This window comes from Ylistrum balloti, unplaced genomic scaffold (genome assembly GCF_031769215.1).
Source record: "Ylistrum balloti isolate Yb309-2 unplaced genomic scaffold, AGI_CSIRO_Ybal_v1 Utg371700, whole genome shotgun sequence".
NCBI classification, from domain to species: Eukaryota; Metazoa; Mollusca; class Bivalvia; order Pectinida; family Pectinidae; genus Ylistrum; species Ylistrum balloti.
Window position 1 is genome coordinate 58,714 of NW_026782857.1, and position 72,089 is coordinate 130,802.

The 72,089-nt window shown below is 36.4% G+C and overlaps 4 protein-coding genes across 4 annotated transcripts in view; 2 read left to right on the forward strand and 2 right to left on the reverse strand.

Moving 5' to 3' along the window:
• Window positions 1-1,370: 1,370 nt before the first annotated feature.
• On the reverse strand, window positions 1,371-29,519 carry LOC132563375 (mismatch repair endonuclease PMS2-like). The gene is made up of 25 exons (XM_060228139.1): window positions 29,415-29,519; window positions 28,740-28,891; window positions 27,655-27,741; window positions 25,473-25,575; window positions 24,302-24,404; window positions 23,104-23,273; window positions 22,321-22,399; window positions 21,905-21,999; window positions 20,773-20,872; window positions 20,082-20,246; window positions 18,436-18,511; window positions 16,856-16,898; window positions 16,287-16,320; window positions 15,218-15,308; window positions 12,304-13,166; window positions 10,772-10,865; window positions 9,404-9,500; window positions 8,929-8,965; window positions 7,153-7,283; window positions 6,548-6,648; window positions 5,826-5,894; window positions 3,857-3,894; window positions 3,357-3,461; window positions 2,692-2,727; window positions 1,371-1,497 (listed from the first exon to the last, which is right to left on the reverse strand). The coding sequence occupies exons 1-25, from the start codon at window positions 29,438-29,440 to the stop codon at window positions 1,435-1,437; spliced, it is 2,958 nt and encodes a 985-aa protein (XP_060084122.1). The 5' UTR covers window positions 29,441-29,519; the 3' UTR covers window positions 1,371-1,434.
• An 8,373-nt stretch (window positions 29,520-37,892) lies between these two features.
• On the reverse strand, window positions 37,893-43,845 carry LOC132563374 (5'(3')-deoxyribonucleotidase, mitochondrial-like). Its single transcript, XM_060228137.1, has 5 exons — window positions 43,642-43,845; window positions 41,875-41,975; window positions 40,656-40,716; window positions 39,401-39,515; window positions 37,893-38,038 (listed from the first exon to the last, which is right to left on the reverse strand). Exons 1-5 carry the CDS (start codon window positions 43,843-43,845, stop codon window positions 37,893-37,895), a joined length of 627 nt encoding a protein of 208 aa, XP_060084120.1.
• A 12,429-nt stretch (window positions 43,846-56,274) lies between these two features.
• On the forward strand, window positions 56,275-59,034 carry LOC132563366 (uncharacterized). The gene is made up of 4 exons (XM_060228127.1): window positions 56,275-57,238; window positions 57,465-57,541; window positions 57,900-57,972; window positions 58,901-59,034. Exons 1-4 carry the CDS (start codon window positions 56,275-56,277, stop codon window positions 59,032-59,034), a joined length of 1,248 nt encoding a protein of 415 aa, XP_060084110.1.
• An 11,663-nt stretch (window positions 59,035-70,697) lies between these two features.
• Window positions 70,698-72,089, forward strand: part of LOC132563367 (uncharacterized) — a 2,829-nt gene continuing 1,437 nt past the window's right edge. Inside the window, exon 1 of the mRNA XM_060228128.1 lies at window positions 70,698-71,240. Coding sequence (XP_060084111.1) covers window positions 70,698-71,240 — 543 coding nt within the window. The remainder of the gene's footprint in view (window positions 71,241-72,089) is intronic.

Sequence of the window (72,089 nt, forward strand, 5' to 3'; positions counted from 1 at the left end):
CTAGGGACCTAAAGAACCCCATACATGAAATTTGAGAAAGATCTATACAGTACTGGCACAACTAGATACCAAGGAGAACGTATCCATTAAGTACTTATCAAGAAATAGCAACAACAAACTTTAAGTCAAAATACAAGATGGCTGCCTGTCAGCAATTTCGTTTTTTTGATCAGACCCAAAATCAAATGGGCACAACTAGAGACCAGGGGAAACCCACATATGAAAGATCCTTCCAGGATTTCTCAAGAAATAGCGATAACAAAAATTGTTTATGGAGGAACAGATGACAGACCACAGATGCAGAGATCTGATTAACCTACCATCTGATGATGATGGGCTAAATATTTTACCCCTGTGACCTTGAACATAGGTCAAGGTCATTTATTTTCGCAAACTTTGTTGGGCTTCATCCTAGGAACATACTAGCCTAGTATTATGCTTCTAGGCCTTTAATTCACGAGAAGTTGTTGTTTAAATGTTTTCACAAATTTGACCCTGTGACCTAGAAGATGAGTCAAGGTCATTTATTTTCGCAAAATTTGTCAAGCTTCAGCCTAGGAACATACTAGGCCTTTTAGTTCAAGAGAAGAAGTTGTTTAAATGTTTTCTCAAATTTGACCTCTGTGACCTTGAACATAAGTCACGGTAATTTCTTTTCATAAACTTTGTCACACTTTATCCTAGGAATATACCAGCAAAATATCATGCCTTTAGGCATTTTAATTCGAGAGAAGAAGTTTAAATGATTACACAAAGTTGACCCCTGTGACCTTGAACATAAGTCAAGGTAATTTCTTTTTGCGAACTTTGTCAAACTTCATCCTAGGAATATCACAGCAAAATATATATATGCAGTTTAAAGGTTTTAAAAAATTGACCCCTGTTACCTTGAACAGAAGTCAATGTAATTCATTTTCGCAAACTTTGTTGGGCTTCATACTAGGAACATACCAGCCAAATACAAAAACATTTGATTCATTGGTAATTGAGAAGAAGTTGTTTAAATGAAAAAGTTGACGCCAGAAAATGGATGGATGGCGGACGCTGCATCACGGCATAAACTCACTTGGCCCTTTGGGCCAGGTGAACAAACATGAAATATTCACTTGAACTTTACCCGTATGATCACAATTTTTCCTGTTGTTTGAAACGGTTTATGTTTTTATGTAAAACACTATATGAAACCAAGTGGAGTTTGTAAATAGTTATTCTCCATATTACTGTGTATATTCTACTCTGATAGTAGAAAACAGACTATCATTCCTGTACCTAAGTTACATCACATTTAAAAACTGATAAGTGATCAAGTTTTGTTCTAAATAAAGGACTCTTGACATTAGATTCTAAAATAATTCTTTAATCTTGACTGGTTAAATCTTGCACTTGAATCCACACAACATCTGTACATGGTTTCATTATAAAAGGAAGATTCAATTATCGAGGCACCATGTTTAGATTGATCAGGTGTCGCATCGTCGGTCGGCCATGAGGACAATTCTAAAATAAAAACAAAATTAATGACAGATACTACAAGTCACCAGTAACATAAAAACTAAGGGAGTGTCTATTTCTTTACAAAGTAATGGGTGTTCATTTTTGATGAGTATTTTGTTGACAGAAAACTATTAGAAATCATAAAGCTGATCGTATCTGTCATTTCATGGCACTCACATATGTTTGTTTTGTTTGTTTTCTGGGATTATTGGCCTGTAAAATCAGCAAATGTCATTCTGCGGCAGGCACATTTTCGGTCACCTAAGACAGTCTCATGGTGACCTATTGTGAAAACCTTTGTGCAGTGTTGTGAAGCCATAAACATATTTGACTTCTCACAAACCCCTGAACCAATTGAAATTTTGCAGAACCCTTCCCTGGTCTAAGATCAACCAAAATAGTAAATTATATGGTTCCCACCCCCACAGGGGCCTGAGGGGTGGAGTCACAAGAGTCAAACTGACTAAGTTTCAAAAAGTTTTCTCCTCAACATACAGATATAGTAGAATCAAATGGTTTTCATGGATGGAAGCATCTTAAGGTGCTTTACCAAAATTGTGAATTTCATGTCCGCAGGGTACAACATTTCCCCGTTGGGAGGGGGTACAAGTTTGCTATAGTTTATATAGGAAAAATAGATTCTAAGCATAATTTGTTTACTTCCCATTGGAAATAATTTAAACTTGGTTAGAATTTTGAGCAAAGGGCAAAGGATGACAGCTTGATGGTATGCCCACATTGATCCTGGCTGATCCCTCTGCTGGTGGGTGGAGCCAAAAGGGGTCAAAGTGATTTAGATTTCAAAAATATTCTTCTCAACACCCAGACATGATAGTATCAAATGATCTGCATGGATGGAAGCATCTTAAGATGCTTTACCAAAATTATAAAATGGACAGGGCAAACTTTAAAACACTTAACTTAAAATGATAGTTTTACTGTACAGGGCAAACCCTAAAACGAAAAACTTAGAATGTAAGTCTTATGGGCCAGGGCAAACCTCAAAATACAAAACTGTTCCCATGTAAGTCTTTTTGGGGCAGGGAAGCCCTGAAACACAAATTAGTTAGGATGTACATCTCCAGGGGCAGAGCAAAGCCTAACACATAGAAAAGTCTGCAGGGTTTTTGGACAACCATTATGGATGTAAAAGAATATAGTATATTCTACATCTAGATGTCTGGAACTGTGACTTACCCATGGCTGGTCTATCTGTCCCATGTGTGTGACAAGCTGTAGATAGAGACAATTACATATTATTGTGCATAGTATAGGCTGTAGGGAGAGACATTTATGCACAACAGTTAGGCTGTAGGGAGAGACATTAAGGCACAACAGTTAGGCTGTAGGGTGAGACATTTGGGTACAACAGTTAGGCTGTAGGGAGAGACATTTAGGCACAACAGTTAGGCTGTAGGGAGAGACATTTGGGTACAACAGTTAGGCTGAAGGGAGAGACATTTAGGTACAACAGTTAGGCTGTAGGGAGAGACATTTAGGTACCACAGTTAGGCAAGAAAGAGAGACATTTACACATTAAAATACACATTGTAAACTGGTATAACAGATAGGCAGAAAGAGAGACATTTACACATTAAAATACACATTGTAAACTGGTATAACAGATAGGCACAAGTAGGAGTTTTCCAGGATCTGTATGAACCTTTCAAGATAAGTGTAAACAAATTATCTCGTGCTCAGAGTGGACTCAATGGTACATTTGAGTAAACAAATTATCTGGAACTTGGGGTGGACTCAATGGTATATTAGAGTGAGCAAAAAAAAATTTTATCTGGAGCTCAGAATGGACTCAATGGTACATTTGAGTAAACAAATATGGGTTAACAAATTACAAAGGTTACCTTTTTCATTTCTACTTGGTTGAGTGCTGTGCCAATCATAATAGACTTCCTACAAGATCGCGAAGCAAACATTTGCCGGACTCGAGATGGTCGACACATGACACCCTGGAACATAGTAACATTTTTACTTTATTTTCATATCACTGTCATCCCAATTCAAACGGGTTAATGCTGGACATAACTGACCAACTTAAGAGTACAATTTTCAACAACAGTACACACAAATGATCTACATTACTGAAACCTTAAGCTCATGAATGTTTCAGCAGAATAGTTCATTCTTGAAACTTAATTGTTTCCTTGTTAACTACAGATGAAATATACCCAGAGCTTTAAGCTCAGTCTGATGAAGTAACTGTTTCCAAGTTAACAACAGATGAAATATACCCAAAGCTTTGAGTTAAGTCTGATGACGTATTTTAAAAAAGTTTTGACACTATGCTACAGGAATAAGAACATGTGATTTTCCAACCCATTTTGTATACATGTATCATACTCACTGGAGAGTCTGAGAGCATGAAGATCATCTCCTCAACATCTGCAACAAAATAGAAAATGTGAATACTCCGATCCCAACTGATAAGTATCAAGGTCTGACAAAGTTCTATAAATAGTTACTTATAAAGAGTAGTCTTGACATCAGAACACAGAAAGACAAAGATTGTATGTGAACGACAGCCTTCATTACAACTTTAGAATCAGATACAGCAAAACAATGAACCACATCATACAGCTACTTCATCCCTCTAGGACTAGTCAAGTCATCCCTCTCTGACTCGCCAGTGATGCCAACGGCCCAAAGTTTGAAAACCTTGAGTCGACTGAGGAAAACAAGTGATCGAAAGAAATGCTGTGACCTAGATGAGGTGTTGGGTAATACCACCTATACCCATTGGATGGACATAGGTGGTGGGTCACACTATCTATATCAATGGGACGGACATAGGTGGTGGGTCACACTATCTATATCAATGGGATGGACATAGGTGGTGGGTCACACTATCTATATCCATGGGATGGACATAGGTGGTGGGTAACACTATCTGTATCCATGGGATGGACATAGGTGGCGGATAACACTATCTATATCCATGGGATGGACATAGGTGGTGGGTAACACTATCTATATCAATGGGATGGACATAGGTGGTGGGTAACACTATCTATATCCATGGGATGGACATAGGTGGTGGGTAACACTATCTATACCCATGGGATGGACATAGGTGGTGGGTAACACTATCTATACCCATGGGATGGACATAGGTGGTGGGTAACACTATCTATACCCATGGGATGGACATAGGTGGTGGGTAACACTATCTATACCCATGGGACAGACATAGGTGGTGGGTAACACTATTTATATCCATGGGATGGACATGGGCGGTGGGTAACACTATCTATACCCATGGGACAGACATAGGTGGTGGGTAACACTATCTATACCCATGGGATGGACATAGGTGGTGGGTAACACTATCTATACCCATGGGACAGACATAGGTGGTGGGTAACACTATCTATACCCATGGGATGGACATAGGTGGTGGGTAACACTATTTATATCCATGGGATGGACATAGGTGGTGGGTAACACTATCTATACCCATGGGACAGACATAGGTGGTGGGTAACACTATCTATACCCATGGGACAGACATAGGTGGTGGGTAACACTATCTATACCCATGGGACGGACATAGGTGGTGGGTAACACTATCTATACCCATGGGACGGACATAGGTGGTGGGTAACACTATCTATACCCATGGGACGGACATAGGTGGTGGGTAACACTATCTATACCCATGGGACGGACATAGGTGGTGGGTAACACTATCTATACCCATGGGACGGACATAGGTGGCAGGTAACACTATTTATACTCATGGGACGGACATAGGTGGTGGGTAATACTATCTATACCCATGGGACAGACATAGGTGGTGGGTAACACTATCTATACCCATGGGATGGACATAGGTGGTGGGTAACACTATCTATACCCATGGGATGGACATAGGTGGTGGGTAACACTATCTATACCCATGGGATGGACATAGGTGGTGGGTAACACTATATATACCAATGGGATGGACATAGGTTTTGGGTAACACTATCTATACCCATGGAATGGACATAGGTGGTGGGTAATATTATCTGTACCCACCAATTGGCCATGCAGATGTCAGTTTTTTCATAGGTAGAGAAAAGTGGGTGAGGGGAGAATAACAAGGACAGAGTGACATTGACCAAACAATTCTAAAACCCTTTATGATCCAAGACAAGATATTTTGATTCTTAATAATTGTGTTTAATGAGAATCTCTCAAGGAATGAAATTCCTAAAGTACTGACAGAAAAGCGGGTGGACGTAGGGACGGATGAACAGATGGAGAGAAAAACTATAGTCCCCCTACCCTAGTTTCCCAGATAAGGAATTAATTAGAGTATTTAATCATTTCACCTTCCTTTCCAAAGTTCCAGTTTTTGCTGAGGGGAGTTGATGTAAGTTTGACTCGTTGAGTAGGTGGGGCTGAAACACACAAAAAAAACCCTAAGAGTTTATAACAGTTTTTCAAAAAGTCACATTCAAAAAGAATAAAAGACAGTATTTAAAGAAAAACAGCAGACATCATCATCACTATCGCTTGCTAAGGAACAAGGTCACATTCAAAAAGAATAAAAGACAGCCTATTTCAATCCAGAATACCTCTGACATTTAGAGATACAACGAGCAATGGTGTCTTAATTCTGTACAACAAACATATCAGTCATGGAAAAGTTGACTGTAAAGTAGCAATACCTCTCAGCCTTCATTGAACTGATTTGTTAAAGCATGACAGGTAGGTCAAATTCAGCATCCGAAACTTACGTTCTGCCAATGACATCATGTATTTTTGGTTCTAGTAACACAATTATTCCAAGCATGTAACCAAATCACAATGGCTCAAACATAACATGTTTTTTCTTTTTTACCTTAAACCTGGTGTTTTTGAAGTCTGTTAATATCAGACCTTATTACTTAATTGTCTAATTACAATATCAACATCCTCACATAGGGACCAAAAATACAACTATCTTTTATACATGTACAATATTCTGACAGACTGGTGGTGTTAGCAGTTATCCCTGTGAATCCATATTCTGTAGTCTAGTCATTAGAAACTGTTATAAAAATAGACATACCTTGTGCATCAATTAGAAATTCAAATCCATTCTGACGGAAAATGTCCAAGTTGTCAATCAGGACGGTTTCGTTGCTGGCTGTCAATTCTAGATTCATGGGTCTGAAGGAAAAAACATTGTACTTATGTAAAATCATCTAATACAGGTGGAATAACATCCAAAAAGTCCAGAAAACACTTTAAGTGAATGTATGCAGAAAAAGAAACAAATAGAAAGTTATCTCCCTTGGTCGTTAGACAAAGCCTCAAGGAATCCATAGTTACAAAGTTTGTAGAAATGTAGTTTAGGTTTTGTAGGGTGTTGAGAGGGAGGAGCGAGTTGTTAGGGGATTGAGGAGCTGTGAGAGGGGGGTGTTGGGGGATTGGGAAGCTGTGAGAGGGAGAGGTGTGGGGGATGGGGAGCTGTGAGAGGGGGAGGTGTTGGGGGATGGGAGGTGAGGAGTTGGGGAAGAGTGAGGTGTCGGGAAGGGGGACGGGGAAGGGTTTTGGGAGGAATGTGGTGTTTGGGGCAGAAGGGGATGAGATAGGGTGAGGTGTTGGAAGGGGAGGGGGAGGTGTTTGAGAGGGGGAGGTGGATGGGTTGGGGTTCATGAAACATAAACTTACTGTATAAGTCTTTGACTCTGTAGAACTGTGTGTTTCTGTAGCTGTTCAAAATTATATTTCTCATCAGTGGCATGTTGATCAATTATGAATAAATCATCTCCATTCTTCGCGATGATGAAGCCGAGGTTGAACTGTGGAAGAGTGACAAACAACATGTCAGACAAATAAGTCCATATCTTATTCAAAGGGAAACTCCAAATTATGAATGAAAATGCTATATATTTACTATTTTTACAAAAAACTTGGCGTATTTATTGACCACAGCAAATCTGGTCTTCTTCTGTGCTTGTCAGATGCAGTTACTGAGAATAAAACTCCTTGCTATAGAATCTGGTCATCACTTGGACACCATCTCATCTGTAGAAAGGCTGAAAGGTCATACAGCAGACGTTACACCTGTTAACGATATTTCAGTGAACTCTCTTCCATTATAATTTGTAGAGTTATTTACCTTTGTCAACTCAATGATTGTAACATTCAAAATCATTATTCGTGGTACCTCTGGAGTTTGACCACTATCATCAGCATTTTCACCAAAACCCTCCCTACTCCCGCTTTTGAGGGAATATCCCTTGTTTTCAGTTTCTGCTATCTATTCTTTAAATTCCAAATTTCAGAATACAATCTTAACCACTACACTTGTCCCACCTACTTGTGTACAGGCAATCTGATTGGCTGATCTATAGCTCATCTATATACAGACGATTTAATTGACTGATCTGTAATTAGTATGTGTAGATTTGAATATCTGATTTCCACTGTATCTTATACAATGGTGCTGTTCATTTGTGTGTCTTTTGTACAATCTTCCCGACTGGTGGTGGTAAATATTGTGGTTAGTTCCTGAGGTTTGCCATAACCTGCTTGCCACATTTTAATTCATTCAAATTTATCTTTTAGTTTTATCATTTTGGCTCTTAGTATCCTAAAAGGATGAAACAGCTGTATGACATAACATCACTGACAAGTCCTAGAAGGATGAAACAGCTGTATGATGTCACATCACTGACGTGTCCTAGAAGGACGAAACAGCTGTATGATGTAGTATTACTGACAAGTCCTAGAAGGATGAAACAGCTGTATGATGTAACATCACTGACGTGTCCTAGAAGGACGAAACAGCTGTATGATGTAACATCACTGACGATTCCTAGAAGGACGAAACAGCTGTATGATGTAACATCACTGACGAGTCCTAGAAGGACGAAACAGCTGTATGCTGTAACATCACTGACAAGTCCTAGAAGGACGAAACAGCTGTATGATGTAACATCACTGACAAGTCCTAGAAGGACGAAACAGCTGTATGACACAGTTTAGTTCATGATATGATAATCTCAGGTTTCTTTCTCTTTTAAAAAAAAAAACAAGATGCAAAACACTGCAATTCAATTGTTAAAATAAAAGAATGATACACAGGATGAGTTTGGAACAATGACATGTCTGTACATCCTGTGATTATAAACCATTGACAGTGTTACTGGCAGTCAAAGCTGCCAGTTGTAGCTTCAAAGAATTATGAATACGTATAATAAAAAAAAATCAAGGAATAAAGAAATTGTATATAATTACTTATATAAAGAGGTTTATTGGTTGGTGTAAATGTTTTATGTTTCATGTTCATGTTTTATTTCAAATTCAAGAAAATGACATGAAAAATATTGTTTCACACTATTGTTTTAGCAGGTCATGACCTGATATTTCACTCTGAGAGGTTGGCAATACTGTATATCTCACTCGTGTATGGGTGATTTGATTGGCTTATATATCACTCACCTGACCCAAGATCTCCATCTTCTCGAATGTATCTTTTCTGAAATTAGTAGCAAACATAAGTAAAACGTAAGTATTTCAGGAGTAAACAGAAATAACAATAATAATAATTCACAACACATGTATGTTTTGTAATAATTTGAATGTGCAATCATGTTGTCAAAAATATTTAGAATATTAACCATCTCTTCATCGTAGCGAGATCCTGCCTCAACATAGGGTGATTTGAATAGCCTACCATCTGATGAATGTTGGCTAATGTAATGATACGATTTGTCATTATACTTTCCTGATTTCCCTATTAAACTACATCATTTCCTTTTACACTTTCATCATTTCCAAACAGACTCACTTGATCTCTTGTTAGACTTGCATGATTTCCAATTTGACTAACTTGATTTCCCATTAAACTTACATGATTTCCCATTAGACCTACATGATTTCCCATTAAACTTACATGATTTCCCATTAAACTTACGTTATCTCCCTTTGCAGCTCTTCTTCAGCAGACTTGTTATCTGTTGGAACGATGCTTGCCCGAAATGTTCGATAAAATTCTTGTTCCTCAGAATTTTCTGTTTTAAGAAAAAATATTTCTTGTTTTGACTAATCTTAAAAAGATATACCTGGTATATACACCTTCCTGTTCAGAGGATACCTGACAAACAACATGGAACAAAATGTTGAAGATGGTGGCAAAAGCATCCATCTGGAATACAGCAAAGTTCGAGTTTTGGTTTTGACTATATATGTGAACCACACACTAAATATTTTAATAATTTTAAATTACATAATAGTTTGAGAATAGCACACTGCCATCTATAAATCCCTTCATTTTTTTCTGACAAAATGTATTGTAAAACTTTCTTAAAACATGACTACTGACAACTTCTGATGTTTTCATAATTGTCCAGAAAGGGTAGTTGAGTTTTAGAAAGATAGAAATCCTCCAATAAGGTAGGTGTGTTATAGAAATCCACCAATAAGGTAGGTATGTTATAGAAATCCTCCAATAAGGTAGGTGTGTTATAGAAATCCACCAATAAGGTAAGTGTGTTATAGAAATCCTCCAATAAGGTAAGTGTGTTATAGAAAGATAGAAATCCTCCAATAAGGTAGGTGTGTTATAGAAATCCCCCAATAAGGTAGGTGTTTTATAGAAATCCTCCAATAAGGTAGGTGTGTTATAGAAATCCTCCAATAAGGTAAGTGTGTTATAGAAATCCTCCAATAAGGTAGGTGTGTTATAGAAATCCTCCAATAAGGTAGGTGTGTTATAGAAATCCTCCAATAAGGTAGGTGTGTTATAGAAAGATAGAAATCCTCCAATAAGGTAGGTGTGTTATAGAAATCCTCCAATAAGGTAGGTGTGTTATAGAAATCCTCCAATAAGGTAAGTGTGTTATAGAAAGATAGAAATCCTCCAATAAGGTAGGTGTGTTATAGAAATCCTCCAATAAGGTAGGTGTGTTATAGAAATCCTCCAATAAGGTAGGTGTGTTATAGAAATCCACCAATAAGGTAAGTGTGTTATAGAAATCCTCCAATAAGGTAGGTGTGTTATAGAAAGATCGAAATCCTCCAATAAGGTAAGTGTGTTATAGAAAGATAGAAATCCACCAATAAGGTAAGTGTGTTATAGAAATCCTCCAATAAGGTAGGTGTGTTATAGAAATCCTCCAATAAGGTAGGTGTGTTATAGAAATCCTCCAATAAGGTAGGTGTGCTATAGAAAGATAGAAATCCAGCAATCTTGTGACATGTTTACATCAGTTTTTTTCCTGGTATACATTTCCAGCAATTCTTGTTTTATTTACCTTTGCCCACAACAACAATGTAAACTTACTTTTTCCCGTCATTTTCTTTCTTGCCGAGGCTTTCGTCTTCAGACTTAACATACTAAATTGTGTGATTTTCTCTGACTTGACCTTGGGTTCCTCCTAAAGCAGATTATATGTTACAAAGTTAATGACTTCATGAGATGATTCAATACTGTCTGGATCCAAAAATAAAATAAATGATATCACTGTACAGACACTTGATTCTTAGATAGAGTTGAAGCGTTAAGGATGATAGGGGATGTTAACTCAGATTTAGATGTTGTAGGTACAGCACTTAATGATAAATACTTGGTACAGAATTTAGTAACCTCTACATCAGTCTCAAAACATAATAATTTGTTATAGATAAAGATACTGTTTATAACTTCATCAAGTTTATCAATATGTTTCCAGCATTTATCCAGTTCATGTACAACAAAGCTTCGTTAAGCTGATGCACTGGGTGACTTTTATCAGACAAATGCCTAGTAATTCATAAGTAAAATATGATGTTATGTTTACAGGCTATACAACCTAGCGTCGTTACAGGCTATACAACCTGGCGTCGTTACAGGCTATACAACCTGGCGTCGTTACAGGCTATACAATCTAGTGTCGTTACAGGCTATACAATCTAGTGTCGTTACAGGCTATACCATCTAGTGTCGTTACAGGCTTTACAATCTAGTTTCGTCACAGGCTATACAATCTAGTGACGTCACAGGCTATACAATCTAGTGTCGTCACAGGCTATACAACCTAGTGTCGTTACGGGCTATACAACCTAGTGTCGTTACGGGCTATACAATCTAGTGTCGTTACGGGCTATACAATCTAGTGTTGTTACGGGCTATACAATCTAGTGTCGTTACGGGGCTATACAATCTAGTGTCATTACGGGCTATACAATCTAGTGTAGTTACGGTCTATACAATCTAGTGTCGTTACGGGCTATACAATCTAGTGGTGTTACGGGCTATACAATCTAGTGTCGTTACGGGCTATACAATCTAGTGTTGTTATGGGCTATACAATCTAGTTACAGGCTATACAATCTAGTGTCGTTACGGGCTATACAATCTAGTGTTGTTACGGGCTATACAATCTAGTGTTGTTAAGGGCTAGTTACGGGCTATACAATCTAGTGTTGTTACGGGCTATACAATCTAGTGTTGTTATGGGCTATACAATCTAGTGTCATTACGGGCTATACAATCTAGTGTCGTTACGGGCTATACAATCTAGTGTCGTTACGGGCTATACAATCTAGTGTCGTTACGGGCTATATAATCTAGTGCTGTTACAGGCTATACAATCTAGTTTTGTCTTGCCTATACTTAGACAAATGGTAGTGAGATCCTGAAATGATCTTGTTACCACTGACCTTCAAATGTCAAGTATTAAAGGTTGGGGAAGCAGGAATAATACTATCTAGTGGTGGAAAATTCATATTGGGAAGAGTTGCACATGTCCTTGACGTGGTCAACAAGGTAAAATGAAATCACCTTTAAATCTACACATGAAATTAAAGAATCAGAACTTTTGAAAATAAACTTACTGATTCTGTTGTCACCTCACACTCGTCTTTTTCCTGTATCCTTTCTTCATTCTCTCCATCGGATGGATTCAGATCTTCTCTGTTTGTGATGTCAGACATAAGTCCTTCATTTATGGATGATGATGATGGAAAATGACAGTCATCAGAAGAACAAGACTTTGTATATCCCTGTGACTTCGAAACAGAATTTTTTAGAAGAAACTGAGATTTCTCCGCTTTAAAGTTGCTTAGTTTTGATACAGACTTAAACAGAAGTTTTGCTTCATCATCATGTCTTGATTTGTCACTAAAAGAAAACTCAGATTTGTTTAAGTTATTGTCAGATGAGCAGATTCCATCCTTTGGAGAAGATTCATCATGGGAAGTAGGACTTGTGGTCACATCATCACCAAGATCTTTGGATACAGATGGAAGCTGTTCACATTTTGATAAAGGACTATTCAATTTATTAGAATTTGATGAGTTCACAGTTTCCTGACTATCAAAACCTGAAGTCAGAGAATCTTGTGAATTTAACAGGAAAGTGTCCTGTGAACTTTGACCCTGTGAACTCAATGTTACTGAATCTTGTTGAAATTTTGCCCTTTGACCTGGTGAACCTAACATTACTGTATCTTGTTGAACTTCTGCTCTCTTTGTCATTGTTTCCTTTGAACTCTGACTTAGTGAACCAACGATCATTGTATCCTTGGGGGAGCTGATCCCCGATTCACATCGCGTTGGTGAGACAGGTTTAGACATCATTTCCACACTAAGAACAACAACCTCCTCCGATGGGGCCATGGTCTTTGTGGGGTCAAGGTCAGGTTCACAATCAGATAATGAAACCGTCTTCTTGGTGACAAAGGTGTCAAGTTTCCTCTCTGTTAAAAAGAAATTCATTTAAAACAGACATGTTATGAAGATTAAGCCAAGGTAATTTTTAATTCTTTTAATAAAACAGGTTATTTATTTGACTTCCATCTTTTACCTTCAATCATGAAAGCGATTCGCGTGTGAATACTATTCAACAAGTATCTATACTGCTGAGCTGGGTCTCATACCCTTTGATACCAAAGTACATGTTAATTTTTTACAAATACAGCAAGAACTTCCTGTCTAGCAATAAATATACCAAACAGCACAATAAAGAATTAGGAATATGTGTAGTAAAGACATGGGTTCTCCTTGGCCCAAAAAACCTAACTTATATCAAATACATGGATCCTACCTGGAGCCTGAGGCCTAACTCATATTAAACACATGGGTTCCACTTGGTGTGTGAGGCCTATTTGATATATACTAAACACATGGGTCCACTTGGTGTGTGAGGCCTATTTGATATATACTAAACACATGGGTCCACTTGGTGTGTGAGGCCTATTTGATATATACTAAACACATGGTCCCACTTGGTGTGTGAGGCCTATTTGATATATACTTAACACATGGGTCCCACTTGGTGTGTGAGGCCTATTTGATATATACTAAACACATGGGTCCACTTGGTGTGTGAGGCCTATTTGATATATACTAAACACATGGGTCCCACCTGGTGTGTGAGGCCTATTTGATATATACCAAACACATGGGTCCCACCTGGTGTGTGAGGCCTATTTGATATATACTAACACATGATATATATATTTATGGGTCCCACCTGGTGTGTGAGATATATACTAAACACATGGTCCCACCTGGTGTGTGAGGCCTATTTGATATATACTAAACACATGGGTCCCACCTGGTGTGTGAGGCCTATTTGATATATACTAAAGACATGGGCTCTACTTGGTGTGTGAGGCCTATTTGATATATACTAAACACATGGGTCCTACTTGGTGTGTGAGGCCTATTTGATATATACTAAACACATGGGTCCTACTTGGTGTGTGAGGCCTATTTGATATATACTAAACACATGGGTCCCACCTGGTGTGTGAGGCCTATTTGATATATACCAAACACATGGGTCCCACCTGGTGTGTGAGGCCTATTTGATATATACTAAACACAGGAGGAATAGGATTTTACAGAATTTGCATTATTTTTCCTCTATTGGGCCCCTCCCCTTCAAGCGAAGAATGCCCAGACCCATCATTTACAAACAATTTGTTCCCCTTCCCAAAAGGATGCTTAGACCAAATTTAGTCAAATCTGCTCAGTCAAGTGGGTCAAGGTCATTCATTTGAACAAATTTGATATCTTTTATCCCCGAATGCTACGTCAGGCCCATATTAGCATCTTGACTTTTTCGTTATTGAAAAGATGGCTCACAACTAAGGATGAAACAGTCAATGGCTATAAAAATTTGATGGAAGGACAGATGGACGGGCAACACCAAGGTAGGGTGACATAAGATCAGTACTTTAGGTCAGGTGAGCTAGCCAGCAGTGGAATGTTGATGTTAGTATCAGTAAGGGGGTAGAGCGGAAAGAGGGTGGTTGGAGGGAGATGAGGTAAATTGTACTGTAATCAGTATATTATAGAAATTTAACTAGGGTCACTTTCGCTTAAGTGGTTGAAACAGTAGGACCGGTTGGACTTGCAAGAAAAACGCCATGGTCAGATCATAAACGAGGTTGAACTGTGGAATATTTGGCATGTGCAGATAGAAACTAAATTGCTGAATATCATTAGTTTTCAGAATTTCAGCATAAAGTAGGGTCTGTACACACAGACATTTCTGGAGGGATTGTGCTATTAAGTAGGAGTGAAATGGATGGTTTACTTTTGTTAATTGTTGACAGGAAATTCTGAAACTGTGCATTTTGAGCTTTATATATAACAGGTTCAACTTCTGGAACATGTGTGTTTGTGTAAAGTGGAATAATTCCAGACCACCTGAACTGTTTCAATCAGGTTTACACGAAAGCAACCTTTATCACTTGTGATGATCACTATAGAGTTGATTTTACTTCCAGCCTAAACTTACGTTTGGATTTTTGTTCTTTTTTCGAAGCATCTTCACAGGCTGAAAACACACTAGCATAAGATCTCTTCAGCTTACTTAGAGAGCTTATTGTCTGTGGAATAAAAAAAAAACATGTTTTTTATTTTCACAATCTGACTAATGTACCATAAATAATATTCATAAAATGGTGTCATTTGATTCACCAGTCTACATCAGAGAAACAAGAATGAATTTTTTTAAATTTCTATTTTTTCAAACATCAATATATAATGATAAACAAACACACACTTGTAAATGAATTTGTTTTGAATTACAAAGAATGGTTGGTTCCCCTGGTTTTTTGTATGGAGTGACATGATTACCTCGTTATTCATTGAATATACCCATGTAATATTTTTTGCATTTTGTACATGTGTAATATAACCTATTGTGACATCGGGTTTGGATAAGGATGTCCAACGCTCACAGATTAGAACAATGTAGCAATAGAAATTATATGTGTAGCCAAAATGACATCAAGTTTGAAGTTTGGATATTTCCGTTTTCCACATCTATAAGAATAATTGATCAAGAGATATCTATTATGAAACTTATCACAAATTTTTCATTTTAGCTCATGAATTTAAAAAAAGAAAATCATAAATCAAAAATCAAAAGGAAACTCTTGTAAAATTCTATATATTTATGTATGTGCACAAAACTACAATAGGTTTATGTAAGCCTGAAGATGACTATATAGTGTAACCACACCGAAATATACATATCGCTTAAGTCCAAAGCAGGACACCCTATCTGTTCATATCATACCGACAACAGACAAACCAGTTCTTTCACAACCACAATGCCATGTGTTGATCAGTTAGGGGTATGCTCTGACCAGAGGACCTAACTTTATCCTTCATCACAGCACCAATGTTCCACTAGAGGGCAATAGTGAGGCAGTGTCAATGGAGACAATAGGGAAAATATAGTTGTTTAGAAGAAAATAAAAGATTAGATCTCAAATTAAGTTACCTTAAACAACATGCAATGGGGTATACCTATAGGGCAACATGATGAGTTATGATATAAACCTCATGGATCTACTTACTGTATTCAAGCTAGGAACTGGATCTTCTGGAACTCTTGAATGTAAAAACAAATTGTATTGAGTTTTACCAGCAGCGACTGTTATAACAAAAATGAACTCTCTGAAGTTAATTCAACAGAACTTTTATATAAGGAAACCTTGGGGAGATCTTGAAACCCACTCCAAGTATCTCACTCCTTTTTAAGATATTCACTAAAATATTTTAACCCTCAAAATTGAACATGGCCATCTCTCTGCCATACTGGTTTCCAAATAGATTGTAACTAGAAGAAGTGTCATGCAGGGGCCAAATCATACCCACTCACCCCTCCCTCCTCTCCACTGTTCCAAAAAGGGGTAATAACTTTCTGAAAAGGGGAGGTAGCTGAACCCAATATAGATTACGCACATCTACAATGTATAAGGATAATAGCGAGCAAGTATCGTTGAAATCAATTTAACAGTTTAGGAGTAGTAGTTGGTACATTGTTGCATCTACAGATGGATGGACGGATGGATGTTGGGACTAAAGATGGACACATGGACAGACAGATAGAAAGTCACTAGAGATTGGTCCTTCAGGTACTTACCGGTTAACCTGTTTCCTTGTTTCCCAGTCTTTTGTAGAGTTCCCTAAGAATAAAACAGGTTACATATTTTGATATTTCTACTCTTGGCACTACCAGTAAGACATTGAATTAATGGAGCCATGACAGGACTATATATAGGTCACCAAAGGTTACAGGTCAAACCGTTCGACAATATGAATCGTCATGAATTAATTTTTTTGCTCTCTCTATGAAAATATAATCAAACAAGAAAAATGTCCTTTAAGGACCTCTAGCAGCAAGTTCTAATTAATCTGTAGTGTATTATAATGTTTATCTGTAACCCTTCTTATCCAACAGCTATTCTTTATGTTACATGCAGTTTCTCAAGGGACTCACAGGCACCTTGAATTTTATTTGCACTTTAAAAATATAATTTGATCAGCTTATTCAAATAACCAGTCATAGCAATTCTCATAAAAATTTGCTAAACAAAATTCTACAGATGATAGATAGACCTCACAGTGATAGATCACAAAAGTTAGCTAAACATGGTTAAAAAAGATTTACAAAAAAGAGATGTAACACCAAATTTGTTATTCCAATTCAAGAAAAGTTTTTAAAATCTGAAGTACGAGGATATTAAGACCATGTGTTCAGGCGTCTGCTTCTCCAATGACATCCACAACATGTATCATCGTTATACCAATTAGGTAATGTCACATTTTCACAAAAATAGCTCTGAAAATGCGGGCAATACCCCACAGCCTTATCATAAAGTTGAAAATTTGTGGTTGGGGTGAGTGGAAAGTTATCTCAAGAATGGGTTGTGTAGGACGGACGGACAGACAGACGGACGAACGTCGGGCTGTGGGGTAATAATCAATAATATCACATTCCCACAATATTGTCATATTCCCACAATAATGTCACATTCCTACAATAATGTCATATTCTCACAATAATGTCGCAATTTCTAAACATCAATGTCCCATCCCCAAAGAAATCAATAATGTCACATTTTCACAATAATGTCACATCTTCACTATTATCAATGTCCCATCCCTACAATAATCAATAGTGTCTGTTTTTATTATACACTATGATCAATTTTGATGCTTTCTTGGGGAAATAAAGAATCCAAGAGATCTACTCATTGTAGTGTCTAAGACATGGACAATTTGGTTGTAATATTTCTAAAACTGGAAGAGAAGATTTTTTAGTGATTTAAAACCCTATACGCCGCATCTTGGATGAAATCCTTAACAACTAGGACTCCTTTGGACAGATAAAACCCAATGTTAACAACTAGGACTCCCTTGGTCAGATAAAACCCAATCTTAACAACTAGGACTCCCTTGGTCAGATAAAACCCAATGTTAACAACTAGGACTCACTTGGTCAGATAAAAGTCAGTCTTAACTAGGATTACCAAGGATCAGTCGGGTTCAATTTTTTGTGGGAAATTGAATTTTGATTTATATAGTCAGTCGACAAAATGTTATGACAGATGCCCGAAAGACATTTACTATTTAGGTTATTCTGACTCTTGAAAGTTAAATGAGATAAAAAAAAAACCTGACAGTTGGACAACTCTTAATTCATGACAGATTGAATAGTACCTCCAATGCTACTTGTAGAAACTGGCTTGATTTGTAGGATTCCAATTGTAGGCTGGTAGAGACCAAGCAGGGACGTCTGAAGAGCAAAAAACAGAAATCAAGTGATGTCACACACAGAGACGCCACACAATATGAATTATGACGTCACAGAGACACATAAGACTCCAAGAAAGACATGACTTTCATATGAAAATCACTACAAAGTGATCACTCTATTTGCCAATCGGTTGCTATGGTGAGAGTTAAACTGGTCTGTCTTCCTGGTACATCATGGTTACTTAGTTAACTAATCCTGAGTGTTCACTCGTTGTCTACTCTGTATCCACTTTTTTGGCCACTCTTTGTATGCCGTAAATACTAAAAAAACATTGCAGTGAATATGATATGAAAATACTTTCCCTTTTTTTTTTCAAGAATTCAACATTCTGTGATGTTCAACTGAATAGACAACGAGTAGAGAGATACTGTTTATCAGGAATTTTTGGGGAGTATCCAATTTTCGCGAATTCAGCCACCCTTTCAAAATCGCAAAAAATTTAAATCACCAAAAGAGCATGTTTCCTTCTTTATTGTAAATGCAGGAGCAATGCATATATAGCTACATGTACCTCAACACTTTCTAGTCATGAATACTTCTTTGATAGATAAATCTTGTGTCTTAGTAGGACTGCCTAGTTAGATATCTGGTAAAGTTAGAACTTACACTGGTATATGCGTAAAAGATTGTAATCTACAGGCTGCAAAAGTTTGTAATCTACCGGCTGCAAAAGATTGTAATCTACCGGCTGCAAAAGATTGTAATCTACCGGCTACAAAAGTTTGTAATCTACAGGCTGCAAAAGTTTGTAATCTACATGCTATAAAAGATTGTAATCTACCGGCTGCAAAAGTTTGTAATCTACAGGCTGGCTGCAAAAGATTGTAATCTACAGGCTGCAAAAGATTGTAATCTACAGGCTGGCTACAAGTTACAAAAGTTTGTAATCTACAAGCTGCAAAAGTTTGCAATCTACAGGCTGCAAAAGTTTGTAATCTACAGGCTGCAAAAGTTTGTAATCTACAGGCTACAAAAGTTTGTAATCTACAGGCTGGCTACAAAAAATTGTAATCTACAGGCTACAAAAGATTGTAATCTACGGGCTGCAAAAGTTTGTAATCTACAGGCTGCAAAAGTTTGTAATCTACAGGCTGCAAAAGTTTGTAATCTACAGGCTACAAAAGTTTGTAATCTACAGGCTGCAAAAGTTTGTAATCTACAGGCTACAAAAGATTGTAATCTACCGGCTGCAAAAGTTTGTAATCTACAGGCTGGCTACAAAAGTTTGTAATCTACAGGCTACAAAAAATTGTAATCTACAGGCTGCAAAAGATTGTAATCTACAGGCTGGCTACAAGTTACAAAAGTTTGTAATCTACAAGCTGCAAAAGTTTGCAATCTACAGGCTGCAAAAGTTTGTAATCTACAAGCTGCAAAAGTTTGTCTCTGTGAAAACAAAGGCAGATACATAATTATCATGTATAGACATTTCAACCTCAAACTGTCCAGAATCCTACTGAGATTACAAAAATCAAAACTAACTGCAACCATTACACGATCAAAGAAATTTGGTCGCATCACATCAACTACACTAAGTGACTTAACTTACCTTGATTGTAGCCAACAAGAGTTTCTCGTCCTGCATGAAGATTTGACGTTTGTCAGGAGTAACGTTGACATCGACGGCGTCCTTTGCCATGGTAACATGTAGGGTCACAAATGGGTACTGATGCCGGTTGAATTGGTGGTAAACCTCATTTACTACTTTAGATAACTGTAAATATGTGAATGGCAGTTTGGGTCAAGGTCATATGAACTAAGTCATTGGAATAAACACACAACTAAACACAGTTTAAACTTAGATATCAAATATACCCCACTAATGGAATATCAATAATTTTCTGGTGAAAAAATTATTATTTTTCAGATTTTCTTTTAGCACAAGTTTTGTATTTGTTTTCTTTCTTTCTGGATAAATACAGTGATCTCTAGGAACGATATCAAACTAACCAGAATTGCGAAATAATCCCATGTCCTGAAACATTCAAACTTCTCCTCTGAAACCAGAAAGTATAGCCAAAGTAACAGTATATGTCTGATGGCTTTCTTGGATGAAATTCAATGAAGTTTGAAATTTACCATGCATATTTTTATGGTCACAGAAAAGTAATCCTGAATGTAACTTAGTAATAGGATATCACAGTTCAAACTATATCCTTGTACACAATATCTTGACTTTGGCTTGTTGACTGATAGACCTGCTAAAAATTTCCAAAACAAGTCAGGAGAAACAGCTTTACCTTGGCTGAATCACAGGGCCGTTTGTTGATGAAGAAATACTGTCTGTCTGCACTGCTTCGACCATGTCCATGGACACACGGAGAAATAAAGCCATCAAGTCTGAAACACACACTGCTGGTCAGTACAATGAGCAATGCAGTAAGTCTGGGGTCCATCACATAATCTCTCACTAAACATCACGGGTGGGCTTATGACAGGACCTCAGCAGTCCAACACATAACCTCTCACTTAACATCAGGGGTGGGCTTATTACAGGACCTCAGAAGACCAACACATAATCTCTCACTAAACATCAGGGGTGGGCTTATTACAGGACCTCAGCAGTCCAACACATAACATCTCACTTAACATCAGGGGTGGGCTTATTACAGGACCTCAGCAGTTCAACACATAACATCTCACTAAATATTAGGGATGGGCTTATTACAGGACTTCAGCAGTCCAACACATAACCTCTCACTAAATATTAGGGGAGGGCTTATTACAGTACCTCAGAAGAGCAACACATAACCTCTCACTTAACATCACGGGTGGGCTTATGACAGGACCTCAGCAGTCCAACACATAAATTTCACTTAACATCACGGGTGGGCTTATGACAGGACCTCAGCAGTCCAACACATAAATTTCACTTAACATCAGGGGTGGGCTTATTACAGGACATCAGCAGTCCAACACATAACATCTCACTAAATATTAGGGGTGGGCTTATCACATGACCTCAGCGGTCCAACACATAACCTCTCACTTAACATAAGGGATGGGCTTATTACAGGACCTCAGCAGTCCAACACATAACATCTCACTAAATATTAGGGGTGGGCTTATCACATGACCTCAGCGGTCCAACACATAACCTCTCACTTAACATAAGGGATGGGCTTATTACAGGACCTCAGCAGTCCAACACATAACATCTCACTAAATATTAGGGGTGGGCTTATCACATGACCTCAGCGGTCCAACACATAACCTCTCACTTAACATAAGGGATGGGCTTATTACAGGACCTCAGCAGTCTAACGCATAACCTCTCATTTAAAAATCAGTTTGGGCTTATTACAAGGACATTTTCTTACTTGTTGTGTGTGCTTATTCCTGGTTTATGCTACATAATCTTACATATCCTACCTGAATGGGACGTCCACATTGGAGGATGCCATGCCATATTCACTACACACCTCCTCACTAGGACCAAGTTGTTTAATTTCAAGTAGATTGTTCGTCTGAAAAAAAAAATATCAAAACAAAAAAACAAAAGCCATTTTTTATTTTCTGTTTATGCGCCTTATGAAACTAGAAAACTATGGGGTGAAATGATATATCCATGTCTCATTCCAGAATGTACAAAATATGAAAATGAACAAATATCGCTAAATCAAAATGGCATAAAAAAGTAAATGTCATTCTAATAAAGCCTCTTACCCTGTCTTAGTCAACTTTTGTATCAATTTATAGGTATATGGTGCAATGATTTAGAACCAGACATGAAAACGTGAAATAAGGGGATCATTACACAAACAATAACAACGATTAGATTTACTTACCTGTTTGGGTCCAAATACATTGGATATGTTGTCTCTTAGGGTGCTATTTCCTTTACTGGACACCATGACAGACCGCTGACTGAAACAGTAACACACACTACTATACACCATGATAGACAGCTGACTGAAACAGTAACACACACTACTATACACCATGATAGAACAGTAACACACACTACTATACACCATGATAGACCTCTCACTGAAACAGTAACACACACTACTATACACCATGATAGACCTTTCACTGAAACAGTAACACACACTACTATACACCATGATAGACCTCTCACTGAAACAGTAACACACACTACTATACACCATGATAGACCTCTCACTGAAACAGTAACACACACTACTATACACCATGATAGACCTCTCACTGAAACAGTAACACAACCTACTATACACCATGATAGACCTCTCACTGAAACAGTAACACACACTACTATACACCATGATAGACCTCTCACTGAAACAGTAACACACACTACTATACACCATGATAGACCTCTCACTGAAACAGTAACACACACTACTATACACCATGATAGACCTCTCACTGAAACAGTAACACACACTACTATACACCATGATAGACCTCTCACTGAAACAGTAACACACACTACAATACACCATGATAGACCTCTCACTGAAACAGTAACACACACTACTATACACCATGATAGACCTCTCAGTGAAACAGTAACACACACTACTATACACCATGATAGACCTCTCACTGAAACAGTAACCCTTAAGCCATTTTAGATTACTACTTACCCTTTGTCGTTCTGATTTGAACAGGTGATCCGTACATTTGTGCTGATGATGCAGTATGAATTCACTACATTTACCATCTTCGTAAACTCCTTTTTGATATTGCGCTGGAATTCTTTATGTCGCACAGGCAGAGTGGAGAAAACATTTTGAAGGGTGACTGTGGTACCAACCTTCAAAAAAAACAATTTCCATTCCCACCAATCACACAAAAATATGTTGTGGTGTAAAGATATTAACTTCAAGTTCAAATGAAAGGTGTGGACTGTTTACATCCTTTTCTTGCAGTAATATGTTTATATGTAAGTAATTAAATGACAAATATTTGATATGTAATCAAACGATAGATATTTGATTCTTAATCAAACAATAAATATTTGAAACAATTCTATACAGTATATATGGCCAAGCAGAGGAATTGGATCAGTTCAACACTTATATCTACTTCAAATTCAATTCTGAACAAAGATAAGCAGCCAGGAATTAAACCAATTTAAGTCATTTCTGAAATACATTTTTTTCGTACATTCTCATCTTTTTTTAAAGGGGGTAAAACCAAGAGGCCGAGGGGCCTGAATGGTCAACTGAGTGAGCTCACAAACAGATTAAGCAATTATAATGAGTTTGTAACATAAAAAAGAGAAAATGAGAAAGGCTATTTATACAGACAAAGGATAGTTTTACTGAAGTTGTAGCTCATTACTGTATAACTTTCATGATGTAACAGAGACCTAATAAACTATTTTAATCTTTAATCTTTTCCCCCTCCCCAGGGGAAACGCGAGACCCTGGGGTCATGAAATTTACCAATTCTAGTAAAGCTGTTTATAAGACCCTTCCATCCATGAAGAGTATTTCATTCTCCCTCTGGTGCTGTGAAGTTTTCTGTAAATTTTCATCAAAATATGTAGAGAAAATTGTATATGAAGTTTTGTACACAACTGACATCATCGGACAAAAGGAGACCAGAACAGGTCGCAATGAGATAATCTAAAAAATTTTATGAAATATTCAGAAATTTTGCACAGTTTAATCTCAGGGTGAAATAAAAAATTGCTTTTAAAAGTTTTAAGTTAAAGTGGAAATTAATGTTTATGAGGCAAAAAAAAAGGGGGGGGGGAGGAAATGAAACCTATAAAACTCTGGGCAAATGTTTCCCTTTGAATAGAATTCAGATATCGATACGGACAAAGATAATTACCTGTCTTGCTTGCGCTGTCCTCTGTGTAATTTTACCATTATGATCAAACTCTAATCTTGTCCCCACATCTGAACTTGAGTGTCTGGTCACAACTGTAAGGTTACTGAAGCAACATAAAAACATCGACATAAAACTGCATTCGACTTTTAAACATGCTTTTTGTACATTCAATCTCTCAATATTATTTCCAGATTTAAAGAAAAACAAGAGGCCCAATGGACCAGCATCGCTCATTTGTTTCATTTAGCTGTTCAGTCATTTAATGAAGAATTTCAAATTTAACAAACAATTTCTGATATAATTTCTCTATTGGGTCCCCCCTTGTGGTCAAACAGAGGTCAGATTCACTATTTATGAAAGTTTCTTCAGACCAAACTTTGATAATATCCTGGTAGAGAAGAAGGATTTTTAAGAACTTACATTTCCCCAACTGGGCCCATCCCTCGAGTTCTGGGCGGTCATGGTGCACCTTCTATACAGAACTTATCTCCTTTCACCGAAGAATTCTTCAGACCAAATTTGGGCAAGGTTCAATCATTCCTACAGGAGGAATAGGATTTTAAAGAGTTGGCTCTATTTCCCACATTGGGCCCAGCATTCCATTGCAAGGGGGTCATGACTTCCAATTTATACAAAGAAATTTGCTCTGATTCTACGATTGGGTACTGCCCCTCCTGTCTCAGGGGACCAGAATTCATTCCCTTCACCCAAGAATGCTTCAGACCGAATTTGGGCAATATCTATTCATTCCTACAGGAGCAGTAGGATTTTAAAGGATTTGCTCTATTTCCCCTGTATGGGCTCCAACTATCCTGTCCCAGGGAGCCAAGATCCACGCTTTTCACAAAATTCATTCCTCTTTCCCCAAGGATGTTTCTGACAAAATTTGGTCATAATCAGCTCAGTCGTTCATGACTAGTAGCAATTTGTTGAAAAAGTTAATGGATGGATGGACGGATGGACATGAATGACAGATGCCGCAGTATGCCAATAGCTCACTTCGCCCTTTGGAATATGTGAGCTAAAAACCTTTGTGGTGCAATAAACATGCTGTGATGAGAAGAGGGTATCTTAAATATCATTCAATGTAAAAATATGATTCAATTCTCAAAGAAATATTTTACAATTCTGCCTGAAATTATTTCACTGAAACTGGAGTCAATTTACATACCTCAATGCACACAAGGAGCTCAGAGCCTCGCCTCGAAATCCAAAGGTTTCCACTCCAACCAGGTCAGAAAAGTCCTGCAGTTTTGAAGTATGATGCTTCAAGGCTTCAAAAACAAGGATAAAGAAGTCTGAATCTTGTGGCCATGACGGATCACAGACATATGAAATAAATATATAGGTATACTAATGTAAATACTGAAAACAACATGTTACAGGTGAGTATTACAGAGTTCACCTATTTCCTATGTCCACTTCATGACCAATGCAGTTTAACATAAAGGTACATTACACTTGTATTGTTTATGCTTGTACTGTTTACGGTTATGTGCATAAGGACTGTGCAATTCTTTCGAGCACTTTTAAACATCTAATGAATAGGAAATGAAAACATCTTGAAGAAATTTTGACAAAATGTAAATCCCTTAATCAGTAACATTTTACAAAAAACTAAGCAACATTAACACTACCTATATTACAGTGAAAAACCAGGACCTTGCCACTAACTACAATGGCAACACAAGAAGTCGACACTAATTACAGTGAAAAACCAGGACCTTGCCACTAACTACAATGGCAACACAAGAGGTTGACACTAATTACAGTGAAAAACCAGGACCTTGCCACTAACTACAATTGTAACACAAGAGGTTGACACTAATTACAGTGAAAAACCAGGACCTTGCCACTAACTACAATGGTAACACAAGAGGTCGACACTAATTACAGTGAAAAACCAGGACCTTGCCACTAACTACAATGGGAACAGAGGAGGTAGACACTAACCATATTTGGAAACCAGGACCTTGACATTACCTACAGTGGGATCACAGGCTGTTGACACTAACTACAATGGAAACAATGGACGTCAACACTAATGACAATTGGAAGCCAGACCTATAAAGCATGATGCTGGTTCTGGATAAATTTTGTTGTACCTGGGACCTGAGAGAGAAATTCTCCAATAATTAAACCTAAAAAAATCCAAATAAATACTCTTACTATCAGCCAGAGATTAACTCTCCAATAATTAGATCTAAAAAAAATCTAAATAAATTTTCTGACCAATAGCCTGACGGGGGACTAACTTCTTATTTAAAAGACTGCAAAACCTCAGACTTCAAATCTGCAGTGAGATTTACTTATCAATAACCAGAATGGGACTCACACCTAGGACCTCTAAACTCCAGACACAGTCTCTAATCTAAAACCAGAATGGAACTCACACCTAGGACCTCTAAACTCCAGACAGAGTCTCTAATCTAAAACCAGAATGGGACTCACACCTAGGACCTCTAAACTCCAGACACAGTCTCTAATCTAAAACCAGAATGGGACTCACACCTAGGACCTCTAAACTCCAGACAGTCTCTAATCTAAAACCAGAATGGGACTCACACCTAGGACCTCTAAACTCCAGACAGTCTCTAATCTAAAACCAGAATGGGACTCACACCTAGGACCTCTAAACTCCAGACACAGTCTCTAATCTAAAACCAGAATGGGACTCTAATCTGGGACCTCCAAAGACCAGTCTCTAATCTGTAACCGGAATGGGACTCAAATCTGGACCTTCAAAATTCTTCTTCTCAACACCTGACCAATTGTCTATTACTTACTGCGACCTTCAAAGTTCTTCTCCTCCACACCCAACCCATTGTCTATTACTTACTGCGACCTTCAAAGTTCTTCTCCTCCACACCCAACCCATTGTCCATTACTTACTGAGACCTTCAAAATTCTTCTCCTCCACACCCAACCCATTGTCTATTACTTACTGCGACCTTCAAAATTCTTCTCCTCCACACCCAACCCATTGTCCATTACTTACTGAGACCTTCAAAATTCTTCTCCTCCATGTTCTTCTCCTCCACACCCATCCCATTGTCCATTACTTACTGAGACCTTCAAAGTTCTTCTCCTCCACACCCAACCCATTGTCTATTACTTACTGTGACCTTCAATGTTCTTCTCCTCCAGACCCATCCCATTGTCCATTACTTACTGAGACCTTCAAAGTTCTTCTCCTCCACACCCAACCTATTGTCTATTACTTACTGTGACTTTCAAAGTTCTTCTCCTCCCATTGTCCATTACCAGACCTTCAAAGATTCCACACAATCTATTACTTACTGTGACTTTCAAAGTTCTTCTCCTCCAGACCAGATTCACAATCTATTACTTACTGAGACCTTCAAAATTCTTCTCCTCCACACCAGACCCATTGTCTATTACTTCAACTACTTTGATACCATGGTCCCGTAATTTCACTTCTGAAAAAGAACATAAATTCAGCTTCAGAGACCAACTGAATTTTTATTTTGGCCAGAAGTACAAAATCTTTACCATCTCACAAAGGTGGAATACTATAAGACAAACCACTGGTTTTGGTTACACATGTGTATCAATCAATAATATACTTTCAACATTTCTTAAATTTCAGAAAGATGTTTTTTTACATTTCAACATGCAGTGTACTTAAGTTATCAAATTATAAAACACAAGAAATTCTCAATTCAGATCACTGGAACAAATAGACAGTGTTCATATCTGATGTGTGTCTTTTTAGTACATTTCCATGCTAACATCACCACTGTTAGGCAGTGTGATCCTCATGTAGAAATTAGGAAAATAACAATGTAGTATATTTCTGCCATTTGAAAGACGTTTCCTTTAACCATGCCTAGTCCTAGTTTCCTATTACCAAACCTACAGTCCTAGTCTTCTATTACCAAACCTACAGTCCTGGTCTTCTATAACCAAACCTACAGTCCTAGTTTCCTATTACCATGCCTACAGTCCTAGTCTTCCATAATCAAACCTACAGTCCTAGTTTCCTATTACCAAACCTACAGTCAAGTCTACTATAACCAAACCTACAGTCCCAGTTTCCTATAACCATACCTACAGTGCTAGATTCCTATAACCAAACCTACAGTCCTGGATACCTATTACCATATCTACAGTCCTAGTCTTCTATTACCATACCTACAGTCCTAGTTTCCTATATATCCAAACCTACAGTCTTAGTCTTCTATTACCATACCTACAGTCCTAGTCTTCTATAACCAAACCTACAGTCCTAGTTTCCTATTACCATATCTACAGTCCTAGTCTTCCATAACTAAACCTAGTCCTAGTTTCCTATATATCAAACCTACAGTCCTAGTCTTCTATTACCATACCTACAGTCCTAGTTTCCTATATATCCAAACCTACAGTCTTAGTCTTCTATTACCATACCTACAGTCCTAGTCTCATATTTCCATACCTACAGAAGTAGCACCAGCATCAATACTGTTTTCGATAAGTTCCTTCACAGCTGTAGCCAGTGTCAGTACCACTTGTCCAGAACAGATTCTGTGAACTGATCTCTTGTCTATGGCCTTGATGCTCCCAGCCTGGGGCAGCTCATCTTCAACACTATGATGAAAATGTTATTGAATTCACATAAAACAAATATATGTAATGTCAGGCCGAGCTCAGAAACAATGAATCAACATTAATTAAAGTGAAGCTGGATTATCACTGGAGTCAATTTATACGAGTTGAAGAAAAACATAATATTTTTCAAGAATGAAGTTTTGAGAATATTCAGAGGTTCAGAATATTCTCATCAGAATGTTTTAGGAAAGAAAAAGAATTCTGATCAGTTAAATCAGCCACTTTTCCATGGAGAATCTGCTCCCAAGTCTAAATCTACTAGAGCCACTGAGCCAGTTGAAATGAAGCACTAATCATATCACTAATTCTATGTCCTATGACAGCAATTTGTGACACATTTTCCTGTTTTAATGTACCATATATATTCTGTACTATTAATTGCCTGGGTGTAAGGCGACATGTGCACTCAACTTCTAAGGCAATAAGTAAATTGAATTCGTACCGTATAACCACATTCCATCATAGATAAACTACTGCAGTCATATAAGAGACGAAAACTTACCATACCGTTTCCTCCATTCTATTCATTTAGCAGCTTACAGCCAAGTTTCTCTTTGCCTTTTGGCGGGTAAAGAGGCAAACAAGACACGTTACCCCATGTGTGAGACGAATAACAAATAACAAATGTTAGAAGATTGTGTTAAATTCATAAAAAAAAAACAAATCAAACTGTACCAACTTCAAGAGTTGTCAATGAATATTATTTGTAAAAGAAGTATTTACGATAAAGTGAAACTACATATTATTGTACTAACGGAAATCGTAAACCTTCCACTAAAATTAAAACCAGAAGACGCAAAATTCCGGAATATTTTAAATCACGGAATGTTTTTCTAAGAAGTGTGATAAGATAATATGTGCAGTACAATATACAATGCAGATTTGGTTCTTTTTATCAAGATGATATTTGTCTTTGAATGTTTCTCAGAATATTGAACGTTCCGGAGTAAGATATTATTGTACATATAGTTCATATTCTTAACGTGAATATGTTTGAACAGAATACTGATGTGTCCGTGTGTATTTATAGTCATATCAAATATAAACACAACGTTTTGCATTCGATTGTATCATACATTTTTCATTCATAGTTTCTACAAAAATCAATTTCAATTTAAGTGAATTACATATACAAGTCAAACGTATTTTAGAGCATGTATGGAGTTTACTAAATCGTTCTAATTAACTTTTGTTCAGTCGATAGGTCATAGGACATCCCAATAAAATACGTATTCATGTAAAATCTGGCAAATAATGTAAATATAAACTTAATTCATTATTTGAGCTTCGGACGATCACACACCATAGATCATAACGGATGTCTTCTGTTTCGGTACAATGTAAAATAGCATGGCTTGCTATATCTGTATAGAAACAACTACAAGAGTGACACACACAAAAATGTGTATTAGGAACCCGTACAGATACCATCATTTTGATAATATACCGAACGATGTCCTGATATCTTGGATGATACAGAGCTAACAGTCGTGAAATAACCAAAGTCTGCGTCGTTGGACATTCTTTGTTTCCAAGCGTTCGTTTCGTAATCAGTTACAGATCTATAAACTAATGATGGTTTATTTGGGAAAATACCATCATGTAGGAATAGTTCGATATGTTCAAATAAATTATGCTTTTTAAGTATCTGGTATATATACCTCTTTAAGTACACTCCTTTACTGTATGTGATTTTTTTAAAAAATCTACAAGTAAATAATTTCTTTTCAAATAACACATCTTGCCCAGAAACAAAAGTTTTTTTTTCTAATCTCTGTTTAAGCTTGTAAAGACGCCCATCCAAGTAAACAGACTCAAGCGTCATTTCTTGTTCTCTTATCTAGACCCTGGACAGACTTAACTATAAGATGTTGGGTCCTCTCTAGCATTCAGTATTCTAAACTATCGTAATTCCGTATCGGTACAATGCAGAAGGCTAGACTTTACTTTTCACAATCTTTGAAACTGTTGATAGGTTCAGTTTCATTCACGGGGAAGTAACGGCTGTAAAACTGGTGAATGTGGCGGTAGAGAGGGGGTGGGGAAGGGAGGGATATGGTAATCAGCTTACACTCGTTAATAATCAGGTCAAAAGTAGGTTCCAGGATTGTGTTCTATGGTTTTCCTTATATGACATTCTTATATCATTCACACAGGGCAACCTGATGAGACGGAGGAGGAGGTAGTCCAGAACTCAAACCACAGCGACTACAGCGTCTATGAGCCAGACAATGAAGATGACACATCCAGTGAGGTCTTAGAGGAAGATCATGGGCAACAAGCACCAGTCATAGATCAACCTAGACAGGGACCTGATCATGGCGACAGGAACGGAAAGATCACAGATTATTCGGGAAGCAAGGGAGCATAAGGGAGGGCTTGCAGTGATCTGGTTGGATTTAGCCAACGCATATGGGTCGATGCCTCATAAGCTGGTCCAGCTGACCCTCGAGCGTTACCATGTTCTCGAGAAGACCAGACATCTGTTGGAAGACTCACTGACCAATCAGGATCTTGTTTGGGTAAAGTCAATGACTATTGACTGACTAAGTCGAATCTTGTTTTGGTTGATGAACCACACAAATACTCGTAAGTACTAGAAATTAGCCATTCTGGTTTTTTTTTTCAGTTAAATTATAAAAGTATATCAAATATGAAACAGTCAATTTGATTAAATTTCTATTCTTATCCTGAAAGCAAAACGGTTTTACCTTGCATTTAATGTGTTATAAATGAGTTATGACATTCATTTTGTTTCAGCTGATTTATTTTCTATGGTACAAATGATATCTACTGACAGCTGCAAAGGTGATAAAGTCTAAAAAAAAATAACTCATTCAATACATCAACAATAATATTTCAGGTTCTAGTTCCAGAAATATTAAAAAAGAAAAGAAATATTAAAAAATGAAATCAATTGATCAACATTTAGTTGTTTTTAAAGCATTTTAAGTAAAAAAAATTAGCATATAATTTTAACCAGAGCTACATATATCATTTTTCAGCATAGTGGAAAAATTGTAAAACGTCTGTTGTGCGGGGAAATAAAGATGGATGTTCGATCTTCTACTTTTTTTGTTTATAAAATGGAATTTCAACCTAATCAATTAAATATGATGAATAATTCCATTTTATTGATAACCAGTCGTACAAAGCACAAGTTTGCTGTAATTTGCTACAAATCATAAGAGACCTCTAGATATATAGAGATAATGATAATATACTGGACGCAGGCGTATTACGCCTATATATCCAGATCAAAGTTAAAAAGAATTAGTATCCCGAATACGGATCAGTGTGTTATTGTCTAGTTCATAATTATAAACATTCAGTTTGCCTCCAATCGAGATTCGAAAGTTTTGATTGTTGGTGACGTTATAACAGCATTAGGAAGTGAATTCCAGTGGTTTACCACACGTTCACAGAAAGAATACTTCCTCATATTTAATCTGCTCCTTCTTTTTAATAGTGGAAAACTGTGCCCTCGTGTTATATTGTTATTGTTTTGTATCAGGAAATCCTCAGCGAGAGCACTACCATATCCTCCATGTGTTAGTTTGTATACCTGAATCATATCTCCTCTCCAACTTTTGTGCCTCAGTGTCGGTAATTTAAGGATCCATAGCCTGCTTTCAGAGTTTAGGTCTTTCATTCCCGGTATTTGTTTCGTTGCTCTTTTCTGTACATTTTCCAACTCTTTTATGTCTTTTTGCAGATAGGGATTCCACACTCAGGACCCATATTCAAGGTGCGGACGTACAAGCGCTTTATATAAAAGACAGATGACTTTTTGTCGAAGTACGTGTATGTTCTTCGGATGGTTCCCATTATTCTATTGTCTTTATTGACTGCATCGTATATATTTGTTCGTTGAAATCAAGGTTGTTGTCTGTTATAATTCCAAGGTCCTTTTCTTTTGTTACCTGATCTAATGTAGCATCGACTCTTCCATTTCCCTCGTCTCTATATAAGTTTACCTGTGTATTATCGGTTTTCTTTCCTACGTGTATAACTTTGCATTTGTCCGCGTGAAATTTCAAGAGCCATGTATCGGACCATTGTTGAAGCTAATCTAAATCTTTCTGAAGATTCAAGTTATCATTATGAAAGTAAATTTTGCAAATAAATATGTTCTTGCGTTAATAGTTTCCGGAAGATCATTGATGTAAACTACGAAAAAAGGATGGACCTAAAACGCTTCCCTGTGGGATCCCACTTGTTACCGCCCTCCAGTCTGACATTTCCCAATCTACTGATACGTGCTGTTTTCTGCCAGTTAAGAAACTTTGAACCCATTTGATTATTTCTGGTGATAGTCCGTATGCCTTTAATTTGCCTAAGAGTCTTTGATATGGGACATTGTCGAATGCTTTCATAAAGTCTAGATACACAATTTGGATTGATCCCCCTGATCGATAATCTCTGTCCCATGATCAATAACTTTTAACATCTGTAAAACAGTTGACCTTCCGTTGACGAATCCAACTTGGTGCTTACTTAGGAGATTGTTATCTTCCAGATGGGTCATTATTCTTGTCTTCACGATTTTCTCCATAGCTTTACATAGTACACTTGTTAAGCTAATTGGCCTGTAATTTGCTGGTGATTTCTTGTCCCCCTTTTTTGTGTATTGCAGTAACCTGACCTTCCTTCCAGCCTTCAGGAAGTTCTCCAGACTTTAGGGAAGAGTTAAAGATATCACATAAAAGAGTTTTCAATATATCAGCAGTTTCTTTAAGTACTCTCGGATGAATATTATCTGGTCCTTTGCAATAAAACTTCTCGTAGCTTTGTGCCAAATTGCTACAAAGTTGTTGCAGACAAAAGTTGTTTGCCAAAATGTCACGAAATGTTTTTGCTAGCTGTAATATCTTCTGAGCTTCTTACAAGAAGAATAGGTTGTAGCAATTTTGCAGTAAAATTTAATTTCTGCCAAGGTATGTGTAGGCTTTTGGCAGATTTATGCAACAAATGTACTTTGATTGTGTAACGAACATTGGTTAGATAAGACTTCGGCTATCATTCTTGGCTGATTTAAGCTTACTTTCTTCCAACGATAACCGTTTCAAGGCTCCTACTAATGCATAATACAACTATATAACTACTGATATCATGAACGGTATCTCCAAAGAACTGCTTCAGAATAAAGCTGTGAAATATATGGCATTTTAAAGCAGTGAATTTCCAGTTAGTTGAAAACTGTGTTTTGAATTTTTAAGAGAGTTTGGCACTGCTTTAGCTCTGACAGGAGTTTGTTCTTTCAGTCTGGAGGGTTCGGAGCTCGTTGCTGTGGTACTTTCAACGTGCAGCGAGTGTGGTGCAGATCATAGGGAGATAACTCCTGAATAAAATTTTACTATAGTATTCAGTGTAACAAGAGAGTAATTCACGACTAAAAGAAATCAACTTTCTAAAAATGTCTAGGATATAATGAAAAAGTTTTAATTCTAATTTTCATAATTTATAATTGAGACATGAAACTTTTGGAAAAAGAAGAACTGAACGGTCGTGTTTAGAGAGCATGTATGGGGGAAATAGAATATCAATGTCCGGCAGTGCTATATGTAGTTATAGGGAGTAGATCTCAGCTGTTTCACAGATATAATGAATAACATAACATAAACCCTCTGACCTCTTGACCTCAGGGCCAAATATTTCAGAAATTCAAAAGAGGGTTGGTCGTTGATCATAATGAAGTGTGCCTGCTCTGCTATTTGTAGGAGTAAAGAAGATTCTTAAAGATGGTCCAAATTTTAATCTATTTGACCCTACCCCTAAGGGCCCCTGAGGACATAGCCCCATAAATTCAGATCCTACCAATGTTACATGTCGATTTTGTTTAAAGTTGACCAAGTAGTTCTGAAAATTGAAATATAAAAAGTTGACGGATGCTGCAGTATGCTATCCCTGGTCAGTTTAACTAAAAAAATACACATACAATTATGGTAAAAATTGAGATAGATTTTATCAAGCTTTGAGTACTAACAAGATAAGAAATAGTAATACATCACACAGTCAATATTGACCAATCTCCAGCTGCTACATCTTATATATCTAGAAGTTCCAATTTAATCTGTTGATGTTTTTCTGTCAATCAGCGTGTTCAAGCCTATTTAAGCGATCTTCGATAAGCGATTGCCATGAACTGTCTACCCAGTTGTCCAATCGTTGCTGTTTCACATCCATGTGTTTGTTGTGACACGCAGTCATTAGGATGTGTTCCCACGCTAAACAATTTATGTATTTTCCGACAGAATCGATTCCATTAAATCCAATTTCAATTATATATTCTTGAACGTTACGTACTATTCAGAGCCGTCAGAGATATTGGGAAGTATTGTTTTTACACGATACAACCGTTTATCTAGAGTTTGTACGCGTTGAGAGATGACTTCAGTAGTTCTGATAGTCCTCCTCATGTACATTTCAGAATTTTGACACTGACTGGCTTGGTAGTTTTAATAATGCTTGCAAGATTTCTCTATCAAACATTGGTTTTCAGTCCCCTGGGATGGGAAGGGCAGGACCCGATAGGGGCAATCGAGCAAACTATTTAATATCCTACTCCTTCTCTAGGAATGATTGAATTCTGTTCCAATTTGGTCTGAAGCTTTCTTTGGTGAAGAGGATCAATTTTGTTTAAAAGTGGGTCCTCTCCCTGGGCCGAGAGGGGCGGGCTCAATTGGGGAAAGAGAAAATTCTCCTGTTGGAATAACTAAATTTTGTCCAAATTTGACCTGAAGCATCCTTGGGTGAATAGAACTTGGGGCAGAGGGTCAAGGCCTTCCAAGGGAAGCAGAATCTTCTGCAAAGATACTACATTCCTGATTACTCTTTCCTATCATACAGATAAAGGTAAATTCAAATACCAGGTACTGCATAATTCATTACAAACTTTATTGATTTTTTTTCAAAAATCAAACTGCTATATAAATTGAGCAGCATTCATAGTTTCTAAGCAGTCTTTATTAAGATAAAGGATGAATCATAAGTTAAGTATATAAAAACAAAACAGTTAACACAATTACAAAATATTTATCACCTCCAAATATGAACAAGTAAAATTAGATGAAATATTGTTACAGACATGACTTCCCAATGTTAAAATCCACCTGTTCATCAGTGTAACAGTGAGGTATTATGAAAAATATCTCCCACACTTGTACTAGGAATCTGTTGTCTCTAAAAAACACATACACTGAAAACAAAAAACTTTGATGAAGTTGATTCATCACTTGTATTACATTAGAATCATCATGTAGGAAGATGAAATTTTGACGGTAAAAAATATTGCTATTGCTTAAGGCAGTGAATCTGGGAGATCAGAATAGCCATATTAAACGCATCTCCCTTCTGTAACACATATTAACATAATATCTCAACTTTATCAAACATTAGATAGACAAGTGGGTTACTGGCCTTTTCTGTCCCACTATGCTGCTTCTGTTTTAGCGGTATGACCAGTTTGACTGGCCTTGATTTGTTTATAAAACAAGGATGGACCCATATCTTAATTTTTTTGATGGGTCTTCGCACAGACTTTCGAGACCTTTAATGTTATCTGTAGGTGTGTCATGTTTTATACAAAACTGATGAGCTGGTTTGTGTGCTTTAATGATAGTAGGCCCATACATCAATATTAAGTCAATTAGATTAGATTTATCTCCCTTCTAACTCTCTTACTTACATCCGTCTATTTTTCTACTTCGATAACAGTATTATAAAGAAGACTTATGGTTTATATTCTATTACATAACATTCATGACATAATTCATGTATCACACTAGACAAGGCCCCACTTACTGCACATTTGTCCATTACAAGACCTGAGGAAACAGGAAACACTTGAACTTTTCCTGAAATTATTGGTCATGTTTGAGATATACAGGTATGGCAGTTTGGTTATTAAAAATACATCCTTACATGTATATATATCTATAAACTATTGCGTAAATAAAACATTTCCTGACTTCTCATATGTGATTGCCATGGTTACCAACTAAAGAAATGCTAAAAATGCAAAAACACTGCTAATTCCAACCTAACACTACAACTTAATAGAAGAAATTTATTTCTGAACATCTATCTTAAAATGAACCACATTGTCATGGTAACAAACTACTTACATTTTAGCAAATTCAAACTACACAGCATGACCATGTGTAAACACTATGGAAATTTAACTTTCTGTAAAGCTAGTTTTTGGTGTGTAAACAAGGATTCGAGAATGACCAAATAATAATCTCCAACACTATGCAAAAACATTATTCTGAAAATATAAAACCCCACTTCAACATGACAAGATCAATTTTAGCAAGGATTTATGTTTTAAAATATGATCCTCCTAGGTGACTCCTGTCTCTTTCCTGTCTGATCCTCCTAGGTGACCCCCATCTACCTTCCGTCTGATCCACCTAGGTGACCCCTATCTCCTTCCCATCTGATCCACATAGGTGACCTGTTTCCTTCCCATCTGATCCACCTAGGTGACCCCTATCTCCTTCCCATCTGATCCACATAGGTGACCTGTTTCCTTCCCATCTGATCCACCTAGGTGACCCCTATCTCCTTCACATCTGATCCTCCTAGGTGACCCTATCTCCTTCCCGTCTGATCCACATAGGTGACCTGTCTCCTTTCCAACTGATCCACTCAAGGTGACCCCATCTCATTCCCATCTGATCCAAGTAGGTGACCCCCATCTCCCTTTCGTCAAACCCAACTACTCTGTGTGTAATTGTACACAAGAAAGATATGTTGAGGAATGCATGTATTCTAATATAGAATCATCTATTCATGAAAGAACAACTTTAATTAATGAGAGAACTTTGATAATTAGACATTGCACATCAAACACTACCAACAGGCAACAACAAAATATCATATACCATGGTCCCAAAAGTATGTGGCCCTGCAAATTCACCAGAACTTAATTGCATTTATATAACAAAATTTTATTTAATTTAGAAAAAGTCCATCATCAAAGTCTCTTCAAGCTTTCTTCAATTAGTGATTGCCATGAACCATCTGTCCAGTTTTCCAGTCTTCGTTGTTTTAAACGTTTCATGTGTTTGTTGTGGCAGGCATCCATCAGGATGTGTTCCCATGTTGGCTTAGCACAGGCACCTGAAAAACAACATGGTAAAATGATATCAGGATGTGTTATGACATCAGGATGTGTTGCTACCTCAGTCTGGTGCAGGACCCTGACATACAACACAGTAAAACAATGACATCAGGATGTGTTGCTACCTCAGTCTGGTGCAGGACCCTGACATACAACACAGTAAAACAATGACATCAGGATGTGTTGCTACCTCAGTCTGGTACAGGCCCCTTACATACAACACAGTAAAACAATGACATCAGGATGTGTTTACATCATTCCAGTACAAGCTTCTGACACACAACACATAAATATAATGACATCAGGATGTGTTGCTACCTCAGTCTGGTACAGGCCCCTAACATACAACACAGTAAAACAATGACATCGGGATGTGTTACTACGTCAGCCTGGTACATGCCCCTAACATACAACAATGACATTAGGATGTGTTGCTACCTCAGTCTGGTACAGGCCCCTAACATACAACACAGTAAAACAATGACATCGGGATGTGTTACTACGTCAGCCTGGTACATGCCCCTAACATACAACAATGACATTAGGATGTGTTGCTACCTCAGTCTGGTACAGGCCCCTAACATACAACACAGTAAAACAATGACATAAAACTGGTACATGCCCCTAACATACAACAATGACATTAGGATGTGTTGCTACCTCAGTCTGGTACAGGCCCCTAACATACAACACAGTAAAACAATGACATCAGGATGTGTTGCTACCTCAGTCTGGTACAGGCCCCTAACATACAACACAGTAAAACAATGACATCAGGATGTGTTGCTACCTCAGTCTGGTGCAGGACCCTGACATACAACACAGTAAAACAATGACATCAGGATGTGTTGCTACCTCAGTCTGGTGCAGGCCCCTAACATACAACACAGTAAAACAATGACATCAGGATGTGTTGCTACCTCAGTCTGGTACAGGCCCCTAACATACAACACAGTAAAACAATGACATCAGGATGTGTTGCTACCTCAGTCTGGTGCAGGCATCTGACAAACAACACAGTAAAACAATGACATCAGGATGTGTTGCTACCTCAGTCTGGTGCAGGACCCTGACATACAACACAGTAAAACAATGACATCAGGATGTGTTGCTACCTCAGTCTGGTACAGGCCCCTAACATACAACACAGTAAAACAATGACATCAGGATGTGTTGCTACCTCAGTCTGGTACAGGCCCCTAACATACAACACAGTAAAACAATGACATCAGGATGTGTTCACATCATTCCAGTACAAGCTCCTGACACAAATTAATACATTAACACATAAATATGATGACATTAGGGTGTGTTCCCACTTGTAAGAGATTTATAATAAACAGGTTACAATAGATTGTTACCTTTGATGTCAGGTCGGTCATCAATCAGAAGGTGTCCATTGATCACGGTCTTGTCACGAGTCAGGATCACCTTCTCTATGAAGTCGGGACCTAAATGATTTTCCACCCATTCATACTGTGAAAAAAAAGAAAGCTCTCATTTCAAAACTATAAACCAGGTACATTTAATGCCAAAGGAAAACTTTAAAATGTCATAGAAAATATTTCAGGGTGTTAATTTCATTGGCTAATTCATCAGGTATATAACAATTAGAACTTTTATACAAGAAAATATAAAGGAAAAGGTTAAAAAAGTTGTGACCTTTGACCCAAAAGCAAGGATTTCTATTTGACTATTTTTGTTTTAACCTATGACCCCAAAGGTAATTTATAATAATGTAACTGCAAGTGTTTTTTTTTTAAGTTTTGATAATTTTTAAATTTGAGCTATGATGACATGGCATCCATATTAAATTTTTAACATATTTGAAAATGTCACAATGACACCCTTCATCAATACACCGTATTGTACTTTTTGTTAACATCTTCTATATCAATCAAAAACAAACATACAGTGAAAAAATCTAAAAATCAATGGAAATTTCGCTATTGATACATGTAAGAGTAATGCCAAATATAATTTGATCAAGAGTTGGTCCGTGAAATTATCTAAATGCTAACTTCACGAAGACACCAGGGAAGAAATACAACAGGTATTCAGGATTCAAGACTGTTCACTGATTGTATCTATATAATTACTAAAGCATTTCAGTTTAACTCCCAAATTACCTATCTGTCTCCATAGTTACTTTTCTATCTCCTCAAGTACATGTCTACATGTCTGTCTCTCTCCTTTCCTGTCACCTCATATGTCTGTCCTGTCTCCCAAGATTCCTGGTTCCCCCCCCCCCCCACCCCATTCCTAAGTTACCTGTATTTTTTCCTAGGTACTTGTCTTTCTCCATTGATACCTGTGTGCCCCCTAATTATTGTGTCTCTTTTATAACCTGTGGGCCTCTTCAGCTACCTGTTTCTCTCTATAATTAACTGTTTGTCTCTTAAGCTACAATTGTACCTATCTGTCACCCCTGATACATTTTACCTGCCTGTCTTCTAAGTTATCTGCCTGTCTCCAAAAACACCTCTGTCTCCATGGTTACAACAGACACCCCATTCCCAAGGCCTCACACTACTAAAGTATTGTGTGTATGCAGTGGACTGCTGTTGGTGTTTTCTCTTAGAATCAACAGAAACCCTGTTTTATAGGAAAGTATACCTTTTCCTTGACTGAATACTGGTATTGAAACAAGGGACTGGTACACAGAAAGACATCCACTCTACAAAATAAAATCTCTTCATATCATGTGTTTCTATGTAAGCAATCATAAAAAATCTGAATTTTTTCTCAATCAATTCTAAACACTGATAGTCTTTTTCACTTTAACATAAAGTCTGAGAGGAAAACAAGAAGTCCAAAAGTCTGACAGGATGACAACACAGGATGGGCTTTTGGTGCCCTACATTGTTTGATATTTATTTGTTCTTTAAAAGTAGGATCTTTCCCCTTCCATTATCTTCTCTGCTCTGTCTTTGTTCTTAATGACACAAAATTTGAACATTCCTTTTCACCTCTCAGCCATTTTGTTTTTCTTTCAATCTTTCAAGGTTGATATCCAAGAGGACAGTCTGTTTAATAATGTTTTTTTTCTGATCAGTCCCAAAATCAAACGGGCACAACTAGGAACCAAGGAAAGTCTACATATGAAATTTGAGAAAGATCCATCAAGTGCTTCTCATAAAATGGCGATAACACACTTTCAAAAGTCAAAATCCAAGATGGCCAACTGTCAACTATTTTATTTTTTTTTATTAGTTCCAAACCAAAATCAAATGAGTACAGCAAGTAAGCTAGGGAAGCCTACATATGAAATTTGAGAAAGATCCAGCAAGTTTATTTCATCAAATAGCAATAACAAACTTTCAAAAGTCAAATTCTAAGATGGCCACCTGTCAGCATTATTTTCTTCCTGATCAGTCCCAAAATCAAACTGGCACAACAAGGAACAAAGAGCTATATCTATAATCTTAAATTTGAGAGGGAGATCTATCCAGTGCTTCTCAAGAAATTGAGATAACAAACTTCATTGTAAAAATCATATATGGAATTTTAGAAAGATTCATCACGTACTTCTGAAGAAAAAGTGATAACAAAAATTGTTTACAAATGGATGGATGGACGGACCAAGGACTAAGGGTGATTTGATTTGATGATGGTGGATGATAAGACACTCAAAAGTCTGACAGAAAGACAAGTAACTCGAAAGTCCGACAGAAAGACAACAAACTCTTAAGTCTGACAGGAAGACAACAAAATTCAGAAGTCAGGGACTACATTTCATTATTAACATCACATATTAAATCTTTCGTATGAACCTGTTTAAACACTACATCACGGTCTACTAAGCCGTGGAGTATCTCATTGGTTTTGTACACACCCTTCCATAGCATCCATGGCCTTGATAGCATTGCAAGCCCCAGGAAGTTCTGGAAGGTCACGAAAGAAACCTTCAGCTTCATAAATCGACTTCACTTTTTTCTGAAAGAAATGAATTCCTATTAGTTATGAATAGCATGAAGCCACGATAAAAATGAAATATGTGATAGTCAATTTATTTTAGTTGTCCAGTTGTTCTAGTTTTAGAAAGTTGATTATCCTGTTATTTTCGTTTTAGGAACTAGATGGTCCTATTATTTTAGGTTCAGGATCATAATAGTCCAGTTTTTGCTATTAAGGGACTTCTATTTAGGGCTGACAAGTTTTATGAACTAGATGGTCCTATTATTTTAGGTTCAGGATCTTAATAGTCCAGTTTTTGCTATTTAGGGACTTCTATTTAGGGCTGACAAGTTTTATGAACTAGATGGTCCTATTATTTTAGGTTCAGGATCTTAATAGTCCAGTTTTTGCTATTTAGGGACTTCTATTTAGGGCTGACAAGTTTTATGAACTAGATGGTCCTATTATTTTAGGTTCAGGATCTTAATAGTCCAGTTATTGCTATTTAGGGACTTAATGGTTTTTTTGTTGAAACTTTGGGACTTGATAGCCCTATTATTGAAGTTTAGGGACTTGGTTGTCCAGTCACTGAAATTTAGGGAATTAATTGTCCAGTTACCGAAATTTAGGGACTTAGTTGTCCAGTCACTGAAATTTAGGGAATTAAATGTCCAGTTACCGAAATTTAGGGACTTGGTTGTCCATTCACTGAAATTTAGGGAATTAATTGTCCAGTTACCGAAATTTAGGGACTTGGTTGTCCAGTCACTGAAATTTAGGGAATTAATTGTCCAGTTACTGAAATTTAGGGACTTGGTTGACTAGTCACTGAAATTTAGGGAATTAATTGTCCAGTTACTGAAATTTAGAAACTTAATTGTCTAGTTATTGAAAATTAGGGACTTGATGGCCTTGTTGCTAAAGTTTGGGCATTGATAGTCCTGTTGTTGGAAGTTTAGGGACTTGATGGCCCTGTTGCTGAAGTTTGGGCATTGATAGTCCTGTTGTTGGAAGTTTAGGGACTTGATGGCCCTGTTGTTGAAGTTTAGGGACCTGATGGCCCTGTTACTGAAGCTAAGATACTTGAAAGTCCTGTTACTAAAGTTTTGATTGCTCAGTTATTTACGTTTAGCGATCTGATAGCCCCTAAGTTTTGTTATTTGATGACCCAGTTATTTACGTTTAGCGATCTGATAGCCCCTAAGTTTTATTATTTGATGGCCCAGTTATTGACGTTTAGCAATGTGATAGCCTCTAAGTTTTGTTATTTGATGGCCCAGTTATTTACGTTTAGCAATGTGATAGCCTCTAAGTTTTGTTATTTGATGGCCCAGTTATTTACGTTTAGCAATGTGATAGCCCCTAAGTTTTGTTATTTGATGGCCCAGTTATTTACGTTTAGTAATGTGATAGCCCACAAGTTTTTGTTTTTTGATGGCCCAGTCATTTACGTTTAGCAATCTGATAGCCCATAAGTTTTGTTATTTGATGACCCAGTTATTTACGTTTAGCGATGTGATAGCCCGCAAGTTTTTTGGTTGATAATTAATAGGTATAACAATACAGATTAGCCAAGAAAGCAGCTCCAGTCAAACATGTTTCTTATACAGTAGATCTTTTACATGATTCTTTTTATGAAACCACCTATGACTTAAAATAATTTTTTATCTTCTTTTGTCAAATCTCATGTATACAATTTCATTACCTTCAATCCTTCTTTTAGCTTTTCATACTGATCCCCCAGATAAAAGGTCCGTCGATCCTCCATCTCTATATAGGGCTCATCAGGAAATTTCTTTCTATACATGGTTAGAAAATATCCCTCAAAGTCTGCAATGGTTTGATCCATGTCTACCAGCACTCGTAACCGTCTCTCCATTAGTTTGCTAATTACCTTTCTACCAGCCATCTCTGGGAAATATCTGAAATAAAAAGAAGCACTTCAGGTGACCTACCATTTAATAATTTTCATTCAACACAGAACTCTGTTTTGAATTAGGAAATCACACACATTATTTTTTCATATACATCTCAGTAATATTAGCTCGGACACTAATAGACAATTGTGATCATATTCTTGAATGATCATCACTGTTACTATAAACCATCAAACACCATCAGTGTCATGGTCATAATCTTAGTTCTAGAAGAAGAAGAAGAAAAGAAGAAGATGATGAAGAAGAAAGAGTAGAAAAAGAAAGAAGAATAAGAAGAAGAAGAAGAAGAAGAAGACCATGACGCAATGATTTCACTTCCTGCACTTACACACCCTCCAAATGTTAGTATGAGTGTATGATATACTGTTGTAAATTACATGAAAGTACAAGAGTTAATCACTAGAAGGCATGTGTCAAGGGTCTGATTAAAGCTCTTAAATGGAAGGAACTGACCAGATTATACATTATATTTCTACAAAATCCTTTCCTTGCCTCCACATGGTTCCAATACAGTATCATAGTAAACCCTTACATTGGATTTTGAAGATATGTTTTAGGAAATTACAAATCTAGTGATTTCTGGCATTGCATGCAGTGATATTGGTTGTGTGCTTGTCACATTTAAAATTATTTTGTATTGTTAGATCTTTGCTTGAATCCATTTGTTTTAATTACTATGTGATAGTTTATATTCCTGTTTAATTATGTTGTGTCATGGTGTGTTGAAGTTGTACAATCTAACTCCACTACTTCTGAGCCCTCCTTCAACATAATGGAGGCTATGGTTTGTGTTTGAGCGGGTGTAGTATGTTTTAGTAAATGATGAAAGAGACAGCTGCTTTGATGGACTCCAACAAGTCACTCTCTACAGTGTTCAGGGGGAGATATGCCAATTTTTGATGGTCCTAGTTGGGAAAAGTGAGTTCTGACGGAGACTGATGTTGGTGGGTAATTGATCAGTATGTTTGTGGTATAGACTAGCTGTGATATCATTATCATATTAACAAGACAGGGCATACATCTGTTCTCCAATCTGTTGATTTTCTCTAATGTAGGTAGTTTATTATGTGTCACTGATACCGGAGGTGTTTCTGTGCCTTAGTGATGAGACAGTTTGACCGATATCATCAGAGATAAGTAGAGAATACATGGTCAGTGTTTTAAAATGTAAGCTGTATTTTGGTGAGGGTGTCTTTCTGTCCCGAGATGAAATGCAGCTTATATTTTCAGACACTAACCTTGTATTTTATTTATCCTGCAACAACGCATGCAAATCACTGTCAAAACTTCAAGAGTTTTCTTGTTCAATCTTTGTTTACCTGATGTTGACTTTTGTTGAATTTTGTCTGATGACGTACGCCTAAATAATTGCTCCAGACAGAGTTCCAAACTTCAACAAATTTGACGATTTTATGAATTTTCTTGCACATTTACTGTCAAATTAACCCACGTGCTAAAATGCAGCTGTTTTCCGTCACTGCCGAATAGAGCAAAATTATATGTGGCAGGTGTATTCCGACAATGGCAGCACAAGTTGCAGGATGAATATATACACATGTATATTCTATTGTTGGTCTGACAAGTGATATGTATACTTGTAAAGTTTCTTAGGAATAAAGCACAGACTATCACAAACTCTCTCTAAATATATTATTCGAATTTCTTTAGATCTGACTGGATGTGATTATGCCAAGATGTTTTCCTTGTTAACATAGTATAATATATGGAATTTCAGTACGTAATCATATGCATGTTCATCAATGGTTGTTTTTGTTACTAAGGAAGTTGTTTTTGTTACTAAGGATGGTAAATACATATATTTTGCTATGGAACGTCAGAATAATTCGGACAAGCTGAAAACACATAAAAGTACACATATACGTCTCTGTTATACGTAACTATTAATAATCGGTTACACTTCTGATAATGTATCCAGCATATTACAATACACTGGCCTGTACGCTACCTCTTTTTGCTTAAAACGATTTACAGCCTTTTGACTACGGTGGGTCGCTTCCCCGTAGGCGGTTGAAACGATTGCATCAACTTCGTAGAAATTAGGTCCAATCTTAGACTGCGAAATATCAGCATTAGCAGCAGAAAAGGCCTTAACTAATCCGAGACTAAGTGACCGAACGTCGACTCGAACATCATTACTTTTTAGAATTCCTGCAAAAAAGCAGGGTTGGTGCAAGCACGTTTCCCGAAATTAACTTTAGGCCTATTTAGCTTACTGTACTGTACATGTTACAATGAATCATGCTTAATTTTATGCTTATGTTTTTATATTTGACAGGAAACTTTCAATCTGTGCGTTCTTAGCTTTACATAAATAATGTTTAACATCCAATACAGGTACGTTCGTGTATCGAGGCCAACCTGACCATTTCAATCGGGTCGTGCAACAGATGCGGACTTCCTCTAATTTCTGGTTTGTTTTGATATCGATCGCTTAAGATGTTAAAAATAGCATGGTAGGATTTCCATATAATACCTCAAAACAACAGCTTTATATGTGTTTTGACCATATCTTGCCATATATAATTTTCTGTTTCGATTTTGTCTTCATAATATATACATATATAACAAATTACATATGTCTCTATCTCCCTTTATCTATTTGGGTCTCGATCTATCCACGGACTTTATCTAAACACGTGGTTTGCCTGGAACGCGTTAACGAGTGACAACAAACGTCGTAAAGCGTCGTAAAATATCTTTCAAAAATTAATATAGTTCGCATCATAAAGATATATGTTGTGAATATGATCATAAAACATCCCTGTGCCAGGTTTGAATGAGTTAGCATTGTGTGCCAAGTTTCAGTTTCATTTATGAAGGCAAGAGGCCCATAGGGCCTATATCGCTAACCTGAATTAGTTTGCTGAAATTGATTCATTTTTAAGTAGGGGAAAAGTGTTTAAAACTCTTGTATCTAATAATAAAATAGACCCACCTCTAAAGGGCGATGAGATGAAGCTGTTTATAAATAACTAGTTCTCTTCACCAAGAATGTCTTCAGTTCCAACACAATAAAGATTTTTTTTTTAAAAATGCTCCATTTGGCCCAGGCATTCCTACATAAGTACAAGATAGATTTTAAAGAAATTCATAGTTTTCCCTATTGAGCCCCACCCATCTGACCCCAGGATTTTCCTTTATCCAACCATGCTTCAGACCAGATCTATAGACAATATCCTGCTATTCCTGAAGAGCAAGATATATTTTTTAAAAATTAATATATTTCTCTATTGGATCCAACCTATCTGGCCCCAGGGACCCCAAGATCAAAGAAAAAACGTATTTTCCTTCACCCAAGCTTGCTTCAGAACAAATCTGGGGAAAATCGTGTGATTTCTTAAAAAAAGTAGATTTTAAAGGAATTCACAGATTTTCCCTTTTGGGACCCATCCATCTGGCCCCAGGGGGTCGAGAACCATCGTTTATACAAAACTCATTTCCCTTCATCCAATCATGCTTCAAACCAATGTTGGACAATATTCTGCGACTCCTGAAGAACAAAATACATTTTAAAGAAATTCATAGATTTCCCTATTAGGTCCAGGGGGGCCCCCGAGACCCACCATTTAAACAAAACTGATTTTCCTTCAGCCAAGCGTGCTGTCCCTCTTCGGACCAGGTGACCTAAAAACTGGACCTCTTCCCCAAAGGATGTTCCTGACCAAATATGCTCGATAACTCCGTGTTGATCATGACAATTAGCAATTTATAGGAAAAGTTGATGGGTGGAAAACAGATGCCCGGAAGGACTTGGCCCTTCAGCTCATGCAAGTTAAAATGTATAAATAACAGTAATTTTTCAGAACAAGAGATATCAATTAAAGTGAAATCAGCACCATGAGAGAGTGTAACTTCCTGCATTAAGTTTATTTCATCACGCAATCATAACCATCGGTATTCCATTTTTTTGTTCAAGGACACTTAAATTTTTTGGCTGACATTCCCTTGAACCTCCAGTTTTAAAACGGGAGATAATTAAATCCCTGCCCGCCATTTGCATCAGATGCGCTGCAATTATTACATTTAAGTGTATCCAAAAGCAGCACCACGAGTGTTTCACAAGTCGTGCAATTTTATTGCAAGCTGTCTTTTCATGGTTTTCTGGAAGTCAAACATCGGATCAGGGCTATCAATACAACAATTTTTGGCTCTCTTAATCGCAGCCATTGTCTAGTTACCTTATTGATCGGCTACTGTCAGTTTCGTTTCGGTTTGGTGTAGTACATCAAAAATATACTTAACATTATCATCCCAAAATATTAGAGGTGATATCTTAGGGCACACTCTTTTTTCCATCTCTATAATGTACCATAAAAACCAACAACAGCAACACACACATGCACACAAAACAATAACAAAGAAATAAAGTTGCGTAATCACTCCTACAGGTATGCCACAGTCACCAATTGAATTCAAATAAATGATTATTAAATAAATCATTAACTCGTTCATTTGAGTAATAAAATATGTTTTAACAATTTTAAAACAAAATATTAAAGTGTTTCAATGTATCCGTTACAGTAGCTTAATTTCTTCAAGAAATTAAGTTACTGCAACGGATACCCGAGTTATCGTTCCGTATACTGCGAATAGAGTTATCCCCCTTCCTACTGTTGCATAGTCGCCGAAGTTCATGCGTGGCAACAACACGAATTCCGATATTCGATACGACTATTTCTTTCATTGTGTTCAGATTGCTGAACCAGTTTGTAAGATTATCTGAATTTTCTGCTTGTCAACGGCTTTCAGCAGAGAAGATTATCAGGTAAGCACATTTAACCAATGTTCTAATATATAAATTCGTTCTTGCTTCGATAAGTGAACGAACATACATTGCGAGGCGTTGACATTGATGTTAAATTAACAGAGAACATAGAGCATTTAACACTGCAGGATTGTCACATATGTAGGCCTGTATATTGATGAACTTCCATAAACTTTCATTTAATTTATTAATTGATTTATTTGGAAGATAAAACAATCTCATTCCATTGAGTGTTCAACAGACAAAATGTAATGGCTTACTGTATGGATGACTAGGTAATTTTTCGAAGTCTTTGCCTTTCGATATGTGTCATACAGTAGATATTCCACAACGAGTGACGGTTGTTAATTATGTTTATCTAACACGAGTTAGTTGATTTTCAAATTTGGAAAGTAACTTAAAGCACGCAATTTTTTCTAATTCTGAAAATAAACTTACCCGAGTTTGATTAACAACCGTCACGTGTTGGAGGACTGGGGACTTTTTTTTATCCCATAACTGTACTGTGTTGTATTGTACCGGGTTTATATTCTCCCAGTGTGGTCACTAGATTCTGTGTTCCGCATCACTACACGACGAAATATAGTTCGTAATGAGGGAACTTCTATTTAAGATGACCTATTAATGTTTATTGCAATATATTTGTATCTTAAAGAAATGTTTAAAAATTATGTATGAGTAAGAAATGTACACTGTTTGTGTGTTTTATGAATAGAATACCCATTTAAATCACCCCGCACTATCAACACGACACGGCGAGGTCGAACGGGAAAGCTTGGACACCTGAAACCAAGATTTAAACTAAACGGTGCCATACTCAGCTATCTTTCGTTCCCAGGTCGTAGTAGGTGTGTGATTATTGTTGATGGCGATATCAAAAGAGATCTTGAAGATTTTTCATTCAAGACATCGCAATACATACCCGCATTGACAGATTTTCAGGAAACCGAGCTAGAGTGATGAGCTTGTGTTACAGCCATGACTGGCATGAGTGTGACACTGTGTTGACGGGGCTGTCACAGTAGCAGGGGGCAACACATGGGAGATTTTGGGTGGTTGACGTGAGTTCAACATCAAAATGCATTGATTCTTAAAACATTTTCGTGAACGGAAATCGACTGCACTTAAGAGAAAACAACGAATTTGCCATCAACATACTTGCGTGTATCAAGCGTGTCATGTTATCATATCGTGTTGATTACATATCATTTTATAAGTTTATTAACACGAGACAATTATTTACCAAATGGAATTTTATGATTTTGTGTTTGGGATATAAATTTGCAATAAAGGTAAGTGAAATCATTATATAGAATTTATTTTCATGTTATGTTGGAGACAATATAGGCTCGCTTGCCAATTCCTTCGCCAAGTCATGCCAGCTTAGTTACAGAAGGCTACAAGTGTCATTCGTTAATTTGTGAGTAACTTCTCAACTGAATGTGACAATTCCTTGCTGAATGGTTAGTCAATTTTTTTTCCCTTAAATTTTCTCTTTTGTCTCCGAGACCCACGTTAAAACATAATCTGAATAATCAGCGTGTGACTTAATACAGATCACGACACGGATAACTGTACATGCAAACAATACATTAATGTGGTTTCCCTGTCACTGAAAGCAGAAATACCGACAGATTTTCGGTTTTCGTATTTCTTTCATCAGTGACAGACGACAACAAAAAGAACGCGCCAGTGAAGTGTTGTCGGATGTCGAAGTTCAGAGGTTAACCAATCAGACTTGTTGGGGGTCAGAGACGACCAATCGGAGACTTTGAAAGTGTTTTCACACCGCGGCGTGTAAACAAAAACAGTTGCACACTGCCACTATTTTTTCAAGCGGAATATCGGTTAGTAAATAGATGTAGTGATGGGATCAGTGATGTTCTTTATCAAATTACGGAGGCCCATGTTGCGAGTTGTTGTTCGGATATGCATTTTTTATAGTTATTTTGGAAATTTTGTGCTTTCTTTCTCGGTACGTCATTAATTCACTCGTCTTTTGACTTAAGCTTAGCACACAGTAGGCCCCCATCATACTCAAAAATTCTTTGGCCTACGTAGTTTGGGTGGGTGAGGGTTGGACAGTCCCGCACATGCATTCATTAATCTCCGGAATGTGCGGTATGCTCGTTTTAGACGTTTCCAGGATTTCCACACACATAGCAAAACCATGCAGGACGTTTCACAGAAGTGGATATGTTAAGCGAATGACTGCAAGTAGACCTAAAGCAGTATACAGGATTCAAATACTTTCTATGATATAGAGTTTCATTACACTAAGCGGATATTGTTAGCTGGTCTAAGATAATGGTAAATGACACAGTGTGAGCCTGTGAGGTATGAAACTCTTATTACATTTGTATATACAAAGTTTTCCAAGTGAGTTAAATGTTAATACATGAATTACTGATAATATTGTCATAGCTTTATATAAATGTTACCAATTCATTTTTCTGTTAAATAAAGATTACGTAGAGTCTTAGTTTTAAAACTAATACCAAATTCAAAGAGATGGAGATAAATTAAAAAAAAAAAAAAAAAAACGAGACATGAAAAAACACGTGTTCTGTAAGTTTCTGTTTCATCGACGACACATTTGAATCTTAGTAAATAATTAAATAAGTAATGTCACATCTCCAGATAAGAACAATATAAATGAAAAATAATAACTGAAATATCAAATCAAAATTTATTGAAGATCAATCATAATCTGACGACTGAAAAATAGGAACGTTGTATAGTTTATATTATTGCTATATTATATATTACACTTGACTTGGCCCTGTTTAACAAGAGGAGGTTAGATAATTTTAAGCCTTCATGTTTCTACATCAGATTAAATATTCATTATGATTGTTAGATTTAAGGGATAATTCTGGGTCAGAATTTCAGGGTTTTGGAGAAAGCGGATAGGATTTTACTATGCAATAAAGCACATTCTTTGAGATATCCGTGAAGCTTTGGAATGCCAAAGGCCAATTCCAATACAGATAACACCCATTTTACATTTTTATAAGCAAGAATGTTTGGAGTCGCATCCTTTCATTGATATCCTTTAATTTGATATTATACCCAAGTTGACCGATATTTATTCAGCTATAAACGAACTAGAACAATGTGTATTAAGATACAATAAATGCCATTCAGCGCGTGACAATTATGACGAGTTAATGTCGATATGTATAGAAACACTGTCAAAACGGCTGTTCAATATGATGCTGTCGATAATGGATAATTTATTTATCAAGTAAATATCTATATGAGACAGCGAGATGGACAGGGAATATAAATATAAACATTGAAACGTCTTGATATGACTCGCATGAAGCGAATATTAAACAAAACGGTCTTATTGGGAGGGTCTTGTTACAAAATAAATACTAGCGAATATTTGCTGATCACACGGTTTGCTACATAAAGCGAATGCTCGCTAATAAGGAGATCTACTACATAAAGCGAATACTTGCTAATAAGGAGATCTATTACATATAGTGAATACTTCCTCATCAAACGGTCTGTTACATAAAGCGAATGCTCGCTAACAAGGAGATCTACTACATAAAGCGAATGCTCGCTAATAAGGAGATCTACTACATAAAGCGAATGCTCACTAATAAGGAGATCTACTACATAAAGCGAATGCTCGCTAATAAGGAGATCTACATAAAGCGAATGCTCGCTAATAAGGAGATCTACTACATAAAGCGAATACTTCCTCATCAAACGGTCTGTTACATAAAGCGAATGCTCGCTAACAAGGAGATCTACTACATAAAGCGAATACTTGCTAATAAGGAGATCCATTACATATAGTGAATACTTCCTCAACAAACGGTCTAGTACATAAAGCGAATACTTGCTAATAAGGAGATCTACTACATAAAGTAAATACTTGCTCATTAGTCAGTCTATTATTTCAAGCGAATATTTGGTAATTAGACGGTCTATTGCATAAAGTGGATATTTGCAGTTAGACGGTTCCTTACAAAAAAGTGAATACTTGGTCTTTAGCCGGCCTTTTACGTAAAGCGACTATTTACTAGTTAAGCGATCTATTACATAAAGAGAAAACTTACTAATTAAGCGGTCTCTTATATAAAGCAAATTCTTGTCAATAACTTTGCGTTTTCTTACATAAAGCAAAATTAGACAATTCTTTCACCATAAGGAATATGATGGTATGGGTCCCGTCGAGTAGGGCTGAAGGAATATGGTGGCATATGTCCCGTCGGGTAGGGCTGAAGGACTATGGTGGCATATGTCTCGTCGGGTAGGGCTGAAGGAATATGATGGTATGGATCTCTTTTCTCTTTTATTGTTCGACTAGCATCCTTACTATATTGTAGGGAACATAGGGGCGGGGGGGCTCTCTTCTTGTTTTTGAATCGCAAGGAAATTACTACATTAATATATATTAATATTATTGGAATATTTAAGTAGTTTCGCTTTAAACAGCACTGTAATTTTAAAAGTTGTAATAATTACCGCATTACATTTTCCACCTGCTGGAAAAATATTAGAGTTATCCTACACGTTCTTCATGATGCATAGAGTTACCTCCCCTTCATATTGTTGCGTTGTCACGTGAGTTTTGCGTGGCAACAACACGGATTTCAGTGGTAAAGGCAACTCAATATTGTCGTAGGCTTAAAATTGCTGAAATCACTTAGAAAATCGTCGTATTTTTATCGCTTGTCTTAAAGAAAATAGGTAAGTATATCGTTGTTCTTCATCTAAGTTGTATGTGCTGCTAAAATAATTAGCGTAATGCTAAATTGCTTCAATTGTGTAGTTGATTAAGTGACTAAAATAGTTTCAATAGCATCATACATGTATATCACTGAAAAAAATCGGTTATGTTTGGATTTGAAGCGGCTATTTGCGATAAGGCAGTTCTTTACATAAAACGGGAAAAGGTAACCGCCCGATATCGCGGTCCCCTACAGGAAATGATTACCGGCTCTATATGAGCTTCCCGCCAATAAAACGTTTTCTTGCTTGTAGAGTCATTTTAAACTTGAAGCGAATATGATTGTGAGTCAGCCGCCTGTATGGGTTGCTTAACTGTAACCCAAACTCCCTCCCCCAACACCTGTATTTTTTTACCTGGTAAATTTGCTGTTGCTTTTCACTATGTATACTTATCAAATCATTCTTGCCTGTTGTTGCTGTGTAAAGTATGTTTGTGACTTATAAACTAGTTCTTCTCTCCAATACTAGCTTTATAAACCTCTTTGGTAGAACAACATGGTGTAGTTACTCGCCCCAATACTAGTTTTATTAACCTCATTGTAAGAACAACATGGTGTAGTTCATCGCCCCAATACTAATTTTATAAACCTCCTGGGTAGAACAACATGGTGTAGTTCATCTTCTTCCCAATACTAGGTTTATAAACCTTTTTGGTAGAACAACATGGTGTAGTTCATCGCCCCAATACTAGTTTTATAAACCTCCTGGGTAGAACAACATGGTGTAGTTCATCTTCTTCCCAATACTAGGTTTATAAACCTTTTTGGTAGAACAACATGGTGTAGTTCATTGCAACAATACTAGTTTTATAAACCTCTTTGGTAGAACAACTTTGTATATTTCATCTCCCCAATACCAGTTTTATAAATATCTTACGTAGAACAACATGGTGTAGTTCATCGCAACAATACTAATTTTATAAACTTCTTACGTAGAACAACATGGTGTAGTTCATCGCCCCAATACTAGTTTTATAAACCTCTTTGGTAGAACAACTTTGTATATTTCATCTCCCCAATACCAGTTTAGTTTTATAAATATCTTACGTAGAACAACATGGTGTAGTTCATCTCCCCAATACCAGTTTTATAAATATCTTACGTAGAACAACATGGTGTAGTTCATCGCCCCAATACTAGTTTTATAAACCTCTTTGGTAGAACAACTTTGTATATTTCATCTCCCCAATACTAGTTTTATAGAACAACATTTCATAGAACAACATTGTGTAGTTCCCCAATACTAGTTTTATAAACTGGGTAGAACAACATGGTGTAGTTCATCTCCCCAATACTAGTTTTATAAATATCTTACGTAGAACAACATGGTGTAGTTCATCTCCCCAATACCAGTTTTATAAATATCTTACGTAGAACAACATGGTGTAGTTCATCTCCCCAATACCAGTTTTATAAATATCTTACGTAGAACAACATGGTGTAGTTCATCGCCCCAATACTAATTTTATAAACCTCCTGGGTAGAACAACATGGTGTAGTTCATCTTCTTCCCAATACTAGGTTTATAAACCTTTTTGGTAGAACAACATAGTGTAGTTCATCGCAACAATACTAATTTTATAAAACCTCTTGGGTAGAACAACATTGTGTAGTTCATCGCCCCAATACTAGTTTTATAAACCTCCTGGGTAGAACAACTTTGTATATTTCATCTCCCCAATACCAGTTTTATAAATATCTTACGTAGAACAACATGGTGTAGCTCATCGCCCCAATACTATTTTTATAAACCTCTTTGGTAGAACAACTTTGTATATTTCATCTCCCCAATACCAGTTTTATAAATATCTTACGTAGAATCTCCCCAATACTAGTTTTATAAATATCTTACGTAGAACAACATGGTGTAGTTCATCGCCCCAATACTAGTTTTATAAACCTCTTTGGTAGAACAACTTTGTATATTTCATCTCACCAATACTAGTTTTATAAATCTCTTACGTAGAACAACATGGTGTAGTTCCTCTTCCAAATACTAGATTTATAGACCTCTTTGGCAGAACAACATGGTGTAGTTCATCTCCCCAATACTAGATTTATAAACCTCTTACGTAGAACAACATGGTGTAGTTCCTCTCCCCAATACTAGTTTTATAAATCTCTTACGTAGAACAACATGATGTTCATCGCCCCAATACTAGTTTTATAAACCTCTTACGTAGAACAACATGGTGTAGTTCCTCTCCCCAATACTAGTTTTATAAATCTCTTACGTAGAACAACATGATGTTCCTCTCCCCAATACTAGTTTTATAAACCTCTTTGGTAGAACAACATGGTATAGTTCCTCTCCCCCAATACTAGTTTTATTAACCTGTAAGGTAGAACAACATCGTGTAGTTAGTCTCCCCAATACTAGTTTAATAAACCCCTTTTATAGAACATCATGGTGTAGTTCATCTCCCAAATACTAGTTTTATAAACCTTTTTGGTAGAACAACATCATCTAGTTCCTCTTCCAAATACTAGCTTTATAAATCTCTTTGGTAGAACAATATTGTGTATTTCTTCTTCCCCATACCAAGTTTTTTTAACGTCTTTGGTGGAAGAACATCTTGTTATTGGTCTTCCAAATAGTAGATCTAGAAACGTCTTTGGTAGAACAACATCTTGTAATTTCTCTTCCCGATACTGGAACAACATTTGTTAAGGTTTCCGTTAAATGGATACCAATTACAGGGGTTTACGCTTCGATCTGAATCATTGTGGTTTATTGATTTTATTAGAAAACTATATCCTTGCTTCCAAAAACCTTTGATGAATTGCTTTTGTTTTCATTCCTTTGTCGTTTAGAAATCTTTACATCATTTAAGACATGTCTTTATTTCATTCAAAAGTTCATCATGGACGATGAAAATAACCCGGATGAAAATCCGGACCATATGTTTGACGATCCATTCATGGGCACCAATGATGAGATGAACCGTGAATATGGTCCACAGCTTCATCTGGACCCTATGTTTGAAGAAGATCCAGCCATGGGTACCAACGATGAAGTATCCGGATTCCTGAATAATCTTGTGGACCAATCCATCACTGACCTTATAGAGGATGATACCACTCTGGGCGAATTTCAAGATGAGGAATCGCCTTTACCAGATCTCACAGTAAAGAAAAAGAAATCAAATAAGGATTTTTCCACATCAAAGTCACTTCCTTCTCTGGACTTGAAGCAGATGGATGGCATCTCTAAAGTAAGCACACCAACACAGAAGACCAGTTCCCTCCCCAGTGTGAGGAGGAAGCCGTCCCCTGTCAGGGTTGATAACTGGGATCTCAGGAAGCACACACTTATCAGGCAATACCAGAAGGCTATGATTGACTCCTACGTTAATCATGTACCAGTGATTCGCGAAGAACCAGAAACATCCTCTAGAACGCTGACAAGCGCCGATTTAGCTTCCCCAAGTCCATCACAAACTCCTGAGGCCACCAAGAACGAAGAGGCTTGTACCCAGGACAACAATGTGGATATTGATTTTGATATGGACGATGAGATCGGGGATTTTATAAGTGATTCCCTGTCAACCATTACTAGTGAATTTAATGTGGAAGCGGAGAAGAAAATTGATCTAGTTGGAACACCAGTTGCAAGTGACAAAGCAACCCAACCTACATTGAAAAGTCTGGTCGGTGATGTCAACAGTGATCACGAAGGTCACTCTTTGAAGGAAACATCTGATGTCAACAAGGCTGAGAGAGAAATTGAGAAAGAACTTCGAAAAGATGAAGATGATTCTGTAAAGGTTGCCTCAACTTTTATTTCCGGCCAGGAGGAAGATGTCACTGGACTCAAGGAAGCCTTAGGTAAGTTAGAACACATCAAATTCTGTGTATCTGTGCTCTCTCTTGAACAAAATTAATTGTTATCTTTAAATATCAAAATTAATGCTGAACTATTCGTAAGTATGTTTACAACAGTCTAGAAATTCTTTTAGAATTTCATTTAAAAAATATGTTTGTTTACAAGAAAGAACATGCATCTCGCGTAACAATTTGGGAGGACATTCCATTAATTTGACATTCTTTGCAGAAATTGAGGAGGCAACTGTGGATATTGGCTGTGAAAAGAAGACATCTTCAGGAAGTATTTTTGGCCTAGTTTTCAAAGTAAGTATGTAAAGTCATTTTGAAAAAAAACAGCCGATGCGTAATCTTTAAAACACGATGAGGCGGAATAAAAAAACAAAGCCTGCTAATTAAAAATTTAAAAGACAGTCAAGTGAATAGTGAATTCGAGCCTAAATTTTGAAGCCTTGGAGGCGACGGACAGAAAATCTAAAGTTATCATTAGAAATGTCAAAATCAAATCAAGATGGGGTCCTTCCTGAATTTGATTATGACAATATCTGGTAGGTGTTTACTTGGGATTCTGGAAATGTAACTAATAAACCTAACAGTGTTCAGGAATAGTGGAGATGAGCTCTGAGTATGTTGTTACTTCATAGTTAGATTTCTTTTCTTTCAGAGGAGAAAATCAAAAGTCTCTCTCAAACTGAAGTTTCCATGTTTCGGATTGATATGCTGTGGAACACTGAAAGGTACTATGATTTCTCTCTTTGATTTTCCTCCCTACATCATACGACTGTTTCATTATTTGACGACTCGTCATTGATGATAAAGGCCTTACTTGTTTACACCTAGGAAGCAACTGAAGAAAATTAGACATGGTCGAATATAGCACACATATTAATTGATTTATCCTCCACACTTTGTCTAAACTTTTGATCCCTAATGCTATTTCGAAAATGGAATACGAATTTATACGGAATAGATAAAGCCGAGAGATGTAAATAACACCCAGCAAGACATTTACATCACCTAATTGTCAATTGCATTTGTTTTTATTTTTAATCCATCGCTTTCACCGAAACGGAGATACTAATTTGGGTTTGTCAGTCACACTTTCGTTTCCGTAATCTAACTTCCCCAAATATTATTCGATTTAGATGAAACTTGGTCAGCAGATGCATATTAGGGCACATAAGACGGGAGTTCAGCAATCAGCATCATCTGTTAATATCTATGCATACTAATTAGTTATCCTTTCATTTCATTAGTCGGTCAGCTTTTGTGCTCTAAATTTCCTAAACATAATCTGATTTAGATAATTTTACATAGCATTATGACATGTTTACCCATAACCTCTAAAATATTTACTTACAATATGTTTGGAAAGCGGGGGATATAAATTCCATGAATTTGCTTGTTAGTTTATATGATTGATAACATGTATATTATATTTATTTTATTAACACAGGATGAATTCTGGATAGTGTCACCTTGGCTTGCCGATGTTTGCTATAATAATCTATTGTTTTCGCAGACTTTTGGTTTCCTTGTCATATGTTCGCCGTAACGGTTTTGCTGCTTGCTATTATGTCTGTCATGCTGTTTCGTTGCCACCATTTTGATGATGATACTGGAACACGACTGGCCGCAACGTTTAGTGATGTTTTTTTATTTCAGATGTTAATGAGGATAGTAACTCACAGAGTAACTTAAATACTGCTCAAGCTAAGAAACCTGGACTCGTGAAAAGATTATTCCCCTTCCTGAAGAAAAAAGGAGCTCGCGTTGCTCCTGTTATCGATCAGAACTAGATAAATAATCTATTTAATTTTATATAAGTATACGTTTGATATAGGATATTGGTAATTTTATTTATTAATTAGATAATAAGATATAGATTTTATGATAATTTATATTTTTTCCGATTTTAAAAATAAGATATTTTATAGTCTTTTTAGTCAGAAGAAAAGTTGAATATTTGTTAAAGAAAATGTGCATAGATTGATTTTGGTTTCATTTAGGTATTTTTTTCTGATTCAAAAACAACAGTAGCTTCTTATTTCATAGGCGTTTTTGTATCTATCGATGGTTATTCATGATTAATTAATTCGGAGATGGAGGGCAGCGATTGTTTTGGATTAATTTAGATTTTTATACTTTAAGTCTGCGATGGAGGGCAGCGATTGTTTTGGATTAATTTAGATTTTTATACTTTAAGTCTGTGATGGAGGGCAGCGATTGTTTTTGGATCAATTTGGATTTTTATACTATAAGTCTATGATGGAGGGCAGTGATTATATTGAATATTTATACTATAAGTCTATGATGGAGGGCAGCGATTATATTGGATTTTTATACTATAAGTCTATTTATGATGGAGGGCAGTGATTATTTTTGGATCAATTTGGATTTTTATATTATAAGTCTATGATGGAGGCATATATCTATATCTAACAACCTTCTTATACCTTTCAACACTTGACAACTATCACAGCACATTCCTTCATATCAAACCACCTTCTAGTTCCTTTAATTGAGTAGGAACTGTCGCATCACGTTACTTCATATCAAACCCACATTCTTATGAATGGAAGGTATTTTGGTAGAAAAGAAAAACAACAAAATGAGAGTGGGCCTACCCAGACCTATAAGAGGGTTTGGTACAAAGGAAATTCTACGAATGTTGGATATTGCTATGACTGGCTGAACAGGACGTTGCTATGTTGGACAGCGTCGTGATAGGCTGGAATGTGCTGCAAAACCCCGAGTCGTAAATTTATATGCTGGAGCGTGCATATGTGTGCTGAATCAGGGCACTCGACTTTAGACTAGCACTAGGATGTGCTGATACAAACCTGATATACCAGAATACTATATGTGTTACTGAACGATACGATAGGGCATGTCATAATGCTACAAATTGTGGTTCCGTCTTGCATAGTGTGTGGTGTATTGTACCGTAGCGTGGTTTGAAACACTGGAGCGTTGAACATCCACTGAATCGAAGTGTGATAATTTAAGGGCATGCTATAACGTCCTGTGGCGTGTTATAGTGCACTGGAGCGTTGAATGTTCACTAATCCGAGGAGTGGTGCTTTGAGGGCATGTATTGTATTTATATCGGATCGTAGTGTGATGCATGTGATGTGGTATAATGTCCTGTAGCGTGGTATGGTGTACTGAAGTGTTGAAAAGTACGCTGGACTGTGGTGTGATCCGTTGAGGAAATGGTAAAATTTTCAGCGACGTGGTACAATTAACTGTAGCGTGGCCTTGATAATGATGAACGTTGAATTGTACATTGAATCATGGTGTAACTCACTGCGTGTGGCATGAGGTGCTGGGCGAGGTTTGCTTATCAGGGACATTAAATCCTTCACATATTTAGGAACGTTAAATTAATCTGTGATATATTGGGGGCATGGTGCAAATCTCTACTCATGATTTGATGCTTATGATCATTGTTTTGGACACTGAATCGTAGTATGATACATTAACCGAGGTTTGCTTATCAGAGACATTAAATCCTTCACATATTTAGGAACGTTAAATTAATCTGTGATATATTTTGCTTATCATGATTTGATGCTTATGACATTGTTTCTGAATCGTAGTATGATACATTAACCACTCGGTATAATGTCCTGTATCATGGCATGGTGCACTGGAGCGTTGAATGTTCACTGATTCGAGGAGCGATGCTTTGAGGGCATGCAGTGTATTTATATCGGATCGTAGTGTGATGCATGTGATGTGGTATAATGTCCTGTAGCGTGGTATGGTGTACTGAAGTGTTGAAAAGTACGCTGGACTGTGGTGTGATCCGTTGAGGAAATGGTAAAATTTTCAGCGACGTGGTACAATTAACTGTAGCGTGGCCTTGATAATGATGAACGTTGAATTGTACATTGAATCATGGTGTAACTCACTGCGTGTGGCATGAGGTGCTGGGCGAGGTTTGCTTATCAGGGACATTAAATCCTTCACATATTTAGGAACGTTAAATTAATCTGTGATATATTGGGGGCATGGTGCAAATCTCTACTCATGATTTGATGCTTATGATCATTGTTTTGGGCACTGAATCGTAGTATGATACATTAACCACTCGGTATAATGTCCTGTATCATGGCATAGTGCACTGGAGCGTTGAATGTTCACTGATTCGAGGAGCGATGCTTTGAGGGCATGCAGTGTATTTATATCGGATCGTGGTGTGATGCATGTGATGTGGTATAATGTCCTGTAGCGTGGTATGGTGTACTGAAGTGTTGAAAAGTGCACTGGACTGTGGTGTGATCCATTGAGGAAATGGTAAAGTTTTCGGCGGCGTGGTACAATTAATTGTAGCGTGGCCTTGATAATGATGAACGTTGAATTGTACATTGAATCATGGTGTAACTCATTGCGTGTGGCATTAGGTGCTGGGCAAGGTTTGCTTATCAGGGACATTAAATCCTTTACATATTTAGGAACAATGAATTAATTTATGATATATCGGGGGCATGGTGCAAATCTCTACTCATGATTTGATGCTAATGGTCATTGTATTGGACACTGAATCGTAGTATGATACATTAACCACTCGGTATAATGTCCTGTATCATGGCATGGTGCACTGGAGTTTGATTCACTGGTATCGTATATGGCAGCTGATATGATAAGTTGAGTTTGGATAAGTACTTTGTTATCAGTGTGGTATTACCTAATTTGGTTGTATCTAGTTTTCCTGGCGCTGATGTTCAGTAGTAGGAGTTGCATGATGTAGTATAAAGTGTCCCATTAGTGCATGAAGTCTTCATTGAATTACATATCGTTGAAGCATTTTACTAGTGCCAGGTGTCTGACCATTCCATAGGTTTCTCACATTGTTACATTCCAAAGCAGTTTAGAAATAGATCATTCATCGTTCAAATAATTCCAAAGGACGTAGGTTATTCCAAAGATATTCTTTGAAATAAGTATATAAGATCGAAGATTTAAGATAGCACGTAAGATCTGTCAGCAAAGTACGATATACTATTGATTAGTTTAGGTAGGTCTAGAACTAAACAAACGTGTTCTGTCGACGACCAAGTTCCCTGCCAGTGTTCTGATGATGGCCGCTAAAAAAGTAAAGGTGAGGATCATTTATTCAACTTTAGAATTATAATTGTGTTTTCTCATTGAAATATAATTGCATAATTTAAAACAATTTTATCTATTTTTAAGTGTGGTTAAAATGTTTTTAAAAGATTCTTATACATACGGAATAATATTTTGTCGTGACATGTCACTAAAATATTAACTAATTTGATGTAAGATTTCTATAGAGTTTAATAACTTGTCGTGTGTGTCAACAGAGGATGATGAATTGATAGCATTCGTCTGTCCTTGTATTTATTACAAGGAACATGTAGCGATGTCGTTTATAATTAAATGCATTGCTTGTTTTTATTTGTGTTATATAAACACTTGTGTTTATAACTTATAATAGGACTTGTTTAACATGTTGGACATATTTCTTTTTTAAGTTCCACACTAAGAGCCTCACGCCAGAAGACAAACAAGAACCGTGGTACCATGCAATAGTCCTGTCGAAACTCCGAAACTCCAAGACATTATTTGTTTCATTAAGTGTAAGTGCAATAGGGTTATACAAAAGACACAACTTTTAGTATAAGTTTAGAATTAACTAAAATACTAAATAATTAATTAAATCACATCGTCCAGGTAAAGGCCTAAATATTGAAACCTAGGAAACGACTGAGGAAAATACACTGTATCGAACGAAATATAAAACTCAAGATTTAGGGTGTGCTAGCCCGTATTTGTTTGATTTATTACAAAGGAGATAATTACTTTGCACATGCTAAGTGAATAAAAAAGCAAACATATAATTTGATTCATGAAAGTTATACTTCTTCGTGAACAGTATAAAATTGATTAAACGTGATATTTTATTCATGAAAATCATAAAAATTGTTTTACTCGATTATATAATTCTTTCACTTATTTAAGAATGCTATATACTGTAAACATACTCAAGTTGGTCGCAAACTTTAGTGCAATATCACTTTCTGGCAAAATAGCGTAATCACCGGTAATTAACGCATTCACTGTGATTACTCTATAAATAAAGCACAGCATAATATTTCATAGCGATATGTACTAAAATCAGATAACCGGTAAATAGTGAACGTTTACAGTAATTTTGTACCTCTGTTATTTTATCCATAAAAATGATGACATTTACATGTACGTATTCCTGCAAGATTTTAACCATCAAAAAGTTTAAATTGTGGACAAATCTTATTTCATAAAAGGATTAAAGGATTAGGCTGTTCATTTTTGTGTGTATGATCGAGAGAGTAAAATTGTATTATTTCATTCATAAAAAGTGTAAAATTCTATTTAAGTTCTGCATCATTCTATACATGAACAGGATGAAAATATAAACCTGTATTTTTCAACCATGAAAGTGATACATTTCTATAGGTGTTTAACTAGTTTTATCACGAGGGGTTGTTTTATCATTAACTTGACTTTTGTCCATGTAATGGTTCAATTCTTACATTTGTTTTCAGTGAACACCTAAACAAGAACTGGAGACACACAAGGGATGAGTTCAAAGCATTAGATAATGAAGATGTAAAGATGTGTCATGCTGTCAGATTAAACACAAGAAACCAAATCAATAATGAAAGCAGTACAATGTCAAAAGGACTTGAGAAAGAGTACTTCCACAGATGAAGCATTATGACTAAAATTCAAAAGAGAGGAGGAAAGGACTGGTTGTTTCAATGAATTAAACACGAAATCTTGCAAATACTGTATCTTAAGTGTTCTTTTTGATAACATGTACCTCCAATGAATTGAAGCAGGGAATGATTAACAAATTATATATTTCCTATAGTCTACTAAAATCATATAACTTTATCTGACAACAGGTTATCATAGGAATCGATTACTTTATCTTGGTTGTAGTCAATGACAATGTTTCCAATGTAGTATAATAGTGACAAGGTTATCGTTGGAAAATTGCAGCGATCAAATTTCACTGGACATAGATATATGGTTGTATGTCGAAATGTCTGGATGTGATATTGACAGTCGGCATCTGTCTAGATTTGTTCTATTCTATTTGTTCTATTCTATTCTTGATATATAGCTACATGTCAAAATCTGCTTAGATTTTATATTGTTTTTAGCCGGCATCTCCTGATAAGATATTGCTCAAGTCCAAATATTTGTATTATTGTTTTATGGCCGGAAACATTTTGTTGACATGATATTTGCATATGACAGAATTGTGTAGACATGATATCGTTTGTATCGGATTATTTTCTGGATATATTTGTATGATTATTTGTCATCCCTATTGTGTCGTATTAATGACTGATAAAACACCATCGTCTTAAGAAGTCAGCAATAGTTTGCTCATTTGAAAATTGAAATATAAATATCAACAAAATGTAAAACACGTTTGCAACATCTGAATGACTGGCTGCCCTGGAGCAACTTACAAGGATTACACATCTGTAAAAAATGTTGCCAGATATAAACTGAGAGACACCATAAATATACTATATACATATGACAAGAATTTTTGTTAGGTGCTAATGAGAACACACAAATCACTCATGTCACACGTACATCATATTTTGCTGGCTGCACATTTTTTTCATTCTAAAACTCTCATTTTGAATTCAAATTGTCATAAACTGAGATATCATTTGTCGTTAAGTAGCCGACTCCATGGAGATTCTAACTACATAATTGTATTTTAATATCTATCTACGTAACTATGTTAATCTCGTTGTAATCAACGTTTCGTTTGGCATTGTTATTATTCAATGGGATCCCTGTTACTTTAATTACAATATCTGACGAGTTAGCAGAAAACTGTTATGGGATTTAACACAATTCTACTGGAGACCTAAGGTGTACAGTGTGTCCGGACGATGAGATAGCGGTATTGCTGATATTCAGGTAACCAGAACTGATGTTTTAGTTGGTAAACAAGTTTGTATTCTCACTTTGTAAACAGTTTGTTTGTGTTGGATTAATTAATGAAAACAGCTTACATTGAGGTTACTAAATAACTAAAACTCGTCAATCAATTTTTTATGCCTGGTTGTATAATTTTATTTTGCTTTCTTACAATCTCTCAAAATGAAATATAAGTAAACTTAGAAATAATATTGACATGTTTTCATGATGAGATTTTAGATGGCATATCAGGCGATGGCAATGAAAGATACTAAAATTATCTTATTAAAAAACAAGTGGAGTGTGCCTTAATACTAGTCAACATCAATCGACCAATTAATTATACAATTTTACTCAAGTTTACTGAAAAAATTGGATTATCCATCTGCATATTTCACACATGATGTTTTACCTGTAAGATAGACGGAAGACCAACATTTGAAAACATCGGTGCTTCACAATTTAAAAATGAAATTGGATTATTTACCTTTATCACAAATCCAGGTTTAGCAGTGGATTACCGATCCGAATAATAGATATGAGATTACCGACCTCAATAAACATAGCAACAAGCACCTTCCTGAATAACAAGTAATGTACTACCTACCTAAATATAAAAAACATGCAGGTTTTCGACTTTTATTTGTTATTACTAACAGTTATAAAAAGCGGATTACCGACCTTCATTACAAACAGTGAATTATCGTCCTACATGAAAAACAGTGGATTACCGACACCGATCATAAACAGAGGATTACCAGCTGCAATAAAAAAGATGAAGCATCGATCTCGATAACAAACAGATGATTACCAACCTAAACAACAAACATTTAATTACTAACCTAAATAACGAAGATTGAATTCCCAATTTCAGTAACAAACAGTGGATTACCTACTTTAATAACAAACTGGATTAAAGACCTAAATAATAAGAAGAGGATTACATATCTTAATAACAAACTGGATTAACGACCTCAATAACAAGAAGAGAATTACCTACTTTAATAACAAACTGGATTAACGACCTCAATAACAAGAAGAGGATGACTTACCTTAATAACAAACTGGATTAACGACCTCAATAACAAGAAGAGGATGACTTACCTTAATAAATTGGATTAACGACCTCAATAACAAGAAGAGGATGACTTACCTTAATAAATTGGATTAACGACCTCAATAACAAGAAGAGGATGACTTACCTTAATAACAAACTGGATTAACGACCTCAATAACAAGAAGAGGATGACTTACCTTAATAACAAACTGGATTAACGACCTCAATAACAAGAAGTGGTTACCTACCTTAATAACAAATTGGATTAACGACCTCAACACATATGGGATTTCGATATGTATAGAAAACAGTAATTAATAGCGGATTACCTACTAACTTTACAAAAAGTGAAATACCTCCCGACAAAAAATAGTGGATTATCGAACTATATCATAAACAGTGAATTGCAACAATGATTTACAGTGGATTACCGAACTAAAAACAGTGGATTAGCAACCTAACAGTAAGAAATAGAGAATTACCGACTTGAATTATAAACAATGAATTACCGTCTTACATGAAAACAGTGGATGACTAACCTTTACAGCCCACATTATATATTATTCTATATATTCCGATCAGCATGGCTGTGTAAATATTGGATTACTTGTATAATTAAAAATGGATTACTGACGTGAATCATAAACACTGGATAAAAAAATGTCGATCAAAACAGTGGATTTCTGACCTCAGACCACAATAGTTAACAGTCGATTACCGACTACAATAACAAACATTGGATTACCAACTTCAATAATAATCAGGAGATTACCGACTCAGACCTCAATAATATCCAGTGGATTATAGATCTCAATAATAAACTGGATTACAGATCTCAATAACAAACAGTCGATTACCGACCTCAGACCTCAGTAATTAACGGTGTATTACTTCAATAACTATTGTGAATTACCGATCTCAAAAACAAGTGAGTTATCGACCTCAATAAGAAACAATGGAATACCGACCTCAATAATAAACAGTGGATTATAGATTTCAAAAAACATAACAAAACAAAAAACAAAAACAAAAAAAAAACTGCGGATTACCGACCTCTGTAACAAACAGTGAACTACCGACCTAAATGAGAAGCAGTGAATCGTCGATCTGAATAACAAAGAGTAAGTTACTGATTTCAGTTTTAAAAAAAAACTTGTGAATACCAACCCTGGAAAACAAAGAAAGGATTACCGACCTCCATAATAAATCATAAATAACCGACCTCAATAACAGACCGTGGACTACAAATCTAATTTTTTTAAAAATATGTAGGGTTTCGACTTGTATCGCAAAAAAAGTAATGGATATTTGATTGCCGAGTTGCATTACAAACAGTTCTCAATAACAGAGTTATCGACCTCAATAACAAACAGTGTAATTCTGAACCCAGTAAGAAGCAGTGAGTCATCGTGTTAAATATAAAAGAATGAATTACCGAATTCAATTTTTTAAAAAGAAGCAAATTAAACAAGAAAAACAACAAAAAAATGAAAAACAAAAAAAGCCCAAAAAAGTGAAAACGAAGCCTGGACAACAAAGAAGTGATAACAAATCATGGATTACCGACCTAAATAACAAACAATGGATTACATGCCTCAATAACAGACAGTGAATTACCAACTTAAGACAAAAACATGTAGGTTTTCGACCAGTATCAAAATGTAATGAATATTGGATTGCCGTGCTGCATTACTAACAGTGAATTACTCTCCTCAATAACAAGCAGTGAGTATTCGACCTCAGTAACAAATATTGAATTACAAACATTGTAATTCTGAAATCAATGAGAAGCAGTGAATCATCGTCCTGAATAACAAAGAGTGAATTACTGAGGTTAAAAACAAAAAGTAAATTAACGAATACAAAAACAAAAAAAAAAACAAAAAAACAAACAAAAAAAAAAAAAAAAACAAAAAAAAAAAAAAAAAACAAAAAAAAATGAATACCAAATAAATATTTGATTGCCGAGTTGCATTACAAGCAATGAATTACTCCTCCTCACTAACAAACAATGAGTTATCGATCTGAATGACAAACAATGGATTACTGATCTTAGTGTCAACAGTCAATTAACGAACTCAAAAACAAACATGATTAATTACCTCAGTAACATACAGTGAACTACTGGTCCAACAAAAATTAGTGGTACACCGAACTCAATAACGGTGTTACCGACCGCAATAAACTGTGAAATACTGACCTTAATAACAACAGTAAATTGCCGAACTCAAATGCAAATAGTGGATTACCGATCCCAATAGGTGGATTAATAACCTCAATAACAAACAGTGGATTACCGATACCAATAGGTGGATTAATAACCTCAATAACAAACAGTTGATAACTGATGATGACCGACCTCAAAGATAAACATTGGATTAATGACCTCAATATCAAACAGGGGATTACCGACATCAATAAAAAAAAATCAGTGGATTGCCAACCGCAATAGTAAACAGTGGATTACTGATGATGACCGACCTCAAAGATAAACATTGGATTAATGACCTAAATAACAAACAGTGGATTACCGACTACAATAAAAAAACAAAGAAGTGGATTACCAACCAAAATAGCAAAAAATGGATTCCCAACTTCAATAACAAACAGTGGATTACCGACATCAATAAAAAAAATCAGTGGATTGCCAACCGCAATAGTAAACAGTGAATTACTGCTCTCAGATACAGTGAATTACCGTAGATTACCGACTTCAATTCATACAAAGGATTAACGATTTTAGTAACAAACAATAAAGCACTCAATAGCAAACAGTGACTTACCTACCTCAATAAAGAAATAGAATTATCGACCTCACGAATATTTATATATGGATTACCAACTTCGATACAGAAACTTAGCTCCGAGGATTACCAACCTCAAAACAAACAGTGGCTTACCGAACAAACAAGGTATTGGTATTGCCGACCTTAATAACAAAACAGGAATTACTATACCCAATTACAAACATTGAAATACCGACCTCAGTAATGAACAATGAAATACTGACCTCAATAACATTCAGTAGATTAACGACCTCAAAAACAAACAATAAATCACAGACCTCAAGAACAAACAATGAATTACAGACCTCAAAAATAAACAATGAAATACCGACCTCAAAAATAAACAATGAAATATCGACCACAATAATAAACAATGAAATATCAACCTCAAAAATAAACAATGAAATATCAACCTCAAAAATAAACAATGAAATATCAACCTCAAAAATAAACAATGAAATACCGACCACAATAATAAACAATGAAATATCGACCACAATAATAAACAATGAAATACCGACCACAATAATAAACAACGAGTTACAGATCTCAATAAGAAACAATGAATTACAGATCTCAATACAAACTCTAGATTACTGTCCTCACTAACAAACCTTAAAAACAGACAATGAATTACAGACATCATTAACAGACAGTGGATAACTTACCTCAATTACAAACAGCGGATTACTGACTCCAATGGAAAACAGTGGATTACAGATCTCAGTAACAGACAATGAATAACCGACCTTAATTAAAAACAACGAATTATCATCCGGAAGAACAAAAAATGAATTACCGAATTCAATCACATTTAATTTCTTACCTCAATAACACACGGTGTAATAGCGACCTGAATTACAAAAAGCGAATAACCTACCTCAACAAGTGAATAACCTACCTGTAAAATTAATTACATATGTAACTTTGCTTCTTCCTTTGGTGGTTTATGTTTCTCAGGAAGCTTGTAATGGACCAGTCTGTATTGTCGTGGTTGTATCCTTAGCGAGACGCTTGTTCTTGATGGCATTCGACGTATTTCTTGTTCTGTGGGGTACCAGCCACTACTCAAAATTGACCTGGCTGTCCATAGCGCAATAAAACCAGAAACAGACAAGCAAATGTTTCCTACTTTCAAGTTCTGTCTAGATATAATAATCGAATTATCGCCCTTTTAATGGTCATTTTATACTGTAATTCCAATGTATAAAATGAAAAAGTGAAGAAAAAGATTTCTGTCATAAACCCTGACCATTGTCGGTTCCAAATCAAGTATACATTAACCTCGAACATTGTCGCTACCAAATCAAGCATACCATTAACCATATCAATTTTGGATAACCAGGAAATTTGACATTATTGCGACAATATCTCAATAATTTACAGTATGAGTGTTTAGTTACTTAGTTACAAGTTTTCCGTCTCCAGGCGACGTGTAAAGATATGCAGATGTTGCTACTTTACGTAGTAGTTAATGTGCTAACGCATTGTGGTTTTGGTAAATCATACTAATATATGTACCAGTTTCTGATTGAGTGTTGTGCATATTTCTGCTTTTTGTATTTTTCAAAAAACATTTGATAGTATTCTGAACATTTTACATTTAATCAAATTACTGATGTATACCAATTTCTCCTTACAGCGTTGCGGGTTGCTCATTATGTTCACTAGTCACGCCCTTCCGCTCTTGTGTCTGTTCGTCACGACCAGTGCTATTAACTTAGTAGATCTACTGAGCAAACTAAGAAGAGGGAATGCTGTGGGCGGTCCATCAAACCTGTATGACAGGGGTGCCAGTGTAAACACGGTTTCATTTGAACTTCCTGAAAGTCATAGACAGGCGGCTTTTCAAAGTCACCTAATTCCTCAAACACCACCTGGACAACCAAAAAGTAATTTCCACAATCTTTTGAGAGAGATGACTGCTAGCAGTAATACAAGGAGAAATGCACAGAGTCATACCAACCCTGGGCAAAACCCTCCAAGTAGATACCAATATACACCAACAAATCAAATTCCCAACAGACAATCGTTTTCACAAGTACAAGTTCCAAACAGACGAGAGTATACCCAACAGATACCAAGCAGAGGACAGTTTAATCCAGCGCATCAAGTCCCTTCATCCAGACAACAAATGTCATCACCACAACAGGTCAGTGCATCATCATACTTAAAGATTGAAGCAAAACTGAAAAAATACACGGTAAATTACTTTCTCTGCATTGTATCAGTTTTTCGCGAGTTTATTTTATTCTACGGAATAGAAAAAAAAACTCTAAAATTACGATCTTTATACCGTGTATAGAAGTTCGAGAAATTCGAATTCTTCGTTAGACAATATTAAAGTTGATAATAAGATAGACATCAATCTCAAATCTGCCTTTGGTTATTGCTTTAAACCTCATTGGACTATTTATTTCATAAAAATTGAATTGTTGAACAGGTGTTCTTTCTTCAATCAAGCATTTTTTCTAACATAAATTTTACGTCATCATTTCATGTTCATATCAGTAGTGAATTGTTTATATAAAACCATGAAGTTTGAGTCCGAAGTTACAGTAATAATTGTAGACATTGTTGGAGGATTTCAAGTCCCCGTTTTAATTCATTCGAATCGTGCCCGTTTCAGAAAATGCACATGTACTAGACGCTGATCTAAAATTATCAGATATTCTTTAGTCGCATCCCAGGCTTCAAAATTTAGGCCCTTTGCATCACTGACGAGTCCTAGAAAGACGAACAGCTGCATGATGCAGTTCCATTCATTCTATGGATCTACTGTATCTTATCCTAAATGATGAAAGGTGCTGTTCACCTGTGTGTCTTTTGTACAATTTTTGAGTTCGATCAATATTGTTACAAGTGTTTCAGCTAACCTTTAATTGACATAGAAAAAAGGATTGCCAAGAAATCGTTAAATTCACCTCTCGATAGATAAAAGCTTAATTATATTTCAAATAGAGCCGTTTCCTAGGCGAAACCAGAGGCCAAAATTCCAGTATGGCACTTGGAAGTGTGGGAAGTCAAATCATCCAAAGCAATGTTAAATTAG

Bases quoted from the DNA above. Each gene is read 5' to 3' on its own strand.
- LOC132563374 (XM_060228137.1), bottom strand. From the start codon at position 43,845: ATGGCTGGTAGAAAGGTAATTAGCAAACTAATGGAGAGACGGTTACGA. The intron at 40,717-41,874 runs GTGTGTACAAAA...TTTATTTTGTAG, and splicing joins GCCATGGATGCTATGGAAGG to AGTGGATGTCTTTCTGTGTA. The intron at 39,516-40,655 runs GTATACTTTCCT...TTTTTTTCACAG, and splicing joins AGTATTCAGTCAAGGAAAAG to TATGAATGGGTGGAAAATCA.
- LOC132563375 (XM_060228139.1), bottom strand. From the start codon at position 29,440: ATGAATAGAATGGAGGAAACGGTATG. The intron at 13,167-15,217 runs GTAAGTTTAGGC...TCTTTTTAACAG, and splicing joins AAAAGAACAAAAATCCAAAC to AGAGGAAACTTGACACCTTT. The intron at 7,284-8,928 runs GTGAGTGATATA...ACTCTTCCACAG, and splicing joins AGATGGAGATCTTGGGTCAG to TTCAACCTCGGCTTCATCAT.
- LOC132563366 (XM_060228127.1), top strand. From the start codon at position 56,275: ATGGACGATGAAAATAACCCGGATGAAAATCCGGACCATATGTTTGAC. The intron at 57,239-57,464 runs GTAAGTTAGAAC...CATTCTTTGCAG, and splicing joins TGGACTCAAGGAAGCCTTAG to AAATTGAGGAGGCAACTGTG. The intron at 57,973-58,900 runs GTACTATGATTT...TTTTTATTTCAG, and splicing joins ATGCTGTGGAACACTGAAAG to ATGTTAATGAGGATAGTAAC.